The 72,089-nt window shown below is 47.1% G+C and overlaps 1 long non-coding RNA gene across 1 annotated transcript; it reads right to left on the bottom strand.

Moving 5' to 3' along the window:
- Positions 1-14,753: 14,753 nt before the first annotated feature.
- On the bottom strand, positions 14,754-70,010 carry LOC144166098 (uncharacterized). Its single transcript, XR_013321569.1, has 3 exons — positions 69,918-70,010; positions 42,418-42,466; positions 14,754-14,837 (listed from the first exon to the last, which is right to left on the bottom strand). It is a non-coding gene; the product is annotated as an uncharacterized LOC144166098 (long non-coding RNA).
- Positions 70,011-72,089: the final 2,079 nt, after the last annotated feature.

Genomic DNA, 72,089 nt, shown 5'->3' with positions numbered 1-72,089 from the left:
CTCTAGTTTAGTTCTTGGATTGTTTACTAGATGGCAGTACTTGTATATGATGAAAAGATGCGCTTGGATTGTTTACTAGAGGGCGTGGCTACCTCTAGTTTAGTTCTTGGATTGTTGACTAGATGGCGGGGAGCGTTGTAATAAAATCCGTTCACTGTTGGCGCGCGCTCGGAGTCGCCCGATGGATAAGGCTGCAGATGTGCGAGCCCGCGAGGCAGAAGCGCTCCGTGAAGCTGCGCGACGCCACCGCCAAGATCCTGCCGTACGAGAGCGGGAGGCTGAAGCGTGTCGTCTGGTTGCGCGACGACGCCGCCAAGATCCCAGCGTTCGAGAACGAGAGGCCCAAGCGTCACGGCAACGTCGCGAAGACCCTGCCGTACGCGAAGCGGCACGGCTGCGGCGCGAAGAGGATCTCCAAAGCGTCAGAGAACCGCAAGCGGCGAGAAAGCGCGCGTATCGGCAGGCAGACCCCGATGCAGTGAGAGCTCGTGAGGCGTCTGCAAAACGCATCAGGCGAGCTCAGCCCCAAGGTGCCGACGCGCGGTTTAAGCGAGATTTTCTAGACGTTACGTTCGGACACAGATGTAGTGGGCGAACTTTCACTGAAGAGTCACGGTTTTACCGATGATTTCCCCTCAGGAGCTTCGCCCACTCATGATCATTAACCCCGTGGATATGCTGTGAATTTTTTATGATACTTCACGCTCGCTGTAGCACAAAACTTTTAAGCGGATAGCGCCTGCCGCCGACAATGGTCCCGCAGCCCCCGTGTCAGGCTACAGTATCAGGTAGCCTTTTCTGGCTCACGTGACCCGCGACATGGCTCCCAGAGCCTGGACTACCCGAGTCGACAAACGATAGACGCTAACTCGGACCCAAATTGCAGCTACCGAACGCACTCACTTCGGGCTTACAAAACGCAGCGGGCTTCATTGCCACGCGGGGATGCAAACTTGGAAACCCTCGTTTTCATAAACGACAATGTAGCGACAAAAATTTCACCACCACGTGTTCACTAGGAGCGATATGCCATATACACGTAGGCTGAAAGCTCAGGGGTTGATAAAATAAACCACCTGAGGAAAAAATAATACGCCACAATGTCACGAAACGTACCCTTCGCTATGAATTATAACCTCTCGACAATTAGTTATGCCTGAAGTCTCTTTGATTCTGGGATCATTCGGCGACGGAACAAAGGATGCCGCCATCCGTCCTCCTTCTCACCGCAAAGAAAGCCTCAAGCAGGCGTGCCTAAACGTGTGGTTAAACATATTCACACAAAACGTTTTCTCTACCCCGCAGCCATCTTCACTCAGCAAACATGCTCTGGAGCCCCAGCTGCCTTGTGTCTGTTGTTCACGAGACCGACAAAAGCAGGATGTAACAGAGCAAAACATCACGGACAGCATTTATTCCCACGTGACAAACTAAAACACTGCATGGGGAATAAGCGTACGCCATAACCATAAAATGGGAGCGAAGCATTAAACAACATTCGATATTCAGATGGTTGTAAACCCTGGTGGAATACCGGAGCAGTGGAGCACCACGGGTGTATACGGGACTGCAGTTTCTGGGCTCGCTCAGACGCATCCGGTTGTGCCACATTCCCCAGGTCAAGAGCAGCTCGCCGAAACGCTTGCTTGCAATTCCATCCTCGTGCGACACGCTCATTGGTGGCCCTAGTGCGGAGGAAGAGGTTGTCCTGCGGTGTGGCAGGGAGGAAAAGGGCAACGGCGCCACCGTCATGACAGCGTTCCTACATCTTGCTGTCGCACTCCCGCATGTGGCTCCCGTCGCGCTTGGGAGGCATATTGCGCATCACTGTCCACAAGCGCAAGCTCTAGAAAAATGTGCTCGTGGAAGTAGCGATCCCCAAATATTTTATGGTGAAGCAAAAGCACACCCTGACTACCTCGCTGTTATTGAGGAGTGAGTTGGTGAAAACACTGACGACTCTTATCGGCAAGGTACGTCCCAGCAGTTGTTCGGACCCGCACGCCGACCCAAATGATTTTGTCCAAGAAAAGATGACACTGTTCGGGCCGGCGTGCTGGACGGTAAAAGAACGGAGAGAAGATCCTGCGTATCATAATGCGAGGGGTAAAACAAAGGCTGTTTGTTTCCATCGTTCGCACGCCACCACAGACGGCGGCCAATATAGCATCTGAAGTGTCCACAATGAAGAATATGCTGAAATTGGCATGAGGCAATACGGCCACTCAAGAAATGTGCTACAAACTGTGATGATCACCTTGGCGGTAGTTGCTCTAACGCGTTACACGAGACGATCCGCGCCATTGTAAGTGGTGAGCTGAGGAAACTACTTTCTACAGCGCCTGAAACTCAGATCGCTTGATCCAGGATAAAGTTGTAGTGACGTGATCAAGGATAAAGTTCTGAACACTTTGGGGAATTCAACTTCGCAAGAAGAGCCCCTTGCAGTACGGATTCTCCCACAGCTGTTTGTTGAACCCCCCAACCTCTAACGCACCGTGACGTGGCCCCACCGTTATGCGGTCCTCTCTCGCCTGGGCGACCAACAGTGTCCTAAAATCTGGCACCAAGGAAGACTGACCTATGGCAATCCCACGACCATGCCCCGCTGTGCTACCAATGCGGCGAAGCCTGGCACATTGCCTTTCCCTGCCAATATAAAGAAATCGACCATGAAACTTTGTCCTACGGCAGCACACCCCTTGCACGTACAGCGACCGTGTGAGACCGAACAGTACCTCTCGCAGAAAAGCCTAAACCAACCGCCCTTTAACCGGTGGCCATGGCCCAATCCATACGAATCAAGGATCCGCCGCCGCAAATCCGACTCCGCACCTATAAGGCCCCAAAAGGCCAGGAAGGGGAAATTTAAAAATCAGCTTTTGGAGGTGAGGTTATACCAAAGCAAACATACAAAAGCCATTCTAATGGCTGCACGATGCGCTGAAGACCACGATTTACGACGCGCCCACAGCCGAACCCTCCAATCTGCACCTGACCTCACCCTCACCTGTGGCAACACTCACATGATGCGACCATTAGCTGCCGTGACCAAGCGGACTACAAACTGATGCCAGTGATATAGGCTTGGTAATCGCTTACGTAAGCCGGGGCCTCTCAAAAATGACCGAAGCTTTTCGGCGTCTGAAAAATTGCGCGAATCCACCCTGTAAATTTGGTTGGAAAGAAAAGCTGTAAACTGGACCCACAACGATTGCCCATGCGACGTCCCTTAAATTAGTCACGTCACTCTAAAAATAGTGAAACCGGAGTTAAGCGAAATGCACTTACAAACACCCGCAATTCCTTCAAAGAGATATTCCTGGGAAGGTTAAACCAATGATGATGCATGAGCGGTGGTTGGTTGAATTGTATTGGTTAGCAGATGAGTGGAAACGGTTTTTTAAAAAGGGAAGCTCAAACCCGCTGTTAGACGATCTCAATTCTCCATCTCTGCCGGCGCGGACGGAGGCGACGAGATCGGTGGGCGAGACGGTGGAGCAGGACGAGAAGAAGAAGGAGGAGAAGGAGACGGTGGAGGAAAAAGTACGTCTAGTCAGACTTCTGAACGGCCCAGAGTACGGCCTGAACGGCCGTACCCCTCTCAGTGGAGGGGTTCTTTCTTCACTGGAGCCTATATGCAGTCCCCGCCGCCTGTGCTCTGTCCACCAAGTGAAGCTGGGTAGGCAGACAAGGTGTGGACAGCAGCATATCCCATTTTTCTGGTTGGGTAGTTAACGGAAAGACAGGAGGGTGCTCAGGGGTAAAGTCGCACACCCCGTTTATGTGGCGGAGTGTTCCTACTTCTGAGCAATATTTACATTCCTCGTCGTAGCGATTCGGTTGCATTAAGTGTTGACGGATCGCGTGTGGGAAGGATCCGGATTGTATGTGCCGTAGCGTAGTTTGTTTTTCTCTGGAAAGGTCGAGTAAGGCAAAGGTAGGGTCTGTCCCTGAAGGCGATAATGCTTGGCTATGTCCCTGAACGAGACAAGCGGGTGACTGTCCTCAGGCAGCTCCATAGCACGGGAGGTAAAAGCGCAGGCTTGTTGGGTGGGCGTATTTGTTGCCCTCCATTAAAGCGTGAGGGGGTGTCCAGATGAGCTGAATTCAACCGTTTGGGGAGTGCGTTTTTAGCACTTGCAGTGCAGATCAGGACACCCAACACGACTGAATATTCCAGTAGGCTTGTGAGAAATCGGTTACTACCTTCCTAACATCTGGTTGAGTGAGAGCCAAGGCGATGGCTGCCTCTTCTGCTGCCAGGATGTCTTGGGTCTTGATTGAGGCACACGCAAGGAGGTTGGTTCTGGAGGTAGCTACAATTATGGTGATATTGGGAGTCAGTGTAGATAACTGCGGGACACCCACAGAGGGTGGTGGTGAGCGCTTGAGCCCGTGCTTGTCGGCGACCCTCATCTTGTTCATATTTCTAAGCAAAGGGAGCATCTTTAGTTCTTGTAGCCAAGATTGCTGAGTAGATCAAGCGGAGTGAAGGATGCCAATCCGGTGAAGGATGCGACAACCCACCGCAGTTCTGCTCATTCGGAGCTTCTGGTTAGAAGGGTAGCCCCCTATCAGATCTTCCACCGTGTTGTGGGGCCCCGTGCTAAGCAGCCTCTCTGTGGACACACTCAGGGGAAAACCAATGGCCTGCTCAACCGCCTTTCTAATCATTATATAAATCATCTTTATGTACTCCTTGCAGGGAAGAAGACAGTGGGTAATGTATGTGATTGTTGAGAGGCAAAAGCTTCAATTATTCGAAAGGTATCAGATTTGTTGAGCCCCGGGTCTTGGTGGCAACTCGCCTGATCATGTGTATGATTTTATTGCTGCCGTGTTTGAGGCGCTGCAAGTGCCGGTCAATCTTGGTGTTTTCGTAGAGATGTAGACCCAGGATCGTGATGCTGGGGCTTGGAGTGATGGCCTGGCCAGTCGTTTGGCGTGAGTGCAGATGACAATGAGCAATGGTGTATTTCGTGAACACTAGAGGCCACAGGCTTTAGCACATTTGCGCACTAGAAGTGAGATGCCATGCGTTGGTGTGAGCTTCCTTTATTTTTTGTAGCTCCTTGCACACGCGTAAAACGCGCACAGGGCCGCTAGACGTGCTGTGGACGGAGCGCACAACGGCGCGTGACGTCGCCTGATGCTATCTTGTGGCATTCAGCAAGAATGCAGGGGGTAAGCCTCTATATGTGCTCGGTTAGCCCGCCACCTGCCTTCGCCGTTTCCGCGTGGGCTCGTAGTTAATTCGGTAAGACAATGAGCTTTCGCTTTTTTACGCTATTAGTCCCAGCTTCGATTCCTGGCGGTGCCAGTAAATTCTTTTATTTGTTCGCGGGGGTTTTCTGTTGACACCAACGGTCGCAAAAAAAAACACTTGGGGGGTAGAGATATAAAGCTTTGCTGTAAAAAAAGAGAACTGCCATGATATTGGCCATTTTTACGTGTCGCCCGTATCTCTCCGGCAGGCGTTTTAAGGTGGTAAGGGAACGCCTTGGGCTGTGTTTGCTGTCAAATGTGAAGGGCTGTCTTTAGCCCCTGAGCCTGTGCCTGCATCAATTCGATGTCCCAATCGTTTAAAAATCGGGAAGGAAACATCCGGAAACCGCGTGGTCATGACGCTCCCGTGTCTATAATCCGCCACAAAGCTCCAATGAAGATGCCGCGCTTTTTGGCATCGCGACGGGAAGTGACCTAGCCATTCAGCATCGTGCTTAGTACGATCTGCGGGCCATGGGCGATCACCTCGAAGATCGCCGCCTAACCATGGCGAGTGCTTTAAGGCTCAACTCCGCTATATTCGGATTGAAGTATACGGTGCCATTAGAAAAAAGCGACCCCTCCCCCAACCAAGAAAAAACTAAGTATTTCGTGGTTATCCCCGCTGGTCTCAAAAAGGGCTTTGGAGCCTGCCACGAGGAATCATCTTCAGGGCACCTCAGGACAGCACGCACGATCGGGAGGATCAGTACCAATGTTACTGGCCCCTCCTTATGTGGGACGTCACCCACTACCTCCAGAACTTCAATGATTGCCAGCTACGCAAACCGCGTCCGCCGAGACGCGCCAGACTACGGCAACCCATCTCTGCCACTTTGAGGTCATAACGACACGTCGAAATTGACCTTATGTGCCCGTTCCCTATTACAAGCCAATAACAACGGGATTGTTGTCACGGCAGACTACATGACGCGTTACGCAGGAACCGCCTCTGTTACGAGGGTGACTGCACAAGAAGTCACGAAGTTCTTTATCCACCAAGTTTTGCTGCTACGTGAAGCCCCTGAAGTCCTAATCACGGACCGCGGAGTAGCGTTCACTGTGGAGCTCATCAAGGAGTCTTAAGATGCAGCGACCCGGATCACCGAAGAACCACCAGGTACCGTCTTCAAACGAACGGACTAACCGAACGCTTGAACAAGGAGATGGCGGATATGTTGTCGATATACGCGGACGTTTAGCATAAGAAGGGGACTGAGGTCCTTTTTTTATGTTTGGGTTCAACACAGCAATCCCGGAGACACACTAGACGATTCCGGTCGCGCTTGTATACGGAAGTTATGTGACTATGCTGCTCGACGCCATGCCGCCGCACGTAGAAGACGAAGACCTCAACGTTACCGCTAAGCGTACCTTTACCATGCGGAGGAGGCCGGCCAGCTTCCTCATGTTTGTGCAAGAAACAATTGGTCGTGACTTCCGAACGCTAGAAGCTTTGACGCAAGGCTCCCACAATCAGCCAGGTGATCTTATGTGGGTTTGAAACCCCAATTTCACGAGTGAATTCTGCAATGGCATTTCGAACCACGTGAAATTGAACCTCGTGTTGGCCCACAAGCCTATGACGTTGCCCCTGCAGTGACTACGGCACATCCTTGTTACGCACGCTGCCTAAAGTCATCCTTGTGGTTAGCCTGAAGCCTTACGCGCCAGGTAAATGACTTTTATTCTATGAACTGCTTTGTTCTTTTAGCATCGCGTCGATGCAGGCTTAATCGGAGCTGATGCCACGAAGCATGCCTGCGTTTGGTTGAATCATGTGTTCTGATTTTATCGCATCGTCGCGTGCGGCTGTTTTATTTTTATTTTAAGTGGAGCGCGGGTTACGTTTCCTGTCTTTTGTATGCTGCAGGCTTTGTGGTCTTATTCGGAGGCAGTTTCGTCTCGTTGTCACTAAACTAGACTACTCGCGAGTGTTCTAGATTTACTTCGGTTGTTCCATAATGCCGCGAACCATGTATGGGCTTGCTTATTTATTGTTTGTTTTTGCTGCCGGGCCCCGCCGGGCTGTGTTATCTGCGTTCCAAGCAAAGCGCGTCTTGCATTCTTTATTTTTATGCCGCACGGGCTATCACATTCAGATAAGCAAACTGTTTCACCCTGACGTCGCTAGCCCAGAATAATCGTCTGTGATCTACAATGTTCTGAATGTGAATCGACGGTTCTAGAAACACTCGCGCCGAAATATAAAAAGCCTGCAGAGCAGACGCATCGGCATTCGATTCTGCGACGCTCGCTGACGCAAGTCACTTTGTTGACCGCTGCTTCGCCGCCTCTGTATTCTTTTGTGTTGTTAGGGGAACACAAGTTCGCTCCAATATACTTGTTTCTCCTTCAAGACAACTGCGTCGTCCTTGGCTTCGTGACATCTGGTGGAGGCGCGGGGTAGTCACCCTTTGTGCTCTCTACGACATCTGGAAGCCGCTAAGCCAGCCCAACCAGAGAAAGCAGCTGACTGCAAGGATTGCTACCCGAGTTCGGTTTGACGCCAGAATTGCCCAAGAAAAGGAACGCTGCAACCAACACCATGGTGCAAGAAACAACGTCGCCAATCGTCCTGCAGCAGCCCCGGGAACCGCCATCGTTCCGGGGAGCCCCCGCTGAAGACCCCGAAGAATGGTTGGAGATTCTCGAGCGCGTCCTTATCTTCAACAGGTGGGACGACGAAGAAACTTTCCGGCATGTCTTGTTTTACTTAGAAGATGCTGCTCGAACTTGGTTCGAGAACCATGAAGCTCTTTGACCGACTGGACTCAATTCAAAAGGGAGTTCCTTAAGACCTTCATTACCGTTGTGAGAAAAGAGCGAGCTGCGCTTTTGCTTGAAACTCGAACGCAGCACCCCAACGAAGGTGTCGTGATTTTCGTTGGGGAGATGAAGCGACGTTTTCGCCGTGCGGACCCCGAAATGACCGAAGAAAAGAAGCTCAGGCTACTAATGCGAGGAGTGAAGCAAGATCATTTTGCTTGTCTAGTCCGTAATCCGCCGAAGACGGTGGCTGAATTCGCGTCTGAGGCGGCCGCGATGGAGAAGACGCTAGAAATTGGAATGAGGCAGTACGACCGCCCTGTCAGCGTGCTGTTCTCGGAGACCATCGGTGCCGCAACTAGAAGCTCCGATACATTGCGCGAGACCATTCGAGCAGTGGTCAAGGAGGAGCTTCAGAAGCTTTTTCCAACAACGCCGCAACCTCAACTGGCTTCTCTGACTGACGTCATCCGTGAAGAGGTTCAACAGGCGCTGGGAACTTCTATGCCTTCAGAAGCACCCCGTCAGCCCCAAGCGATGACCTACTCCGCAGCTCTTCGTCAACCCCGCCCCGCTCCAACCCGTCGTCAAGAGGCCGAGCCATACCGCCGTCCAATGCCGCCCACCCAACGCTCTGTAGACCAATACCAGACGCCAAGGAAGACCGACGTGTGGCGAAGGCCCGATAATCACCCGCTGTGCTACCACTGCGGAGCGGCCGACCACATCTCCGTCGCTGCCCTTACAAGAGGCTTGGTCTGCGAGGATTCTCTGTCGACGCACCACGCCCCCGACCCAGCCAGCGCCCAACTGAGATCGACGAATACCTGTCCAACACGAACCGAGGAGCTGCCTGCTTCAACCGTTCGCCGTCGCCCTACCGGTACCAGTCGCCAAACCGCCATAACACCGCTGACTTCTCACGTGGAAGGTCCCCCAGCCCACGCGGGGGAAACTAAAAGCAGCAACTTCTGGACGTCAAGTTGCCGAACGGAGGAAAAACGAAAGCCCTCCAACGACACATGGCCGCACCGACCACCGTACCTGCAGCCCAACGACTCGATCTGACCCGGACGTTACTCCCGAACCCGACGACGACACGACGCGACGCGTACCCGAAACGACAGAGCCTGTCGCTGAGAAGAAGACGAGAATGACGACGCAAGGTTCCCGACCGTCAACACGTACAAGCTGAGCTACAACGCCCCGACACACCACAAACTCCAGGAAAGCGGCGTCCGACGTGCAGTTGTCCATCGACGGCTTTGAGGTAGTCGCCCTCATCGACACGGGAGCCGACTACTCGGTAATGAGCGGCTCATTCGCGTCGAAGCTGAAGAAAGTTACGACAACATGGGACGGTCCGCATATACGCACAGCAGGAGGCCATCTCGTAACGCCAAGTGTAACGTGCACATCACGCGTCACCATAGGCGGCACCACGTACCCTGCTGAGTTCGTTATTTTGCCTAACTGCTCCCGCGACGTAATTCTCGAAATAGACTTTTTGACGGACAACGGCGCAATAATTGATCTGCAGACCAAGTCGATAACTTTTTCCTCCGATCACTCCACGACGCCGCAGCCGAACCCCGATCACCGTGCTGCTGTCACGATCACCGACGATCACATCACCCTGCCACCCCGCGCAAGCTTGATGATCGCCGTCTACTGTGAGGATGCTGCTTCTGACATCGACGCTATCGTAGAGAGTGATCGAAGGTTGCTTCTCCACCGCGGTGTCTCCGTCGCAAGAGGCATTGCGCACTTTAGGCAACGCCAATCACAAGTTTTGGTCACTAATTTCACCGAAGAGTACCAGCATTTAAACAAGGAAGGTGCAATTGCGTTCCTCGAAGAAACGCAAGAAGCAAGTGACGTGATCGCGGTCGCCGACTTTGAACTCACACCCGATGACACCTTCAAGCTTCCACACCCGTTCGACGTGAATCCGGCGCTACCGCAAGAACAACGGAACAAATTATTGGCTTTGCTGCGTCGCTACAGCGAGTGTTTTTCGTCGAGTTCAAAATTACGTCAGACACCCCTAGCGAAGTACCGTATTATAACTGAAGATGGAGCCCGACCTACCAGACCGTCACCATACCGCGTCTGTTTCCACGAACGGGAAGCCATTCGGACTCAGGTCGACGACATGCTAGCGACGACATTATACAGCCACCGTAAAGCCCCTGGGCTGCGCCGGTCGTACTCGTAAAGAAAAAAGACGGCACATTAAGGTTTTGCGTCGACTACCGGCGACTAAACAAAATCACCAAAGAGGACGTGTATCCCCTGCCACGAATCGACGACGCCCTTGGCCACCTCCGCCATGCCAAGTACTTCTCATCGATTGATTTGAAGACCGGCTACTGCCAAATTGAGGTGGACGAGAGAGACCGAGAGAAGACTCCGTTTATAACCCCGGACGGCCTATACGAGTTCAAGGTGATGCCTTTTGGGCTATGCACGGCGCCAGCAACGTTTCAGAGAGTCATGGACACTGTGCTAGCTGGCCTGAAGTGGCACACTTGCCTGGTATACCTCGACGACGTTGTGGTATTTGCCCGGAATTTCGACGAACACCTTGCAAAGTTGGGGTCTGTACTCGAGGCCATTCGTACGTCGGGGTTAAAGCTGAAGCCTGAAAAGTGTCGTTTCGCGTATGAGGAGCTGAAGTTCTTGGTCCACGTCGTCAACGCCGCGGGAGTCCTACCTGACCCGGCAAAAACTTCGGCCATTGCGAACTTCCCCAAGGCCGAAAGACAAGAAGGGCGTGTGAAGATTTCTCGGACTGTGCGCATACTACCGATGCTTTGTCGCAAACTTCGACCGCATTGCAGAGCCACTCACACGGTTGACGAAAGATAGCACGCCTTTTAGCTGGGAAAACGGCCAAGAAAAGGCATTCTGCGATCTGCTAAAACACCTACAAAGCTCTCCCGTGCTCGCTCATTTCGACGAAAACGCCGAAACAGAAATGCACACCGACGCCAGCGATATAGGACTGGGAGCCGTTCTCGTCCAAAAGCATATAGCTGGCAAAAAGTAATCGTCGCCTTTGCAAGCCGTGGTCTGTCGAAGGAGGAGAAAAACTACTCAGCCTGTGAACAAGAGTGCCTCGAAATTATATTGGCCATTTCAAAATTTCGCCCATACGTATATGGTAGACCATTCAAGGTTGTCACAGACCACCATGCGCTGTGGTGGCTCGCCAATTTGAAGGACCCCTCTTGCCGTCTTGGGCGGTGGAGCTTGCGCCTGCAAGAGTAAGACGTTACTATCGTCTACAAATCCGGCAGGAAACACTCCGACGCTGACTGCCTGTCCCGCGCCCCCGTCGAACCGCCACCACTAGACTGCGATGAAGACAGCGCGTTTTTCGGAGTCGTTACGGAGAGCGACCTAGCCACCCAGCAGCGTGCCGACCCCGACTTGCGCGTCATGATCGACTACCTCGAAGGACGAAACGTCGCCGTGCCTAGAGCGTTCAAGCGGACCTTACCAGCATTCAGCCTCAAAAACTCCGTCCTCGTGAAGAAGAATTTCAGCCCCGGAACGAGAACGGATTACCTACTTGTAATATCTGCAGAGCTCCGTGACGAAATTTTGGAGGTGTGCCTTGACGACCCATCTTCCGGACATCTCGGCACAGCTCGCACTATAGCAAAATTAGAGGCGAAGTACTTCTGGCCACGCCTTACATCCGACGTCACCCACTACGTTTGGAGTTACCGTGTCTGCCAGCGACGAAAAATGCTGCCGACACGACCCGCCGGCTTTCTGCAACCGATCGCCGTCCCGTCGAGGCCCTTTCAACAGATTGGAATGGACCTTCTAGGCCCGTTCCCTACGTCACAATCACAGAACAAGTGGATTGTCGTGGCGACAGACTACATGACGCACCACGCAGAGACCGCCGCTCTTCCGAGGGGCACTACACAGGAAGTCGCAAAGTTCTTCATAAGCCAAGTTGTGCTGCGACATGGAGCCCCGGAAGTCCTAATCACGGAGTGCGGAACGGCCTTTACTGCGGAGCTGATGCAGAAATATTACGCTACAGCAACACGAATCACAGAAGAACGACGGCGTACCACCCCCAAACGAACGGACTAAGAGAACGTCTGAACAAGACAATCGCAGATATGCTGTCAATGTACGTTGATGTTGAACATAAGACTTGGGACGAAGTGCTGCCGTATGTCACGTTTGCGTACAACACGGCTATGCAGGAGACGACGCAGCTGACGCCATTCAAGCTTGTCTACGGAAGACGGCCAACTACGATGCTCGACGCAATGCTTCAGCACGTAGAAGACGACGACCTCAAGACCGACGTCCAAGGATACCTTCAGCGTGCGGAGGGAGGCCCGCCAGCTGGCTCGAGTTCGTACAACGCGCCAGCAGCTCGTGGATGCCGGGCACATACAACCTCCGACGCCGAGACTCCGAGTACCACCCAGGAGACCGTGTTTGGGTTTGGACTCCCATCCGACGATGCGGACTCAGTGAGAAGCTTCTGCGACGATATTTCCGACCCTACCGAATTCTACGACGTGTCGGCCAACTTACCTACGAGGTGATCCCCGATGGTGATTCCGGAACATCACGACGACGCACGCGGCCCGAAGTCGTGGCCCGAAGATGACGGACTTTTTTTTGTTGTTGTTGTTGTTTGTTCGGACTGTTTTATTTTAGAATCGGGTTGATGGACTCTTAGAGGGGGGGGTAATGCCGCGAACCATGTATGGGTTTGCTTATTTATTTTTTGTTTTTGCTGCGGGGCCGCGCCCGGGTGTTATCTCCGTTCCAAGCTAAGCGCGTCTTCCATTCTTTATTTTTATGCCGCACGTGCGCCTTGGATATCCACCGCCTCCGGTCTCCAGATGCAGAGTACGTGTTCCACTGTCTATACGGAAGCACATCCGCGTTACCCCAATTCCTAGAAATATGCATCCTACTTATCACATTGGAAGACGAAGGGCCCGCGCCAACTATCTTCAGGCACAATTTCAAAATCAAAAGGAGGTGCTGTACACAGATGCCTCTCCCTACATCACCAAAAACGCCTATGCGATTTCAGTTGTAAATAATACACTTCAGACCGTAGCCACAGCCACTGTCCTCACCACGAACACCGCCATTGCAGAGGAAGCAGCAATAGCCGTGGCAGCCACCACAACACAGAGCGACTACGTTACGATACTGACCGATTCTCAAGAGGCTTGCCGCAACTTTCTGCGAGGCACTCTCTCCCCAGCAACCCTCAGTATACTCAAAACCAAAACTCACCTACCTGACCTCTGCATTATCTGGGCACCAAGTCCTTCAGGCGTAGTCGGCAATGAAGCGGCGCATACCGCGGCTCGAGAAGCAGTACACCGGGCCATTGCGGACAGCCACAACCCTATTCCAACCACCCCCACAACTATACGCCCCAACCCCTGCTAACATACAACGACATCCTCTCTCACTACCGACTATCCCGCCAACAGTTTCCTCCCCCACATAAGCAACTGACCAAAGAGGAAGGAGTTATACTTCGTCAGCTTCAAACTAACACCTTTCCCCACAACACGCTCTGGCACAAAATATTCCCCACCCAATTCTCCCCTCAGTGCATCTTCTGCCCACATCAGGAACACTATACCACATAGTGTGGGAATGCCCGAACATCCCAGACCTCCCTCCCAATCCCAACCCTACCCCTTCACAGTGGGCGGCAGCGCTGACCAGCTCCGACCCCTGCTCCCAGCTTCGGCTGGTGAATAGGGCCCGGAAGGCCGGCTACAGCCAGGGAGTCCTGGACTGAGGACACCCCTCACTGCTCCGGAATGACTGCACTCAACGGATGAGACAAATAAAGTTTTTTCCTCCTCCTTCTCCTCCGCACGGTCTATCACATTCAGATAAGCAAACTGTTTCGCCCTGACTTCGCTAGCCCAGAATAATCGTCTGTGATTTACAGTGTTCTGAATGTGAATCGACGGTTCTAGAAACACTCGCGCCGAAATATAAAAAGCCTGCAGAGCAGACGCATCGGCATTTGATTCTGCGACGCTCGCCGACGCAAGTCAATTTGTTGACCACTGCTTCGCCGCCTCTGCATTCTTTTGATTTGTTAGGGGAGCACAAGTTCGCTCCAATAAACTTGTTTCTCCTTCAAGACAACTGCGTCGTCCTTGGCTTCATGACAATATTGTACGGGCAAAAATAAATGCTCACAAGGTGAACGCCACTGCATTTTATTTGCCGACACACGCTGTGCACGTAGTTGTGACGAAGGCTACTGCCTGCTTGTGTATTTTTCCAATTAACAGGCGAGCACAAGTTTGCTCTAACAATTTTTTCTCTCTGGAAGAGACCCGCGTAATCTCTGTCGAATTGTTGACACAGTTACTTGTTGCGGAGCCCTCTGGTAACACACGTAGCAAAGGCTGAGTGAAAAGGATTGTTGAAAGAAAAAATATACATTGACACAGGAGGTTTCACTTATTGGTACTGAAGCTACAGGAAAACTAATATCTTGTATCTAATGAGGTACTAAACATCAGCATTTTGCACTTTGATATATTACTTTATTTGTATTGTTTCTCAGTGATTGTTTATTTCTGATTTATTTTTATTTTTTCAATCCAGCAATTACAAAGTAACGTTCTGGGAAATTTTTTCTGTGGTCTTCAAGGTTGCACCGGCATTAGCGGTGCTAGAAGCCGTGGGTCGGCTGTGCAAATGGTTCCATTGCAAATGCAAGTTGGGTTCGGTGCACAGGACGACGGTTGTGATCCGTCCTGTGGGCACTGTAAGCAAATGGTATATATAGAAACCAGCAATAGACACGAGAGAAGCTATGCTGAGGCGTTAGAATAAAACAAAATGCCGCAAACAAAATGAAATCTTCCTAAACACAGTGTCTAATATTTGGAAGTAATATCTTACAAAGTGTCACAAAAGACGTGTTACTTTGCAAGCGGAATGAAATTTGCAGAATATATAATTTCACCTACGCGCGATCGAAATGACGTGTGAGATGGCGCGTGGGCGAAAAGAAGGTAATGCCTTCTGCTTGTCAAGCATTCACTTAGGTGTCTATTATAAGATAGATATCTAAGAACAACCTAGAAAAGTAACCGCAAAGAAACAGCCCTCTTCTATCCAAACAAGGATGCCGCTGCGGCATACACAAAAAGCTAACGCAATAGTACCAATGATAATCAAGCAGTACTCATAGTAATGAAAGTATAGTAATTATTACTTATTCACTGCACATATAGAATTGCATATTCCAGCCCGCATAAGAGTACAGGGCGTCGCTTGTGTGCATGGATGTGTAGCACAGAAAAGCCCAGTTCGTCACTCAACATAACAAATATATGCATAGCACTTAACAACCAAATTATAAATTTCCAACTTAATAAACTACAGAACTTGTTGGTGGGAGAGTCGGTTCATCTTCAACGTAAAGTAAATAGTGCGGAATTTGAGAGAGCCACCAACAGGAAGGTAACAGAGGGCAGGCGCAGTCCTGTTTTTTCTCCCTTAATGTGGCAGTCTTAAGTTGCGTAGTGTTTATTTTACGTTGGTAATAAACTATTCGCGAAGGTATGAACACCAGTGCAAAAACGTATGAGACATTGCCGAAACCATTGCCTTGTATGAAGCTTCCGGAAGAAAATACACAATCCTGATGTACGAAATGCCATACTTTGGTTACAAACACAATAAGAATTACTAAATAATAACACGCAGTGTGGAACAAAGGGGAAACATTATGGGTCTGTGCGCAACCATATTCGAAGCAGGCATATTATTGGGATGAATATGTGAATATTGGGGTCGAGGGGACGTTTATTCAATTGAAAAAGAAAGTATAATCGACGAATGTTTACCAACGGAGCTACTTCAGCTTTTAGTGACGCCGTGCTGCGTCACTATAAACCTATCATCATCGGCAAAGTGCAGGGGTGAAAATACTAGTTCAAGAAGTTTTAGGGAAAGTCGAGGGAAGGCAAGGAGTCCACGATCGCCTTGGGAGGGCGCAAACCATGAAGCATAGGATTTTAGGAAGGTACCGGGTATCGAACTTGGGACTTTACGCATTGAAACCGGACAGCCATCAACTGGCCCACGCCAAATGCTCGGGGGATACGGGTTTATAAGTGGCGGATAACAACATGTGCAGCCAACATGAAAGATAAAAACGTTCTAGTTGGCACTGACTGTGGAATACTTTCAAGAAAACAAGGTCAGATAGAACTTTTCACAAGCTATAAGGTGATACCGGTGAATTTGGAAGCGGAAAAACATAAATGTAACAACAAACTTAGCGCGCAAAAACCATTCTCTCTCCCCTTCCCAGGCCGCCTAACTACGATACGGGAAAAGAAATGTACCCGTGTGATTGGGAGGCTCAAATAAATGATATGTAGCCAGAGAAATAAAAGAAAAAAACCGAAATTATGCGCATGAAAACACAATAAAAACCGCCGCGACACAAAAAAAAGGAGACGAACCGGGGGAAGAAACGCTTCGAGTGGTTGGGAATCTCTCCTGTGTCCCCCGCATTATGAAACCGGCGTGTTTGCGATTGCGTTCGTGGCATGATCGCTCGCGTACTCTTCTCGTCTGTGAATGTGCATACGCGGCTGAAGTACGGAGCCCAGGCACCAAGTTTGTGCTAGAGACGCCGGGTTCACGAACCTTTTTACCGCCGGTTCTAACGCGTGCTCATCTGGTTCACTTCGGGACAGATGTGAAACGATCCGGATCTGCAATTAATGCAGCAATTTTATAGGCATGTTCGGAAGCAACTGTGAGGTGCAACAGCCGGGTCTCCGTCGAAGGGAGAGGATACGCCAGCTCTGCTGTTTCTGCAAGCTTGAAGCAATGGTGCAAACTCCACCATTTTGTATCAAAATTGGGGTATTTTCGAGGTACGAAAAATCAGTCAATGTGATGTAGTCACTTTATTTTATTGTTAACAACGTTGAATAGATCCATGAAAAAGTTTTACCTACTACATCGGAAACATACTGCTGACACACAAACAACGTCACAACATGGTATAATTGATGGAAGGTCGTAATCGGGATCGTGTCGTAATCGTGTTCGATATTGAACGTTAGCAGCATTTTCATTCGGCGTTTGATTTATGCGTTTAATTTGTAAGATGAAGCAAAACTATGAACAGTCACACCATCACTGATAATAAACTAAACAATTTATTTACATGCCTTCTTTTGTACAATATATATATGCATAGATACATTTAAACATACATGACTACATGCGGACCTGCATGCTTACATACAAAGAAACCTAAACGAACCGGCAAACCACAAATATACGCAATGAGGGAATCTTCCGCTCGTTGTTTGGACGGTACGATTTATTCTCCTCAAGCTACCGCTTGTTTTTTTTTTTTCAGAATTCCTCACTCTGCAGCAGTTACGTTGCTTGTTGGGCGACTGCCTGCCGAACGCGCATTCAGCTTTGCCGTGAGGTGTGCATCTTCTCCCTCGACCACGATTGAAAGCCTGAAGGGAGCATCCAGGAACGGGAGACTGTACAACAAAAAACCTGACTTTTGACAAGCGATACGTTGGCGGCAAGATCGTGTCTTCTTCTCTTTGTGAGGTTCAAAGTGGTGGAAAGAGCGGGCGCACCAACACTTTAAAAGTGAAGCAGTTATGTCACAGGGAGGGCATATATCGCGTCAGAAGGAGCGTCAAGAATTCCAATTTACTCTGAAGATGATAATTGCCGTAGGTTTAAGTAAAAAATGGCCGGGTATCAGCTCGTTTCGATGCAAATATCGACAAAAGACTATAGCCTTCAGTCGATATTTGCCTAGTAAATGCCTCCCTTCGCTTTCCCACTACCCTCTTATTTTGTTCCTCTCCCGTTGCACGCCTCCCATAAACACGCTATATGTTTTCTCAAGTCAATTTAAATTAGCCGCGTTTTACTGCTCCGGGCCGGGTGCCTCTATGACAGCGCAGCCGTACGGCGGAGACGCGCGTAAAATGAGGACCCGTACTTCATTGTTTAAAGAGCAATATTTCCTTTGTTCACGTGCGTTCCAAGCGGGACGTTGCACCTATATATTGGGACCTTTCGTAACAGTTGCCGTTTGACTTTTAACTTGCTCCAGTAGTGCATTTGATTTCGCAAAAACGAAGCATCCATAAATTTTTAATAAAGGACCACTCCAACTATCACTGATGTACTGATTTTCTGCCTTCTATTTGCGTAAAACCTTGTTCTTGTTCGACAATCTTTACAGGTATGAACATTCACACCAGACTTAGATGTTTAGGTTCGGCTGTGGGTGTATATAGCTATTTGCAATCTCTGTTTTTCGTTGGGTGGCTGGCTGAATCGATTGCAGACATGCAGACAGACAGACCAAAGTTTCCCATTCAAGTAGACCAAGAAAGATAATCGCCTTTAAAAACACATTCGTGTGCGGAACCATGCGTGCGTCGGTCACGTTATGAAACCAACGTCGATCCGATTGCGCCATTCTTGTGCGGTCGAAAAAAAGTTTCCATTTGGAGGGGTGGATGGACGTACAACATTATACAGTAAAATTATGCACCACTGCGTATTATGAAGGCGATGGTTAAACGCGATGTTTTCTTCATGCGATATAAAATGCCGAAGGGTAGAAGTCAGTGAACTGGATGCAAAAGTCCTAACTTTGTGGGAGTCACTGTCAAAACACAGAGAATGAATCCCTCACAAGGAAGCCTCTCGTTGAACCATTGTCGCGTTGAACCATGCATAATTACTGTTAGCTCCTACAGCAATTGTGATCACAAATGGACACCAAAGTTTTTTTAGGAGTTTCTGCCATATTGCCTGCACCCTTCACCCACCCACACTTCAACACCAAAAGCGTACCGCGGTGTGCAAGGGCGTGGGCGATCAGGCTTTTTGTGGCTTGTTTCCCATTTGTGGTGTTTTGCGCTTCTCTTCGTTTCCGTATGCCACCGGCCGATGAACGGCTAGTCTATGTTTAACGTAGCTGCGCAAGCTCCCTGCGGGTCCCTGCGGCGTCCAACTTCAGACGCTCTCCGTTAGCGGCTTCATACGGTGTTGTTGGCACTGAAGTTTGGAAGAACCAGTTCAGCGAGTGAGCGGTAGACTGCAGGTATTGTTACTTTCAGCTCCTTCTGCCCTATTTGTCCTCCCATATGGTTACAGCACGCTTGGACTATCTGGGGAAACGCTTCTGAAGACTGTTGGCCTGATAATGGTGGGATAAAAAAATCGTAATTCACCTTCGCTTAGCAAAAAAGAGAGCGTTGCTGTCATCACCGTAAAGGTATGTGTGGTCTGATATCAGGTACTGTAGCACTCCATGTCTATTAAAACTTGGTGTTCAGTCGCCGAGGACGTGATTAAGCACTTGTGGTTACCACGAAGTATTTATACAGGGAGTCGTCCGCAAGAATGAAATAGATGTGGCCGTCTGCTGTGGGTGGTGGAGGCCCCACGTGATCTACGCCAGTGGTTGGAAATACTGGTACTGGATGCGTCATAGGGCTGAGTAAGCCAGTCTGTTTCACCGTTATTCTCTTTTACCACTTGCAGCCTTTACAACCGGTTACATCTCAGCGAATGTTTTACTGTGCAACTTCGGCCATCAGAAGTGTTTTTCTATGTTTTGGAGAGTTTCGCTCGGGAAATGTGTGCTACTTCGGGAAAAGAAATAACCGTCTCTTAAGCGCCAATTCTTGATGCCTCTAGGATTAGGATGAGGCAGTATTCTTCGTTTAGGTTTCTGAACTAGACGTCGCAGCAAAGCGTTCCTGCGCCAAAAATGTAGTACGGATCGCAATATTAGGTGGGAAGTACCTTAGAACCACGCAATGTTTGTCCGCGTCCGTGCGCGTAGCATTTAAAATCGCAAGAAATCACACAGGCACCGCCAGGATTCGAGCCTGTGTATGGTAGATCAGAGGGAGTTAGTGTCAGTCGTCTTACCCATTTGGCTACGACTGTGAGTTAGTACACGAACGTCAAACCGCTTACTCCCTCGCCCTTAACGGCGAGGAGAACCTTAGGACCTCGCAATGTCCGTCCGCGTCCATCCATGCGCACACCACCATCAAGTGAGAATCAGCTAAAATACGATTTGAGCCCTGTGTTTCAGTTTTATTTAAGGAATAATCAAGGTGCATTTCACGACTCAAATTGAATGACGGTCAGGGCAGGAATCGGATGTAACTCGGGGTGCAACTTCGATGTCATTTGGAGTCCCCGTACTCCGCTACCTCGCCCTCATCCACGGTTTAGAGATCCTGCCATTTTCGTGTTTTAATGGGGTAATGTTCGTAACCATGCGCACATCGTCACTCTGTGCTTTAGCTATGTCACGAGCAAACCGCATTCAACTGTTCCCAAGCCGGAGCTGCTAACACTAACTGATGAGTTGACTACAGAATGCGCGAGAAATCACGGTCAATGCACTTTGGGCATGGCGTAAGTGATGCGTGTGGTCTTTTAGACGAAAAAGTAAGTTGACAATTTTGAGCATGAGATGGTGCTTGGAGAACATCCGTGATATAGCAACGTTCTTTGTAACCAGCATGACAACGTGGCGGAAGAAATAATGCTGAACTTTTCGTCTAACCCGCTTCTTATCGGAGAGTTTACAGCTCGCGTAAGCCAAGACATGCTCTGAGCTCCATTGATCGCGCTGCTGAAGCGTAGCCCCGAAATCAACCCGGCTGACATGAGAGTGCACTTCTGTTGCGGTCTTCGTGATAATTGCTTGGTCGCAGGCATGTGGTGAGATGTTTCAGCGCTTCAAATTTTGGACAACTCGCCACGCACATATTCAAGGTGGAGCGCTCCACCACACCGCGTCTCACAGGCCAGGTGTAGCGTCCAAGAGTTAATTATATAGGCGTTGGAAACATTAACGTGCCGATATCAGAAAACTGAATGCAGCGGTAAGAAAGCTTAGATGTCGGGACCGTATCGTGAGAATCGTCGATGCGAGTAAACGGGGTTGAGTTTGAATGGTGGGTCTGTTACCCACCTTTATTCATCCCGAAATGTAGTACTTCCTTTTTTTTCGCGAGCGACGAAAAAAAAAGATCTTTCAACGCCTGGACGGGGGTATAAAAATGTTTGTTTTGAGGTGCGGCCTTTCATGAGCGTCCGGGTCTTCTAAACGTAGCGACGCCGCACTGCAGAAAGTAGCGGATGATCGCCCGTCCGTATTCGCGCTGCTGAAGTTTAAAACCCGCCAAATTATCCTGTGCCACTGTGACTTAGCTAACCTAGTATTTTTCAGAAGCTATATAAACACGTATGATTGGCGTTATGATATTAAAACTTCAAGATGGGTATTTTCGATCCCTGTTCTGGAATCAAAAATCACATATCGCGAAACAGCCCCGCGAAGACGACAGCTGCATAAAACAAAACCTCTGCCCTTTCGGCGCATCCCCTGCAGTTGTGTATTTGGTATTATCTGTTTGCGCTGTTTCAATTGTGGTTACCTACACCGTGCCCGTGTTGCGCTGTGCCCTTGGGGCCCAGCCTAGCCACCATACAAACTGACTAATCATGCGGTCAGAACATAAACATCTCCTCATCGGTGTTTGAAAACGGCTCTGACCAAAGTTACTGATAATATTATGCTACGAAGACCCATGACGGTTCCCATGGTTGTTCTTCACCGAAAGTGACAAATAAACAATGCAGACCAAGGTTTGCGAAATTGAGAACGCTGACAATGAGCAAATTGTACAGAGCGAGCCATAACTCAGGAAAATAGCCCCCTGGTGATATGCTAGTTAATGTGCAAAGGAATAAATACGAATATTAAGAAGATATGAAAATGTGAAATGGGATGCGAGCTTGAGAATGCACTGCGAAGGAGTAGGCCCATGTAGTCCTAATTTCAGAGCCTCAAAGAAAGAAGGTAGGGAATGCGGACATGTAGGCGAGTGTATTTAAACCAAAACGAAGTCATTGGTGTAATACAGAAGCTAAAGACGCAAGGCTCTCGGGAACGAGGACCGTACACGAACAACTAGGAATAAACGAGGGAAACGGAGCGTCTCACATGGGTGGCGGCCCGCTTTCTGTACAGCGGCGCCTCAGTGTTGGTCAGATGGAGCCTTAAAACGGAGAAGCGTCACAGGTTTCTCCGCCGAGGTGGTGTGGAAGTGGGATACGGGTTACGATGGCCCAGAAGTCGCTTTAGCAGCGGGGCGCAGGGGAACACGATCCGGCACTCTCGCATCGGCCGAAGCTCCGGGTGACATGTTGGGCGGCGATTTCTTGAGCCGACCCTGATAGTTTCAGCTCTCGTTCTCAGCTTGAACTAATCGCAACCTTGGCGGGTCGCCTTGCCCTGCTGCGTTCCAACTCTGGAGCTGCATCCAGACAGTGTCTTTCCCACAACGGCTCAGTGGGAAGTGTATATGCTGGTCCTCTTTGATTCGTGGGCCCTTTCTCAAAGGCATGCAAATTGGGGATCTTTCCTTTGTTCCCTGGCAATTGTGAAATTCGTGCAGCTAGTCAACGTTGGCCTCGTCGGCCACATCATTAACATCGCCCTTGCATTGGAAAGTTGTATTATAGTAGAACTGTACGCTCACAGTTGCCATCATTGCACCTGTTCGGTGGGTTTGAAATTTGGGCGGATAAATTTAATCACACACAGAACATGTCCGTCTCACACGTCTCTAGACAGAGAAAGTCAGAGGCAACACACCTATGCCAAGATTCCACGTTAAAAATACAAAAGCAAGCAAAACTCACGAACTCGTTTATCGAAAACGTTTGCACACAAGCAATATGGGGCAGTAATGATACTCTAAACTCAATTTGTCTAGTCGGCTCTCGTGTTGTCACTTTCCATTACTCCAATACAGGTGTTGTAGCATAGATAAGCTGCCCGTCAAACCCATTTTGCTTAGCAGGATAAATATCATGCAATCAACGTGCGCCTGTACTACTAGGAAGTCTCAGCTATATACTGGGAAGCAGCTAATAATAACGGCGTAAGCTTTCACTCACTAGTACAGTGACCTCAGTTTTCCGCGAATGTCAAAGGATGTAGTCGTCTTCTATTTTCCGAAAAGCTCCTTGACTTTTGCTTCTCCGGGGTGATAGATAAAAGTCCTGAGATGTGTTAAAGCATTTTGCGCCACCTAACTGACAGGGCTAATGAAATTTCTCCAGAAAGCCTTACGATGTCCCACGAACTCCTTTGTGATAGGCCCTGAGGGCCTCATGAGTGACTTCAAGTGGGCCGATTGTGGAGTTTCAGAAGCAGAAGCTGTGTAAATGTCACAAGTTCGTTTTGGCAGTACAAAATGTTCGTGCATTGTGAGTGTTGAAATAATGTAAAGGGGCTGCTTTCGGATGGGAAAACGTTGGTGCTTCTTTCGAAAGAAATTTTCACGAAGAGATCTTCATGTTTTTACTCTAGATCATCTCTGGTGCCATCTGTGGTGGTGTCAATTGGCGGTTCATTTAGGTGTAGGAGATTGCGCTTTGTTCTAGTGACCGCGAAAAGAAAAACTACAGTGTCTCTGTGCAAGGTTTTTTTTATTGTTTATGAGTGCTGGCATTCCTAATGGGAAGTTTGTGCGCTACAAGTTCGTTATGAATTTCGTAGGTCCAGCAAGTGTGGGAGACTACCTAGAACAAGATCATAAACTGCACCTCCATGCAAGCAGTGGATATATCTCCAGTGAAGTATGGCCTGCTAAGTTAATTAACTACCTGCTCTACGATTTTGTGTAAACAGTCCAGAAGAAACACTTGCGGTTTTTCCGCTCAGGCAGTCTTCTGAAACCAATGCTTTTTGTGCGATTGTTGTACTGCTTGCCGCATCCTTTCATACCGTTGTTCTTTTCGCGATAATGCGTCCTTCAATGACGGGTATGCCTTCCACCAGAGAGTTGTGGTTCTGACGGCTCAGATGAGAATTATTGTTCTATAGATGATTGCCGACTTTCTGGGAACGGTGAAGTTCAGGGCAACCATGACTACTAGTGAAATACTTTACCATCTCACAACAAGCAATCTTCTCGTTCATTGAAACATTACTGCACTGTTCTGTGCTTTGTCCAATCTTTCTACATGTCTTAAAGTTTGGCGGTTGTGTTCTGTGTGTAGGTACACCCCGCAGCACTAACCATGACTTGGTCGTACAAAACCCTACATATAAGTGGCCTCTTTTATCTCTCAGTTCGTCTTATTCATCCCCTAATGGGCCTATACTGGGCAAACACTGGGATTCTAGGAAGTTGTCCGTGTACTCCACTTGCGAGCCAGGCAGATTTATTGTACCCCCGCTTTTTAAGTAAAATGTCAGCTTTGAGATGCAGCCGCCGAACAACTATTTCCGGATCTTGTGATCACACTTGCTCTCATACGTGTATGGGACTTGAACGAACTCAACCAAACAGTCGAAATACCAAGAAAACCAAGTGGCCGGCTGCTTTCCCGCAAACATGATAAAAGCTCGAAACCCTAGGTGCACTCACTGATGAAAAATACCTTGTATCGAGGCCAAAATGTACACAAACTCGTACAAACCTGATGTTAACCTTTTTTTTTGCACGAATATCTTACAGTCTGTGATAATTTGTTTCCGTCTTTCATAAAAACATTTTACGGACACCACACTTGGCTTCCCTTAGAAACAACCTTTTTGAGCTGTGGGGCACTAAACCGGCTTACATACTACCTGCTTATCAGTGTAAAACATTGTGTTTATTACTCGCTTTTTCTTTCTTGGTAAAGAGTTGCTTTCTAGTATGGCCTACGAGAATGCAAACAACCCTTATTAACCTTGACATCCCTGAAAAACGAGCCACACGAGCTATTGCAAGCCTAAAGAATTATGTAAGCTGCGAAGGATACTTTACATCATTTATATCCAGAAATTATCTCGACAAGTACTGCACCGGTATAATTCTAATCATATAATGCGTAACCCTGTGTTGCCCAACCAATGAAACCAATAGACAAAAATTTTAATGCTTTGTTACATTGTAGATTGTTATTTGAAACGACAAAAGAACGCGAAGAAAATTTTTTTTTCTTCCAGTGTATCATAAATTACTTAGTGTATCATAAACGTGTAAAGAGTAAGCATATATATAACTACATATATATTGTAGGCATACGATGTATCATACACTAATTTACATGTCGGTGTATGTATACCTACATATAAACTGGGCATATATAGTGTCGTACCCTAACTGAATGTAGGTGCAGACCTACCGGAGTGCTTACGACTGAGGAATCCAGCTTCCAAACTGCACTTGGGACCCAATGCGGCGAGTTATCGAGATATACATTTTTTGAAAAACAGTAGGAAGTAGAGAAATGATACTACTGGGCATTTCTGTGCGGTCGAAAGGCCCAGGGACGAGCAGAAGAGTCCGAAAGGTGGCGTATCTTATATGATACATTGGGCAACAGGGTTAAAATGAATTATATGTTCATAGAAATCCGTATGAACTGACAACACGCTTTGGTAAAAAGTGATGTTCTCGAACCGGCTATGGTGATCAAATGTTAATATAACATATCCCTATCTTCAATCAGTACCCTGATATTCTGGATCTCATTCAATGTCGTAGCTCAAACAAAGTATCAAAAGTAATGAAAGAAATATTTAGCCACATAAAAACTACCCGGGACTACAGTTGTCAGTGACCTAATTTTTTAAGTGCGAATGCACTTCTTAAGCGAGCCTGAATCGTCCGCCGCCGTTCGCATAGCAACAGCTGCGGGTGCGCGCGCTCCTCGTCTTCCTCGTCTCCCCTAGCAACGGGGGGAGATGGGCGCGCGCTGCCAGGCCGCTGACATGGCACATACCCACGTGGGGGATCGTCCGCCGCCGTAGTCCGCATAGCAACAGCTGCGGGTGCGCGCGCTCCTCGTCTTCCCTAGCAACGGGGGGAGATGGGCGCGCGCTGCCTGGCCGCTGACATGGCACATACCCACGTGGGGGATTGGCCAGGAATCGGGCGTGTGAAGGGCTAATGCACCCGCTTAAAGGAGTACTGACACGAAATTTCAAAGCTGAGATCCGCTCTAGCAACAAGTACAACGACAACACAAATATGTGTATGTGAATAAATGCATCTTTCTTTCTTTGTAGTTGTGTGTGTGTGTGTGATCTCTCTTTCGCGAACATTACCGAACCGCGCGAATTCAACTCGTGCATTCGCACTTTCACATTCTTCTCCTCGGGGAAATGCGGGGAATTTTTTTCACCCTCCAGTGCCTGAAGGACGTGTGCACTGACAGTTTTTGTTTCTCATTTTTTTGGTTACAATGTGTTATATCTGTTCAAATTTTTGGGTTGGTATGATTATTCCAGTGTGCACTTTTTTATTTTAACATAAGTATGTAACTTGCTTCTTGCGTTTTTTGATTCTCATTTATTTTTCTTTTCTTTTGCCTCCAGCTGTTGTTCGTTGTGGTCCCTTGTGAGCGTTGCGACTTCGAAATGCTCACAAAGTAAAGGTCCATTACAGACTGGCGAACCGCTTCTGTGGTTTTATTTTGGGCTCAAAAAGCATTATAAACTACTGTCGACGTAATGAAACCATATCGTCAGTGAAATCGGGCTTCTGTGGTTAATGCCCCCAAGAAACTCTCTGACCTGAGCAATTGTCCACCTAAGGAGCACCCCCCGGCTCTTCACCACCACCCCTTTGTCCACCACCCTTTCCACCGATTCCACTGCAGAGATCAGTGCCGTGCCATCCTCAGTTTCCAAAAAGCTCAGGGACAAAGAAGACTAAACTGATACGGTGAGCAATGCCTTATCAGAAGTGATGGTTGTCAGAGGAGATATTTCCGACTAGACTCGGTATCTGAAGGACTGCGTTCTAAAGTCAGCGAGCAGCAAGCCTAACGATGGAATCGTACTAGTTCCATTAAATAAAACACATTTTCCCCTAAATCTTTACCAAAAGGGTTGGCTTAAGATCTTATGTAACTGCACCACTGAGCGCCTGAGATAAAAAGGAACGAACTCACCCAAATTATGACAAAAATGAGGTCAGTTGAGGGTTTTGGCTTTTCTTTAGCGTAATAATTGGTTTGAGGTGATGGCACGATGTGAGATTAGCGACACTAATTCTCTGGAACTAATAATAGAGCATTTTATGACATCTTGAATGGTCTGTAGAAAGCCTATGCCCAAAATACCAAACAATGTTTCAAAGGAAAGCCTTGGGGCAGCGTTGACATTGCTCGCGAGCTCTCGTAGTGGCCTTCCTTAGGGCGTTGGTACCAGCGCGAACAAGACCCGACTTAACTCCAAATCAAAAGGGACACTTTATATTTGGCCCTCAGGAAAAACAGGCGCCTTAACAGCAAAACCCAAGGACTATAGTATTCGGAATTTTTGTGAAGAAAATACAAAGAATTCCTATTTTCAGAACCATTTAAATCGACATTTGACAAGCACCGCTATCAGGTTGCTATGCCCCCCCCCCCCCCCCTTAAGACCCCCGTCGGCATGTTCACCGAGTCTCCTGAGCAATCGCCTATGTTGATGTTTCGGAAGCAGATCAAACAGGACTCGGTGGCTCTAGAGTTGGTTGAACAAATTCGCGAACGTGACTCGTCTCTGATGGCATATCTGAATTCCCCAGAATATGTTCAGTTACTCGAACTGGAACTTCGCTCAATGGTGGAGGTAATGAAGATGCGATCGGCAGTGGGGTCAGAAATACGGACGCCTACCCTGGTGCGCTCTTTCTTTCGGGAGCATACCATCATTTTTCGTTTTGTTTTTAATGCTGCATTGGCACTTAGATAAGTTTCCGACAAGGTGTATGATCGGCCGTGTGGTATTCCTTCCTAAGCCTGGTCGGCAGCCAGACAATTCTTTATCCTACCGCCGAATCTGTATGAATTCCGTTCTTGGAAAGGTTTTAGAGCACCTTAGGTACTCCCGCCTCTACTTCTTTTTTTCTGGTAATCACGTATTTCACTCAAATGACAAGTACAAATTGACACATTATAATTTAGGATTGACCCTCTTGGAGCATCAAAACATTTGCTAGGTATGGCATATTCTCGTTCGAGTTTCGAGGTGCATTTGATTCCGTGTGACATCCGACAATTTTAATTTTTTTTCCGTCGCCATTCCCGCTGTAGGACAAAATGTTACGTAAGAACTATGAAAGCAAGACCGTTCACATGGCTGCCCGAAACGGGATGACATATTTAATCTCACGGTAAATCTACATCATGATGATGATGACGGGTGCTCACCTAGCAAGAGATTTAGCGCACTTCCACTCGCGCAACGTTTGTGGCTGCCGCTGTACCGCACACTTTACTTCCTGGCTAGTCGGCAGCATCTGACGCTGGCACCACGACCACGTATCGGCCAAGTCCCAACATGGTCCTCTAGTAGGCGCATTTTCTGGTGATACACGAGCACGAAGTCCTGTAGTAATCCCAAACCTGGAGTGGCAGGTGGGCTCTTATAAATACGCACTGATGGCTCGCTTTGAGGCGTATAGAAAACATGGGCGCTGTTGCACAGCTTGAAGATGCGGATTTAGTTCTTTAGAGGTTTGCAAAGCTGCAACCATTGCACTGCGGCAAAGCGCATATCAGGCTGGGAATTTCAGAATATTTCGGGCCTGCAAAGTAGTTGCTAGTAGATGAGAATAGGTCAATAATCCTAACAAGTTGCTTTCGGTCAATGTCAATAATAGAAAAGCTGTAGTATAATTCTGTCCTCGCTTCCATTTTCAATGGTGGTTGCGCCTTCGTGCCGCTTTCAGGACAGCCAAGCGCCGACAAGGTAGCGCGGACAATTGAACACGGCGGCTTGCTTCCTATTAGATTTCATGTCCTTCAGTCTTGCTGCGATTGTGTTCAAGATGATGGCGAGCAACCTGGAATATCTTGGCGTAGAGGTGTCTTGTTAGATCGATTTTGCGCTTCCCATGGGTTTCCTCTTCTTTATTTGCCGTTGAGTCGAGTGCATTTTCTTAAAGCTGTCCGCCCACAATGCAGCTGTGCTGCTTCTTGAGCACATATCACGGTATCTGGTACTCAGCGGAAGTGTACATCAAGGTCTCTTTCGCTTTTCAAATTTCCGTTCATATTTTCATATTTCAGAATGACTGGGATTCACGCAGGACTGCCACCTCACCAACTACTTCGGCGGTTGTAGCTGAAACGAAGTTACCAAAGGCTTGGTTTGGGGCTAGTTGGTACATTCTTGAATTAAATAATAACGTGCGCTGCATATTTGGACGCGGGACGGGCACAGTGAAAAGGCAAGCAAAAGAAGTTGCGGTAAGGACTGGCCCTTCCCGAAGTGTGCAACTAAGATGTACTCAAAACCGTAGTGCACCAGCTCTATGTCTTCTTTCCCGTCCTTCCTTTCACGGGATCCGCCCTCTACTTGTACAGGAACCGCTGAGTAGTCCTCGTGTACGACAGACGTGGTCGCGTGGCCTGCACGCTTGTCTTTTGCGGTGACCTTTTTTTGATATGTCGAACATATGGGTAGCTGGGGTCCATTGTGTTGGCACGGTACCGAAACCCCTCGGGCCCAAGTCGCTCACCGAAAGTGTAAACCTGCGGCTTCGGCAGGACAGGCCCCGAGGTTGCTGGGCGGGATCCCCACTGATGTGGATCGTGTCGATGGGTTGGTGGAAGAATACGAATATACACAGTGCTCAAAAAAAGAGGGTAATTTAGCTCACCTGCTATGTCGTGGGTAGCTACACTCGCACCGGGCGCCTTCCTAGAGCTCAAGGCCGTACGCAGGTGGTTTAGGGCATGACATAAGCTTACTCGACACACCAAGCCGTGAGAATACTCACACGCAACCTCATGAGAGTCCAGAAGTTCGATAATATTCTGTGCTGTCTCGTACAGTGCCTCGTCAATGCCCTCGAGCAGATAAACAGCCTCTTCAAGATCGTTCAGATGGGGTGAGGCCGATTCCAGGATATCCGCCGCTATCTTGAGCAGTCTGTTAACAGCTTGCCGTAGGATGCGTTTTTTATAGTTTATACTGATTATACATCGCCTGCATTCAGTTTATTGTTTATTTGTTTATAGTTGTTGTTTATTATTCCAAACGGGTCGTTACTTTGTGATCAGGGCCAGCCATGTTGAATTCTGGCTAAGGGCGGCCTTAACAGAGACAATATCGGTCACAATATCGGGCTTCTTCGTTCCTCATGCCGCAGGGGGCGTCAGGGGCTCTTTCCTCACGCGATTATAATCGCAGGTTTCTGCACCAAAATGTAACGTAAGAACAATGAAAGGGAGAGCGCAGCCACGGCTGCCGAATGGGGGATGATATTTAATCTCGCAGTAAATGTACATGACGATGATCATCACTGGTGCGCACCTATCAAGAGATTTAATGCACTCCGTGTGGCATCCGACAGATTTAAATTTTTTCCGTGACCATTCCTGCACTAGAATTTGTATTTACTGCTTAAATGTTTTCTGTCAGGTAGGCAAGTGGTTTATCGTAACCGGCCGTAGGATATTAGCACGTCGGCTTCTATTGGCAGTCCCCAGAGATCGCCTCTGTATCCATTACTGTGGAATGTAGTAGTTATACATGTGCCCCGAGAAACCCAGTTTCGTCTCGGCGTTACATACAAGCTTATGCCGATGGCACTGTGCCTGTGGTTTCGGGTAATCAGCGTAGAGATATAGAAGAGTTAGCTAATTCCGCTCTGGAAATTGTTAGTTTGTGGGCGGCAAGTGTTAATGTCGGGCTCAATGTGGGGAAGTGTTCATATATGCTTCTCCCTAACGCATGGATAAGCATGGTTCGAAAGCTTCCACCATTTGTTGGATGGGGTCCGTCTACTGCGGGTTACCGAGGTGAATGTTGTAGGGGTGATATTCGATCCCTGGCTCATCTGGATTCCACATGCAAATTACCTTGAATTGGAATTGAATCGAGGCCTATTTTCTGAATGGAGACTTACGGAGGGAAGGCAAAATGTGGCCAGCCTGACAGAGGCCTTCCCTCCGAGCAGAGTTTACACGCAGATACACTTTATTAGAAATAAAGCAAAACCTGGCAGTTATTTTTGAAAGGTTGACATATCAAGAAAATGTTTTACAAGGAAATGGGTTTATACTCAGGCACACTCGTCTCAAAACAAAAAAAGACACCGCGGTGTATTGAAAAGAACCGCCCATGTCACAACGTCATTTTAAATAATTATTCATTGCGATATTCATAGAATAACAATGCCCGCAGAAATACCAGTTGTACTTGCGAAGAAAGAAACTAGTCGTCCAATATTAAGTAAAACAAAAATTAAAATAAAGCACAAAAGTAAAACAAGAGTAAAACTAAAAGAAAAATTGAAATTTTACAACTAAAAAATTTCTACGCTTTTTGCATACGCATTCCAGGATTCCAAGTTTAGTTTAAATAACTGTTTATTTAATTGGTGGTTCCTAATATAACATACGCCAGGACTCCGTGTTGGCCAGATTCGCCTTCTCCATACTTAAATGTCGAATTGAAATCTGTGCAGGGAGTACCATTGTTGGCCATGTCCGGGGCCGTTGGTACGGTGCGGACTGAGGCCTTGGATGTTGTCACTGGCACACTGACCATCTCCGAATGGCTTGACGGCCTCATATTCCAGTTGTACTTGCGCGAACTTTGGCGGGATATTGTGTATGGAAGCTTTCAGATTGAAGACACTGAATTGCAGCGTTGTCACGACCCGTGGTCGGTAACCCTTCAGATAAACGGCCATGCCAATTTGAACATGTGTCGATGTAACCAGCAGCACCCATGGCCAGGATTGCCGGCGAGCACATTTATGCGGATGGGTCTTTTTCGGGTTTGTCAGCGGAGCGGCGTTTGTCGCCTTTTCTCCCGCGGGTAGATTAACTTTGGCCAAGTGTTTCAAAGTCGTTCCTGGAACCAGTGCCTATACCGCTTAGGCGTTAGAGATTCGAGGGGCCTTTCGTGCATTTCCAAGGCGTTAGTGGCCGTTCGGCTTTCTTTAAAGGAGCCATGAAGAGAAAACAAAAGTTTGTTTTATTCGAAAGATTAGGTGTTTCATAGTAGCCCAAGCGCTTTCCCGGAAGCAAATGATGCTTTATTCACTGAGAAATAAGGCAATTTAAGCCAAAATTTTAAATCTCCCGCTAAAATTGCACATTCCGTGACGTGAACAATGGCGTCATAGGAGCCGGTCCATGAAACAGATACTTAGTATGTCGACTCCATATAGGACCCACACGCGGGAGTCGACCGAGACGGCGGCCATTTTAAAAATACTAGTAAAACCTAGTGCACCCTCCGCCCTAGTCATGGAATGGCCTGATCCGGAGAACAAAACTCTCGCCGAGGAGCTCGCGCTTGCATTTAACAACCTCACACCACTTGAACGCTCAATGCTTCTAAGTGCACGAGCGGCAAGAGTTGTGGGATACGCGGTGGACAGGAAAGCGACCATTCCGGAATAGCCACAACAGACGAACGACCTGCCCTCGGCACCGCTGCCTCGTCAGCCCCGTCGCGACGGACGAATAGAGACTGGTACGTATGTGCCGTATTTTTATTACGGTTAATAACAGTTCAATTTCAGTAGCAGTATCGCTTATGCCAGTTGGCCGGTGTCGTGTATGGAAAGCCGTTCGCGCAAGCTCTCTGCTTCGACCAGAAAGATACGAGCGTCAATGCGCGGTGTTTACGGCATTTCTTTCCCCCAAGGTCAGTGTGCTTTGACGGCGATTTGACGAAGTCGGCGACGAGCGCCAGCATGTCGCAGGAGTGAGCTAACGTAAGGGTCCCTGCCGTAATCACTTCCTCGGAAATGAAGCGAGCACACTCGTACTTCCTTTAGCTCTCTTTCTCCTCCGTTTGTAAAGTTCACAAAACGTAGCCACTTGCTTCGCCGAGGTTCGTCGTTGTTCAGCACATGAAAGGAGATCTCCTCACCGGGGATGTCGCACACCCTCGACGATTTGCCCGTACTACATGGGCATTTCAAAACGTAGCAACGAAATTTCAGTGTAAAGTACTCGAACAAACTGAAGTTTTCAGTGGTTGTAAATTGGAAACGAGCTCCTAACAATAGCAGCAAGCCAACACCATTCCGAAACTGCGACGACTGTCACTATCTCGTCGCTGCTTGCTGTTCCTTACTCCCCTCGTTTCTATTTTTACCTTTGCTGGTTGGCGATATGACGGCGAACGTCCTGTGAAGGGATTACGATACCAAGCAAGGTCGCGGCTGTGCGTGCTCGGACGGTTCGTTGGCCCCTAAGAGCCTCGAACCCGAAAATTCGTCTGCGCGACGGCGAGATGTCGAGCTCAGCCGGCGGTAGTTTCGTACGCATTGGCGCACACGCTTGCGTGTTCGTTCGGAACTTAACATTTTAGTCCACCGTTCGTTGTCATAAAAAGAATGTGCAGTATGTTTCACGGTCATTTAGCTCGCTATGCAAACTGTAAGCCCTGCCTAACATGCGTTTGCTTTTGCCGGCCTCCGCCAATCGCAGAGCATTCTCGAGTGACATCATAGGTTCTGTTGCGGAAAATGAGCTGGTGGGTCACATGGTCCTTTCCTTTTTTCCTAATTATGTAGCTTATTTGAGCGAAATTTGAGTTATAAGTGGTGTCGTTATGGTTCTAATGGGGCAATCTTTCGAATGAACCAAACTTGTGTTTTCTCTTCATGGCTCCTTTAATACAGGCTGTTTATCCTTGTTTTCCGCTATGAGTTCTCTCAATAACAAAAGTACGGGTGCGCATGATTTAAATCAACTATACCGCCGGCTTTATATTAGGCTGTGTTCGTCTGTACCATGTTAGGGGCCATAGAGGCCTATTTGGGAAACAGTTCACCGTCCATGTGGTTGTGCGAGTAATCAGAGTTCAGACTCTGATAACTGACCACCACTCGAAATTGGTTTTTGATCTATGCTAAACAACCGAAAGTTAGAAGCATTGGTAAATAGAGTGGACATCTATGCGTCGTGACACAGCGTAATAAAATGTGCACCCGACATCCTTCGGTTCCCACCACATTTTCCCCTGCCACGACAAGTCATTTTTCTAATAACAGGACCCAGTAAGTTCCCGTTCTGCCTTCATCGCATCTCCCTTCATTCTTTATCGCGGTGTTTTTGTGGAGCAGAGTGCTTGATAATGGATCACTACATGCTGAGTTGTGTTGGTATAAGAGATTTTCGCAACTCATTGGTGTCTGAATGCAATTCTGAATCCCATCCTTGTGGTTACTCGGCATTGTTGAGTAGGCGGCAGGAGGTAGACGTGCTGCGCACTAGGGTGCGTTACATTATACCCAAATGCCCTTGAAGGATCCTGTCCCGACTTGAGTTGAGCACTTACCGGACGGTGTTTAGATTTGCCACTGCCATCCCCAAGTGACGAGAAGTGGTTCACCCTTCGAAGGAAGCTCTCGGCCTGAAAGTTAGCCTCTTGGGCGCTGGAGCGTACATGCGGGAATTACTGAGTACCAGTTTCGAGCTGGGGCTATCCTGAAGGCAATTCGTACAGGCATGGGCACTGGGATCTCCAGGTGCCATGACCCACTCTATTTGTAATGATCTCTATGGTGCTGCGCCCGCTCCCCTTTTCCACGTGACGCGTTGGGGTAATGCCAATCGGAGTGCTAGGCATTAGTTCAGCGTGTAGTGCTCTTCCCGTCCTAGTGCTCATTGAGCAGCTGTTTGTGCGTGGACGGATTGCGGGTCTGCGGTATGTGTTTGCAGCGCCGACTCTTTCCGTGTTAACACCAGCCTTGCCACCTTCCACACCATTTCAAACACGCCATCGTTGCCTCCGGATGACTCTCGAAGGTGGGAATCACGTGGGTTCAGCTTTAATTCTTAGTATAAATCAACACGATTTGTGTGGTTTGTATGCAAATTTGTGTTTGGTCCCCAGGTTGCATCATTTTTCATGTCAACGGCTACATGGTTGGTGTGCGCTGCTATAAGGACGGATATATTTAATTTGAAAAAATAATATCTTGGGTTTGGTTGTGGGGGTGCGGATTGTGTCTGGCGGGGTGTAGTTGGACGGGAAATCACCTGACAGTGAAGCCTTGTTTTGATTGGCCGTTCTCTCTTTAATGGCATCGTTGAGTTGCAGATGACACATACGTCTTCAAATGATTGATTCGGGACAGGAGGGCGTTTTGAGACTGTTTGAGATCATTTAGAACAATTTCTACCCTCATTTATCTGAGTTATATTTGTGCATCACGTCCATCATTCTGAGGGATAGACATTTATATTTCAAGTTTATCCTACCTTCGTTATGATTGTATGTTCCATAAATGTTCAGGAATTGACCAAATTATTGTAGTTCGTCATTGAAACAAGGGAGATGGATCATTTGTTTGGATGTTCTGCCAGGTGCTTGCGTTGGGATGCCCTTAGTTACAGCTGCAACACTGACTATACAACTTCGGAAATCGAGATCGTCGGGTGCCTTGATAGCGCTGTAAGTAGGTTGTCGGGGCTGAATTTTTTCAAAATAATTTGCACATATCCTTAGAGCTGGAGATGCTGGGACGATGAACTGTGCGCTGGGTAGTGAGGTGCCTTCAGCGCCGTTCCTGTGGTGTATCTCCAGCAGCCTTGCTGCAGCTCTCCTGGCCTGTGCACGCTTCCGCCCTGGCGACACCCCTTTGTTATGGCTGCTCCCAGAAGCGGCAGCACCTGGGTAACTCCTCGTGCGATGGCTGTTTCTCTCCTGTGAATTCTGTTTTCTAGTGCTTCTGATACTCGTAGGAAACTTTCAACTTTTGAATAGTTGCACTATGCTGGTGATTGGTAAATTAGTTGCGTGGACTTGTGATGACTGGCTTTGCGGACCGTTGGTGATAAAGTTGCGGCTGCGAATGTGAACGCAGATGTGGATTGTACTTGCTGCTGGACCCTGAACTGCGGACTCTGTACTGTGGGCCTTGTGGACTATTAGAACAGACGTGTTTGGTTTTCGCAGGGGTTACTTCGTGTTGTTGGGTGTGCTTGTGGGCGAACAGAATTATGGTGTTTTACTCTTGTTGCTGGACCTTGTGGGTATGGGACTGTGACGGCTGTGAGGTGGTTTTGAGGGGTCGGTTGGGACTTTTCGGACTTTATTGTTATTATTGCTATTTTGTTAGGAGGAGGCTCTCGCACTGCGCACTGTGCGCCTTTCTTCTCAGTGATGGACAGTGTATCATGGGATCGCACTCCGTGGGGAGGAATGTATGGAGGGTTTCGGGGTGGTCTGGGAGAGTTGTGGGGTTGTGGGGGCGTATTTGGCGTGTGTGATATCTCAGGCTGTTCCTCTACTTGCCTTCCGGAATCAACTCTATGCGGGTGCTGATGTGCGCTGTTCGTCCCACGACCGAAGCAAGAGCTTGTTTCTTTTTGTAACCCATTTTTTTACTTCGAAAAGATTTTGGAGCGTCGGCTTTCTTTTTTAGTTTTGTAATCGGCATTACCCTCTTATAACCTGGCTAGTACAGGGTTGTTCCCTTTTTATTTAGGTGGGTTTCATTCTTTAGGGAATAATTATTTCCGCCCTTTTTTTCTCGCTGCTCCCCTGATTGTTACGGGTGGTAGGTTCCCAACAGGCATTTGTTTGCCTTTAGCCATGCCATCTAAGGAACTTTGCGTTGAAGTTTCTGCTTGGCATACTACTTGTTTGGAATTCTACTTATGCTTTCGGGTGATGTGAAATCAAGTCCAGGGCCGATGAGCAAAACTGAGGCTGACGCTTTTTCTGCCACTCTGGAGACATTCCGCAAGCTGGTGGAGACAAATGAGACCCTGATTGTCGAACTAAAATGCAATAAAGACAGGCACGCAACTTAATTTAAATCAACCTCGGCGCTGAAAGCAAACTTTCTTTCTTCAAAATATATCTTCGCTTCCCAGAGTACAGGTGACCCTAAGACAGCCAAAAAAGCAATCACTGACGTTCCCGATCAAGTGACGACTATCGTGTCCAGTTGCAATGACGCTGAAAATAGACATCGACGGTCAAACATGCCATTTTTTGTACTTACGGATGATCCTGAGGAGGAGTGATCGAAATGGGAACAAAATATAATCAATCTCTGCTCCAATAATTTGAACTTATCCAAAAACAACACCCATTTTGAACGAGTGCATAGCTTAGGCAAATACACAGAAGCAAAAAACAGACCCATATAGCAAAGTTTGCCTTATTCAAAGACAAACAGAAGGTACTGTTGTCAGCGGAAAAATTAAAAGGTAAAGGAATTTCTATCATTGAAGATTTCTGTTTTGCTACAAGACAAATGCCAAAAAAAAAGTTGTGCGATTTTGCCAAGGCCCATAACACAAAATGTTATCTTTCCGTCGATACTTTACACATAGAAAAAGACTTAATTCGTCGATAGTGTAACAAACGAAGTGTATCTGTCAACGAAATAGCTCTTGCATGCCCCGTCTCTTAAGAAGCGTGATATCACCCGCCTCAGCAACACGCATGCTCAAAGGCGCCCTATGATATGCCCATTTCTAACATAACTTCCTTATTCGTTAAATTTAGAAACATACGAAGCCTACTGCCAAAGAAAGAAGAATTAGGTTTTCTGCTAGACGACAATAAATCGGACGTCCCCGCAATTACCGAGACGTCCTGCACCCTGTTATTATGATAACGAACTTTCGCCAAATTCTTATGTCTTTATTATATACCTTGAAGACCGCGCTGACAGAAGAGGTGGTGGTGTTCTTTCGGGTATTAGAAAAACAGTATATTCTTGCGTTATCGACACAAAATCACCCCTTGAGGTAGTTCGGGTAGCACTCAAAACAAGCCCTACTAACGTTGTACTTGTAACTGCTACCGCTCTCCTGATGCCAAAAATTGCTTCCCATCTGAATTGCGGAAAAGTTTAATGACGCCATGAAGTTCTGCGACACTGAACATGTCTTTTTTTTGGAGACTTTAACATTCCGCAGATTGATTTGAACCTTTTATTCTGTCATTCTAGTACATCAACCGATTTTATCAGCCTAACTCTTGACTTTAATTTTATACAGGTAGTCAATAACAATCCCCTGGTAACAATATCTTAGTTTAAGTACTGGCGTCTGCTCCTAATACTGTCGTGGAAGTTCTTTACCATAGAGGTCCAAGGGACCACAGACTGCTTAATGTAACCCTTGATCTTCCATTATCTTGTTCCAGGAAAATTACCAAGAAAAGTCCTGACTATAACAAAGCCAACTGTGCTGAAGTCAACAAAAAAAAACACGAAATATACTCAGCCAGGTACTCTTGCCCTCCTTTAATTTCCGTTCGGGAGAGGACTACTGGGTGACAAAATGGCAGTCCTTATAAACCAATACATTCCACTAGTTTTAATATCAAACGACAAATATATTACCTTGTCCTCTGAGCCATTTAGCCAGTTGAGCAATAAAAAGAAACGCTTGTACAGAATAGCTAAACGCCCACGCACAGCCAGTGCTTGGGAGAAGTTTGACTATTTTTAGATGCGTAATGCCCACCTTTACGTTCTGCTAAGCTTAAATATTTCTAAACTGACCGGGATTACCCTTTAAAACCAATTCAAAAAATTCTTCCCTGAAATATCTCGAAATCGTGATGCGCAACCACATTAGTTTACATGATGTAATAGCCAGTGTTGTTCTGAGTTTAATACGTTTTCTCTCTCAATGTTTAGTGTGGAGTAGCAATCCACAGTATCTAACGTCCCAGATTATGATTACCAGTAGATGCAACCTATCGAAATTACGGCCAAAGGTATATCATGCCTGATAACCAAGCTGAACGTATTCAGCTCAGCTGTCGCCGAAAATATCTACTCCAAAGTAATTAAAAATACCATTGAAATAACAAGTAAAATTCTCTGCTATATTTTTCAACAATATGTACAGAATGGTAACATACCCAATGAATGAAAAATTGCCAGTCACGCCATTCTTCAAATCATAAAACAAGCTTGTACCCTAAAATTACCGTCCGATTTCGCTTACATAGATTTGCTCCAAACGTTTAGAGCACATCAAAGCTCCCCACATTTGCAACCACCTTGAGTCTAAACAGTTCTTTTTCCGCGACCAACACGAGTTCAGAGGAGCTTGGACATTTGAGACGCAACTGCTTGAATTCACGTCTGACCTTCACTCGTACAATCTTCAAACAGACTGCATTTTTCTGGACTTTTCGAAGGCGTTAGACCGTGTGCGCCATTCTGATTGATTGATTGTGGGGGTTTAACGCGCCGACGCAACGCAGGCGATGAGGCGCGCCGTAGTGGAGGGCTCCGGATTAATTTTGACCACCTGGGGATCTTTATCGTGCGCCGAAATCTCGTACACACGGGCGTTTTTGCTTTTCGCCTCCATCAGAAAAGCGGCCGCCGCGGCCGGGAATCGAACCCGCGACCTCGTGCTCAGCAGCGCAACGCCTTAGCCACTGAGCCACCGCGGCGGGTGTGCGCCATTCTCGCGTAATCTCAAATCTATCTGCTTTTCAATTAAACCCACTAACCTTATCTTGGCTTCGAAATTTTCTTTCCCTCCAGCAACAATTTACGATCACCGCTAATGATTCCTCGCCAATGTGTTATGTAACTTCCGGAGTGCCGCAAAGCAGCGTGCTCGCGCCACTGCGCTTTCTCATCGATATCGATGAGTTGTCAAATGGGGTTGCATCAATCATATGAATATTTGTCGACGACTGCATACTCTAACATCATATCAAATATGTTACGATCATTACGCACTGCAGAAACATCAACACCTACTTATCAAATGTTGTGAAACTTGGCAAATGGTACTGAACACTTCGAAATGTAAAACCTTCTGTTTGAGTCGTAAACGTGACACCGCCATTTTTTGTACCGTATAAATAACGAAGTACTCTCTCATGTTTGCACATACCAATATTATGGCATACACTTGAAACATATTCTTTTAAGGTACTCTCACATCACTAATATCTGTGCGAATGCCTCAAGATGACTGGGCTACCTACGTCGTAACCGACATTCTTCCCACGGTGACGTCCGTGAATGACCTTACAAAACTTTTGCTCGACCTAAACTCAAATTTTTCTCGCCAATCTGATCTCCCCACCAAAACTACTTAATTGACATGACCGACGCAGTCCAAATTAGGGCATCCCAATATATTTCTCGTAACTATGACTTCTGCTGCAGCATAACTCAACTTCAAAAGGATTATTGCCTTCAATTATTACCCACTCGCCCCAATATTTCTCTTTTATGCCGTTTTCGCAGATACGTAAACACCACTAAAATGACCACACTTCATATCGAACGAACCTACTACTTATCAACAAGACTACACAACCTGCTTAGGTTTTCGCGTATGTACGGTAAAACAAACTTTTGTAACGCATCCGCATTGCCTCAAGCCATCACGTTGTGGAATGATCTTCCCGATAACGTAGCTTCTGAAAAAAGGCTAACAACATACAACAAAACAAAATACAAAATCTGATACCAACCACAACAAAATACTCTTGCTCTTCAGTTGGTAACTTAAGGTTTCAGCACTTTGTTCTTAATTGCATACGACATTTTTGGTTCTCCGCGAAAGTTCTTTTGTGAATCATTCTGCCCAGTGATTTTTTTTTTCATTTTATCGGCAAAAGCATATCTGAATAAGCTGTTCAGATTTCCTGTAAGAGCTATGTTGACATTTCCCGTTTGTTGTGGCAGCTTCTTTTGTCAATGCCAGTTACAGATATTGTATATCTTTTGTAATGCTATGTGCCGTGAGTTGACATTTATGTGGTTCGGTTACTATATGCACTGCTTACTTATAGATGTTTAGTTCTGGTTTCCATGCTATTTTTCGCTTTTACTTTGTGGCTCGTTTTACGTATGTACTTGTGGTATTTTGCTGAACCGTTGTTAGCTTATTTACTCAATGCCCTATCCAAGGGCCTGTAGGGTAATTGTAAATAAATAAGTTCCTGAGAAAGCTTTTGATTTTCCTATACAACCTTCTTTGTGTCAAACATGACAGAGAGCGGATGGCTTCCGCAAACTGCTTTGCAGGAAAGTGACAACTTCGCACGTGATTTCATGCTGTGGCGAAGAAGCCTGGGAATTCTCTAGCCACAGCCTGCGTATCCGCGATGCCGCATTATTTGCATTCACAGCATCAGGAGCATTATTTTCCTTCACAGCAGCAATATTTCACTTCACAGCAGCAATATTTCACTTCACAGCCTTGCTACCCTCCCTCAGTTGGCTTTTTCAACCATGCAGATTTTCAAAACACTGCCTCGTTACAAGCTAGAGGCTCAAATGCTCCCCTGGCCCTAAACTTCCTTCCTGTGGAGCAAGAAATTTAGTGTTGAGAAATTAGGTGCAAAGACCAAAACTCTAAACCTCCTGCCTTTGAGAAACAACTACGGATGCCAGACTCAGTTGAGCGCCGATCGTTCAGTGACACTTACTTAACCAGTGATACGGATCTCTATACCTTCGCAGACACCCATCGTCGCTCAGTGCCATCTGCAGACTCCTTAGCCATAAGTCTGTTTTTATTTCGAGACACATTTTTATAAGCAGACACTGTTTTTATTTACAGACAGACACAGTTTACAGCCTTATTCACAAACGTCCGTCTCAGTTTCCGAGACACAGCAGAAGTGAGTGCAAATGTTCAGCACAAGACATAGTGCAAGTTAACAAAACACATGATTACGCAACGATTTACAAGTTGATCAGCCGATTTTACGAGAGTTACTGAGCTTGCTGGACTGCGTGCACATTCTTAGGGTATTCTGAACAGCTAGGGAATGAATCCGCAGTATATCAGTATATACACAATCCAAGGCAAGGCGGAGAACTTTAGAGCTTCACCAAAAGAACAGCCGATCTCAGAAATCAGTATTCTCTATAACCTCAGAAATCAACGTAGAGTCAGCCGAACATGGGCGCCACCTAGAACTGAAGTGGCTTCCTGCACATTTGGAATTTGGCGTAAACGTTGCACTGCTTATCCTCCATCACTCATCTTTTACCGTACGAAATAGACTGGACGTGGCTGCCGTCATATTTTGCACAGACAGCTCTTATTGTGGGGGTTCATTGTTTCTTTTAAACAGCAATTAGTCGCGAATTTTTAAGGCTTTGTGAAGCTTCTGGTGCGACTGATACTACGCTGTTTTTTGCCGAAATGATATACGAGGAAGTGTATCAAGGAAGCTAAACGCCCGTCTACTCAGAAAGGGAACCAGTGAGAATAACTTCTGATATACCTGTCACAGGCGCTGGACATTGAAACAAACATTCGAAAAGGTGCAGCAGTGAACGACAAGCTTTATGTTCGGAGTAGACTTACGCTTCCTATGCAAGAAAACATTGTACCATCGACAGAGCCACTTGTTGACCTGGAAAACAAAAATAGAAGGTTACAGTACCAACAATGTTGTGTGTTCCTTGATGAATGGGTGGAGCAGTGATTAGGGTTTTCTATGAAAACAAACATCTTTTCTATGTTTCCAATATTAGGTAGCTCCAAGAAACAAAAAGTGCTCCACCTTTGGCGTCTCTTAACTCCCTTTTCTAAGCAAAGAAATATCCTGATCATACAGTGATGCTATGAAAGCATTGGAGAATAGAAAGTGGAACTGATATTCCGCAACCACTATTGCCTGTCCCTACTGCAGCACGACTAAGTCTAGTAACCAGGCAAAGCGAAATCCCTGTTAGAACAATAAGAAGCATGGCTCCATTGTGTGGTGTCACTGCATATTTTATGTTGCGGATGAATGAAAGCTTGTGGACCGCTAAGAGGCGCTCAGTGCTTGTGTCGCTACAAGTGAACTCCACCTGCGGTTTTATATGCATTTCTATCAGGCCGAAAAGTAGGGAGGCGGTTTTTATGCACTAAACATTAAAAATGTCAAAAGATTGGTTTATTGTGTTTGTGCAATCAACTGCCAGCTGGGCACGTAGTTCACACATCATGCCAGTGAAACGCAAAGCCGCGTCTTTTTTTCTCTCTCATTATTACATGTATTACGCAACTGTCTCGTGTTCTTCTTGAGACCAGGTACCATTCCCTTTACACGTATGGTTTCTGGCGCCTGTGTCAATTCTAAGGACGCGAAAACTGAGGTGGGTAGTCACGACCGCTTTTTTTACCGATGGAAGCACAGCTATGTGTACAAATTCACAAGTTTGCTGGTCATCAGGCATTGGTTGAATCTATTTGCTTGGTTTTCATTCATGCGGATTCTGTAAAGAAACATGTTGATATCCACCACCAAGTATATAGGGCAGTTTTGTCCAGATTTGTCCTATTTTTCATTTTATTAAAACTATCGTCTCAGCACTGCATCCAAGTGGTGTTACTAGAAATCTCTTTTTAAAATCAAGCGCATTGCTTGGAAAATGGGTTTAAAGGAATTCATAATGAAGAGCCAGTAACGGACCAATCGCCGCTGATCAACGTCTTGTATTTGAATTCAGCACTATGACAAAAATTCCTTTTTGTTCTATCTACGATTAAGTAGAATAACGTTTCGATTTTAAAACACATTCTACCAGACAAGGTCATCGTGCTCAAGAACTATTATTTCGCACAAGAAGTTGGCTATATTTGCTCATTGCGCTAGAAACGTCGCAGGAAGTCGATAGTTGTATGCCACTGTTACCCCATAAATGCGTCTCTCTCCTCCCCCACCAAACGTTCACAGTTTTCGTACGCCGTCTCACTCATTCCAAGACAAATACTGTAGGGTTGCTTACAGTCAAATACATTTTAGCGCGTATGAATCCTCGCGCACCATCTACTTCATCCATACGCCACTGTGCGGCTTCTTGGAATGCCGCCACGAACACGACGCAACTGCACACGCGCTTTTTCTATTTTGCTTCAAACCTGTGTTGTACGAACGTAGTTCTCGAAAGTGTATCTCAAAAACCATGCAGGCAAGTATTTTTATTTTATGATATAATATGATTTTTAACCTGAGTTATGCAATGTATTCTTTTCACGAACAATGTTGACAAGTAGGAAGTGTTTTTTTCACATTGAGGTGCGCGTGAAGTGGAAATTTTTCCCAGAAGGAAGCTCTCGTTCAAGTATTATTTTACATTCGCTAGGGAAGGTAATTCGAGGGTAGAGCGACCGGCAAAAAAAAAACAGGCAGACCAAAATTATTTTCGTAAAATAAAGTCTTAGAAAATCAGTCTATATTATCACCTATATATCAGTCTAAGACTAACCTTAGACTAATACACTCAAACAGGGCTTCAGTTCATATGCGAATGCATTGCTCAGCATAGATTCTTATCGAGCAATATCTGGCGTCCTATATCAAAATATTAAGGCCTTTCTTTTATTTTTGTAATTTTTTTTTACTGCAGAATGCTGCTCGTGTCATGGTGTCTAGCTGTCACTAGAGCAGGTTTCCACAGAGAAAGCGCGACACGGCAGGACCAAAGTCTGTCATTAAGGCCACTGCTAGAAAAGCTTAGCTGTTAGCACAACAGATCTTAGTTCATTTACAGCGCCATGCTTTCATGCCCTGCGGCCGCCAGCTACTGCCTGACAGCACCATGTACTTGATGAATGGCGATTCATGCTTCCCTTCCTCGCCGACTTCATCAACTGAACGGTCAAACGCTGAACCAAGAGTGTATCAAGCATGACAAGCACCCGGGCAAGAGTGAAGGGGAAGCTCGGCACCAATTGAGGCAGTTTCGGCATTAGCTCGCGGGGCGCGATCGCAGTACCTTTGTGCGGTCCCGCAGCCGCTTCATCTGCAGGCACCACGGTCCGTAAACGTTTTGGGCCGATTGTACGTTTGCGTGCTTCCTTGGTGACTAAATTGTTGTCTTTCGGCTGTCATGCAATTCAGTCTGCGAGACGTTACTGTATCCCTTTTGTAGATTGGAGAATCTTTCCTGACCTTTTATATACCTTGCATCTTGCCGTCTGCCAGTTGTAAAATATTCTTTTGAGAGTTTGGAATGATGATTACAGTTTATTCGAGTATTCCGCTATGCAGAATCCAATGCAGAACTCTTTATTACGGCACTGGCAAACCCCTCAACTCTAAACTCTTGAAATCTTATTACATCCATTACATCATTCAGAAGGCCGCCATTTTTCCGTGCATCGGAAACGCTGTTTCTTGGATAAAAGCAGTTGGTTTTTAATGAAGAGGCACAAATTGTTAAACAAATCGCGTAGCATTCCAAACAGCATCAATAACAGTGGCAACTGCACAGTGATAACCTACATAATATGTCTGTTTCCGTAATGTGCTCCTGATCCATAGTTTTGCTTCAAAGCGCGAGAAAATATGCAATCTTGTCTCGTCATCGGCCAGAAACATATTCGTTCAAAACCAAACATGGCTGTGAAAGTACCTAAAGGAGAACGAAGTCTTGTCTAACGTGCAGAATTTAGACGTTTTTCGAAACTATAGCAGTGGGTGTCAACTGGGAGATGTTCTCATCGCACCTAACAATGTAATGTCCAACCGAGAATAAATAATAGTTGGTGTAATCACATTTCATCTGTATACGAAATGTTTTTTGCGACTTGTTCGCTCTATGCTACTAGGTCGTCTGCATCGGTGTGACATCGGTGCGACAAAGCAGCGCTGACATTATACTCAAACTTAACATAGCAGAATTCCTCACATTAGACACCCCAGACAAAAGTACCACTTTTTGGTGTTTTCAACTATCGTCATATGGACTTTCAAGACCATTGGCATAGAACAGTGTTGAAGCTAACAAGGTTCTTCAACATCTTCCAAATTTCTTCCTCACAGAGCAAATCCCAGAGCCAATCCACGTGACAAACAATTCAGCGAATACTACAGATTGGACGCTCACAACACCCCATAAACATTGAAAAGCGATTACGTACACAAGGAGTGCTCATTGATTTCACCAAGACCTTCGATTGCATGAATCACGAACGTTTCCCTTGCGGTATTCGGCGCGTAGAACTCTAATAAACCGTACCTTAACCGAAGACTGCACTAAGTAGAAATAAATGCCATCCGCTCGCAGACACAATGAATTCAAGCAGGTGTACCACAAGAAAGCATCCTAGGCCCTCTACATTTCAATGTTTACACAAATGATCTAGTAAATATGTACAGCAGCGCAAAATATTTAATTTACGCAGACGACGCCATGATGCTATTCACGCGAAATGATTTTCGTGGTTCTGCCTCAAACGCGAATGGGGTCTTAGAGGAACTCCGCCTGTAGTGTATCAACAAATCAAAGTTTATTTCAACATCAACATCAGGCGATACAGATGCTAACTCTAACAATGGTGTTAGAGGGCTAACTCTAACAATGGTGTTAGAGTTAGCCCCAAGAAAACGAAAGCAAAGCTGTTCCAACCAAAAAGAAAGGTATACTGTGCGTAGTGACATCTTGTTTTCTGTTTCTAAAATTTAGCTTGTGCAATGTGCTAAAGCACTGTGAGTTCTCTTGGACCATTGCATGTTATTGAATGACCATATCAATGTTCCAATAAGCAAACTCTACAAAACAGTCTGGCTTTTGTATACAGCCAAACATCTACGACGTAGTGTAAAAGATCTTATATATAAGACTCTTTTTTTGAAGTCTCAAAAATAATTGCTCTTGTGTTTGGCAAACCACTTCCGCAACAAACTTGCACCATTTCTTCTGTCTGCAAAAAAGAATGCGCGCGATAATTTTTTATATGAGTAACCACTCACCGTCCGAGCCATTGTTCAAAAAGCGGTCATTGCTGAAGCTACAGAATCTGCTCAACTACCTATTACAGTCTCGGTACCGTAAAAAGAAACAAAATTTGGCTCCAATCCACGCTGTGAAGGTGATTTGAACGCAAAGCTTTAAATGATAACCACAACAATTTCCCAAGCGACGTCACTTGAATTCACAAACGTGGCTCTACGACGAGTAAAACCAGAGTTTCTGCTAGCCATTACCTGGAATTCGCGGTGGCGGCCTCCCAAATGCAGCAGCGTCGGGCAAGGCCGGGCAAGAGCGGCGGACGCTGCCGGTGTAACCCGACCGCGCGTCGGCGGAAAGAACACGGGGAGGAGCGTCTTTCGAGACAGCGGAGGCTAGCCATCTTGATGTGCTAGGTCGGAGCTGTTCCACCGCTCGAGACAAGCACAGACACCGAAACAATTTTGCATGTGAGCTTTGTGATTCCCATTTGTATCAATTTAAACTTGTTACTTTATTAGGTTGAGAATTCCGAGAAATCTGAGTGAACTTTTACATTCGATAATTATCTGATCCAGTTGCTCCTTTCACATTTTGTAATACCTCTTAAAACAACCGAATTAGTATTCACGATTTTACAAAACGGAGTCCCATTTGTGCAAGCAGCGCTCAATGTGCTAGCTCGAGGCTGTTCCACCGCTCGACAGAAGCACAGACACCGAAACAATTTTGCATGTGAGCTTTGTGATTCCCATTTGTATCAATTTAAAATAGTTATTTTATTCGGTTGAGAATTCCGATAAATCTGTGTGAACTTTTATATTGGCTATTTCTCAGATCCAGACGCTCCTTTCAGGTTTTGTAATACCAATTAAAACATAACCGAATTAGTATTCACGAATTTACAAAACGGAGTCCCATTTGTGCAAGCAGCGCGCAAAAGATCACCTGCTTGTCGTGAACGCTGGGTAATAGCGCCGTAAAACCGCGCCATCTAAAATGTGTTCCCTGAGTAAAAAGCGCCCTACGCATCTCCAGCCGCTTTTGGAGTTTCTTGCCCCACACGCCACGAAAGACGCGTTGGCCGGTTGAGGTAGCAAGCTTTGATTTAAAAAGTCGCACCAGTTTTATCGCCATCTCGCAAACCTGAAAGCAAGCGTCCCAGCCTACAACACACAGTCACCGCAATTATGCCATGTACCCTGCCTAAGATCTATGGTACTCGAATGTAAAGCTTTGCTCTTCCCACCCCATAGAATAAATTTCACTTCAGTAGTAATGACGTGATATCCTTATAAACTCTACGCACGTAATTTCTGTCGTCACTCGACTTTACAGACGCCAACACTTTTCTTCTTAAAACGAAGCATTTTACTTATAGCCCAAAAGGGTTCTGTCGCGACCGTAGGTGTCATCAGAAGACTCCCGCAAGCAAATAAAAGAAGTTACCGGCAGCACCAGGAATCGAACCTGGAACGCATAGAGAAAGGGCGCGAGGGCCCATTTTCCTACCGATTGAGCCTGCCAAGCGGCAGGTCACATTTCGCTGTATTCCACCTGTCCAACCACAGCCTGGAAAGCCGAAAATTCCTCAGCACCCAAAAAAACCCTCCCGCTAAGGCTGAATCCAGAGAGCTGGCGTGAGCGCTAGAAAAAATGCCGGAACCCCGCTCAAGTCGTATTCCTAGGTAACGGCCTTGAGCATGGCTGTAAACAGCAGCAAGACTGATGCTAGGATCACGTGCAAAGGCTAGAACTTCAGCTGGACTACCTCCCCCGAAGAAACCTCTTTTAACTTCCCTAGTGCGCCCCTCAAAATCTGACACTACGGCGCAACCAAGTCTGCGATCTCAGGTAGCACACTTTGAAGACTTCCACGCCACCCGCAAATGACACTTCAACCAGTGAGCATATCTCTCATAGCCACAATCAGCACAACTCTAATGCAGTATTTACTCACGCCACTCTCGGTGGATTTCATCTGACCTTGGCCTGTTACAAACCCTCGACCAGAGAAGCCAGACGTTACGTCTGCACACTGGACCACGCAAAACCTGCACAAGCAGAACTTTTTGCTATCTGGGCAGGTTCGAGGGACAATACCGGGCCTTCCATCATATATACAGACTCATGTGATGCCCTACATAGTATTGAGGACCCAAAAACAGACGACGCCACTGCTCAAAGCATCCGCCAGATACTCCAGCACAAGCAGAGGAACGACGTTGACGGTAGGGTCACGTCGACGCCGAGACACGTCGGGGATCGCGGGGGTGGTAACGAGGTGGCACAAGGTCTTGCCTCCTCACAATCTGGAGTTTTACCTGTAAATCTCCACCCTGTACTTCATGGATCTCCCGACCTCCGTGACCACCCCTACACGGACTCACTGCCAGGCGGTCACTTCGAAATGGCGCGATTGCGATGCTACCTCCAGTTTCTTCACCGCGAGAGATTAAAAAGCATCACCCCTCCACAAATCATTAAGGATTTACCCCTGAGCCGACAGCAAGAAATATTTATCAACAAAGTACTTGCCAACATGGTTACTACACCCCATATCATCCATAAATGGCAGAAACTTTCTGACCGAAAGAAGGGCATTGGCACCGCTGCCCCCTGCACGTGTACCTTTGGTCACACTATGTGTGAAGCAAACATAGACCTTTTTGTTCTGCACTGCTCCGCTTTTGTTATTCATCCACTGAACCATAATGGTTTTTTGAAAATTCATATATAGAAGCGTTACACACGAACATTCTCGAAAATCCTCAACACCTTACCTTAGCCCAGTTTGGCGTTGCCAGTGGTTTATAGCGAGCGTGATTTATAGGGCGTCTACCTCCCTCCCTATTTTCCCTTTTCCCCCTCCAGCGACCTTTGGTCCTCACCTTCCCAATAAAAAAATTATCATCATCATTGATCCACCCGGCCAAAGTAAAACACAAGATGCGCAATAGTGTTATATGCTCACAGCCTAATCAGAAAAGTGCGGTGTCAATGTTCAAACTGGTCAACATTGTTGTACAAGACATTAGGCAAATATAAGGCAGCAAATCAATATAAAGTGATATTTTCGGTGTGCCTTTATTACAAATTTGTGGATGGCTGATTTTTGCGATAGCAAATGAAATACTACATAAGCGTCACAAAACCGTCGCCTGCGCCACCCCCTGGCGGCATTTAAAAAATCAAGCGAGAATAGGAACAAAAGGTCCCACTAAATGGCATCCGCGTTCCGCTTGGAACCGTCGTTAAGTAGGGCAACGTGGTTCTATAAACGTCGTGGTAGGGGCCTCAATTCACGCGCGTCTCCTCCGTGCGGCCGCGCTGGCGTCGAGACACCCAACTTAGAGCAGTTGAACGCGGTAAATTTAAATTGAGTTAAGCAAACCTCTAGCGTGTCATCTTGGGAGGAACGATACGGGAGAGGAACAGCACCAGAGTTGAGCAGAAAAGAGAATGGAGGCTTTACTTTGCGGGGCACCAGTCAAGTATCCTCTTTCTTCGACATTTTCAACGAAAAGAGCATATACGCGGTCATTGTTTTATAAGCCGTTCCTTATGCACAAGGAGTGGCGCATAGTTTTACCCTCCCGGGGATTTGAGTGGGCGTCGAAACGTGGAGCTACGATGGCGTGCGATTCTTGTCAACATCGCTGTGTCACCGGAGACGATTTGCTGTATCCTGGCTATAGATCGCTTTGCTGTAAAAAATGGCCGCGTCTCTGCTCCTTACGTTGCAAATGTCCACGAAAGTCGATAGGTGACTGGTGCCCCTGAGATGTGAATGCCTGCCTTCCCCCTCCCGCTCACCTCTCATGCTGTTCCTCTCCCGCCTCGTTCCTTGCAAGATAACAAGCTAGAGGATTGCTTAACTCAATTTAAATTTTCTGCGCTCCACGGCTCCAAGTCGGGTGTCTCGGCGCCAGCACTGCCGTACGGCGGAGACGCACGTGAATACACGCACGTTGTGGACGCCCCTACTACAACGTTTGTAGAACCACGTTGCCCTACTCCACGAGCGTTGCTAGCGGAACAGGCATCCCATCTAGTGGGGCTTTCCTTGCTATTCCCGTTTGATTTCTTTGTCATGTGTCAAGGGCACCCCCTGAGAGGGGGACGCATCACACCCCCGAAAAACAGGAAAGAAACGAGCAAAGGAACGGCCATTTGAAGTTCGCGCCAAGAGTGCGCCAATCAGCAAGCGCCAGCGCCGACGCACCGAGGAATCATAGGCAAAGGTGGCAGCACGCTGGTCGGCCAATCAGGGAAGGCCACACACGGGACAAGTGGCGAGATGGCCATATAAGGACAGGGAGGAAGCAAGAAGCCAATGGGAGTGCGCCACGGGAGAGCCCAGAGGTTTTAAAAGCGGGGCGCACAAATAGAAGAGGGAGGCGAAAAACCGAAGAAACCAGGAGGCGGCCGGAGCACGCGCGCTTCAACGAACGAGCCAGGGGGACGCGGCCAGGCCATCGACCACGCCATCCGAACCTGGGCGGGAGCGGGCCGACTTCGCATCGGCACCGTCATCCTAGGTGCACCACGAACCTGTGTCTTCGTGGCCCCAGCGGCATCGGTCGGGCACCAGCAGCTAGCGTCCACGCTCCGTCGACGTTCGTCTCTACGGCCCCGAAAGGTTACGTTCGGGCGGAGCCTACCTGGAACCTCCAGCGGCAGCGGCTACCAGGGGGTAGCCACTGAGGAAGCAGGCCGCCGAAGGGATGACCGCGCGCGTCGAACGCCGGCATCAATGACCTCCAGCGAGAGAGGCTACCAGGGGGTAGTTACAGAGGAAAGACGTGAGAACGCGCGGAGCCCACGCCGTCCAAGGAGTGACCGCGCGCATCGAACGCCGGCACCGAAGCTAGAAGACGACGGCTACCAGCGAGTCGTTGCCACGCAACGGGTACGACACGTCAGCGCCCACGACAGCGGGGTAGGCCAGTCCATTATAGGGACATAGTTGTAGAACACAACTGAGGAGGTGTGGTACAAGAGGAATTAATGAGAACTTGGTTAAGGAGTGGATTTATAGTGTACTTAGTTTAGGACGTGATTGTAGAGACTTTTGAGTTTTGATTTGGATTGTATATTGAGCTGTTGAGGTAGGGGTTTGTATGTGAGTTGTATTTTGGGATTGGTTATCGTTTGTGTGTAGTTTAAATATTGAGTGCTTTTCCTGAGGGTTTTTTTGTGTGCATTAAATGTATGTTGTTAAACACGTCAACGGCTTCCCTGTGTCGATTGCTCCGAGCTGGTAAAGACCACCCCACCATCCGTTCACGTGACAAATCATTGGCGAGCCTGCCAGGATTTATCCTCACCAAAGATATTTCCATCGGGCCCAGTCACGTGTCTTACCAGCTGCGAGAATGGATCTGGGAAAGCTGGTGTCGTTGTGCAGCTCATTAGGCTTAAGCAAGGAAGAGGCGATGGCTCTGTTGGACAAATTCTCGCGTGACGAAAACGAGAGGCTTGATAAGGAGAAGGAGGTGCTGGAAATGAAGTTGCGCTTGGCAGAGACAAGTGAACAGAGTTCTCGAATAGAGCTGGATACTACCTTGTCAGGAGAGGCGAAGCCGCGTTCAGGGAGCATATGCCCCAGGAAACGGAGCATATGTCCCGTTCTATGAAGATCGTGACGATTTGGACGCCTATTTGGAACGCTTTGAAAGAATAGCCTTCGGGCAGGGTTGGGAACGGAGTGAGTGGGCCACAGCCCTGAGCATGTGCTTGGTTGGCGAAGCATTGAGTGTGTTTGGTAGGATGCCCGCAGAGGAGTCAATGGACTATGATAAGGTGAAAGTAGCGTTGCTGCAGAGGTTCCGCCTTACCACGGAGGGCTTCCGCGAAAAGTTTCGAGCTTCCAAACCGGAAGACGCTGAGGCAGCCAAGAGTTTGTCGCGCGCCTCTCGAATTATTTTGACCGATGGATAGAGCTGGCTGGAACGGCCAAATCGTTCGAGAGACTTAGAGAGCTCATGATTGCTGAGCAATTCTACGAGCGCTGCAGCCCGGAGCTGACGGCGTTCCTGAAAGAAAGGTAACCGAGAGGGCTGGTGGAAACCGTGGAGCTTGCGGACAGGTTCATGAAGGCTCAGGGCCTAAATAACTTAGCGAAACTGAAGCAAGAACCAGTCAAGTTAGATGATCAGAGATAAAAAACTGGAGGGGCAGGGTCCTGGCCACCCCAGAAGTGTTTTCTGTGTAGTCGGGTAGGGCAGAAGGCCGCAGAGTGCAGGGTGGTACCCTGTCGGGGCACCCCGACACCTGTATGTCAAAGTTGTCAAAAGAAAGGACACCGCACAGAGGATTGCTGGTCGCGAACCCCAGACAAGGCGGCTTGCATGATATGCCCCAGGGTGAGTCCCCCAAAGCGCACCAAGCAGAAATGCGAGGGGGGCCAGTTAGTTGCTGGGGGAGACGCTGATAATCTGGCCGGTCATGTTGAACCGAAAATGCCTGTGGTATATGGGGAGATGAGCGGACAACTAGTGTCAGGGTTGAGAGATAGCGGTTCCACTAGGGTGCTCGTTAGGAGGAGTTTGGTTAGAGGCGAGGATTTAACGGGAAATAGGGCGGTTATAATCATGGCGGATAGCACTAAGAGGTGGCCGCCAGAGGCAATAATAGAAGTGCAGACCCCGTACTACTCGGGAAAATTAAAAGCCAGGTGTATAGAAGACCCACTGTATGATATTATCTTAGTCAATATACCTGGTGCCAGGATAGTAGATGAGCCAGATCCCAATTGTAGGAGCAAGTTGGAGGTGAGCGAAAAAAAAATAGACCGGGCTGGTACACAGCCGGTAGATGAAACAGTAGGTACGATAGTGGGAATAATAGTAACAGTGCACGCAAGAGTGAAATCCGAAGAGGACAGAGCATGACAATAGTAGAGGCCACAGTGTCGCGAGGGTCTAGGGTAACGTTAAGCGAATTAGCGGATCAGAAAAAGAAAGATGCCTCATTGAAAGAGGGCTTTCGAAAGGTCAGGCAGGAGGCTAGGCGAAGGTGCAACCCCATGGTGTACAGGGTTCAGATAGTGAAAGGAGTTTTGGTTCGCCATTGCACCTTCGGTGGGGGTACACAAGTAAATCAGGTAGTAGTGCCAAAGGGTCTCCGAGGTTCGGTTTTAAGGCATGGACATGTCTGCACTAGAGATGGACATCTACGAGCCCGGCAGACGGCTGACAAAATTACTGAAGAATTCTTTTGGCCGCGTCTACACAGTGACGTCCGGAGATACGTGAGATCATGCGGAGCATGCCGGAGGGGAGTCGATAATGGGAGAATTGCTGGTGAGATGCAAAAGCAGCCTATCCTAAACATCCACCAGAATGAGACATCGTGCACAGGTAGTTGGCGTGGGCATAAAGTAAACAGAATGCGACTTCAACCACTAAACAATTGTAAAGGCAATATCGCCGAGTGGTGTGTTTGCGGAAGAGTGAAGATGAAGTAAAAAAAAAACTGAGTGAAATCATGGAGTTGACGTGGACTGCAATAGGACCTATAACGGTGACGAATAAGCTGAGTATGGTGAAAAGGCAGGGTTGGAGATATGAATGAGTGAGTGACAAAGTTCCGAATGAGAAATAGGGATGTTGAATATTAGGAAATTGATGTTTTTGATTTGGTGATGCGATCGAACAGATTGTATGAGTAGAGTGGTGTAAGTGCACGAAGTGTGGATATAAAAGCCATTGCAAAGTGCCGATTGAGGAGAAAGAGGAGGAAAAGACATTATGAGGTGTGGATTGGGAAAGTGTATCGTCTAGTAAGAAATAATTGAAGTGATTGATTGCAGTGATGTGATAAAGAAGAGTTTGAGTATTTCGGTGTTTGAGAAAGTGGTGTATTGGTGATAGAACGGCAACGTTGTGTAAACCAATGGTGTGGGTTCGGGGCACGAGTGAACAGCGGGGTAGGCCAGTCCCTTATAGGGACATAGTTGTAGAACACAACTGAGGAGTTGTGGTACAAGAGGAATTAGTGAGAACTTGGTTAAGGAGTGGATTTATAGTGTACTTAGTGTAGAACGTGATTGTAGAGACTTTTTTAGTTTTGATTTGGATTGTATATTTAGCTGTTGAGGTAGGGGTTTGGGTGTGAGTTGTATTTTGGGATTGGTTATTGTTTGTGTGTAGTTTAAATATTGAGTGCTTTGCCTGAGGGTTTTTTTGTGTGTGCATTAAATGTATGTTGTTAAACACGTCAACGGCTTCCCTGTGTCCATTGCTCCGAACTGGTAAAGACCACCCCATCATCTGTTCACGTGACATTCTTTAATACCGCCAGGACGTGCGCTGGCAACAGCTGGTGACGGTTTTTGCCGTCTATGTAGTATTGTATTTGCTATCCGAAAAACCTATCATCCCGGAATTTTTGATAACAGAACACCGCAAATATCATTTCTGTATTCATTTGCTGCCTTATAGTTGCGTAATGCCTTGTTCAACAATGCTGAAATAAATGAACATTGACACCACATTGACACCCCACATTGACTCCAACGCAGACGTAGGCGTCTGAAACAGTTACGGAAAGTGTCGGGCGTCCTGTCAGAATATACGAGGCGCAGTGTGTCAGTCGCGGCCTTTCCTCACTGGTCGTGGCCAATCGAGATCTCAATCGCCGCTCCGCGACCATGCATTCTGGCGGCCGTTCTAGGCACGCCAAGTTCGATATATCAGATGTGAAGTTCGTTATAAGGAATATGTTTCGCGTGTATTTCCGCAACTGATTTATTTTTGTTCGATAGATAGCATAATTCTCTCTATTCGGGTTTGTTATAATTGGGTTTGACTCTACGATGTCTTCGGTGCTGTTGCTCGGTGCGATGGTCGTTGTCGCTGTAGTAGCCCAGAGATGCCGTGTCGTGAGATGCGCCGTGCGATGACGCGACGCTGCTGCCTTTACGCTCGCTGGTTACGGAAGTACGCTGCTGTAAGGACACCGCAGAGATGGTGTTGCCAGTCCACAAGGCCAGGAGGGAAATTTGGCTCGGCATTGAGTTTCCTGGCCGTTCGCGACCAGCAGAGAACTCGCCGAGAGCCGCGTTCCCTCTGGCTTCGCTTGTAACGTGCGTTGTGCCTGCTCTTCCTCCTCTCCTTTGTCTCACGCACCCTTTTTCGGCGTCAGCACGCACCTCGTCTTCTTCGCTTCTTTCAGCCGTAAAATGCGTTTCCTCACAGTAAACTTAACTGGTTTACCGCATGACGGGGGATCAGCCGAAGCAATTAAGAAAGAATACTCTTCCGGGCAACGTTACAGCATGCTCGAAAAGAGCGACAATATCAATTCGGTGCTGCAAAACAAATATGAACTATTCAGTGGGAAAGCGAGTTTATACGCAATAGCAGTAAAGACTCTGCGGCTTTTACAATGCTACTGTGCACACGTCTCTCAAATAGTGCAGACACGCACAACACCCGTTCCAAGTTCGTGAGAGCGCGCAGTTGCAGCGCTACACAGAAACCTTAACGGTCGCGCGGCTTTCCACATGATTTTCTGCACACGGCACGCCAATTGTACTGACACAGACATCACTCTTTGTAAAGTTCGTCAGGGGCTTGCAGCAGCGGCAGTTGCTGAATCTGAACGATGGGAAAGGACACCCCGGCCGCGGCTTACACCACAGCGGAGGAAGTTTCAAATTGAAGATCCGTTTGTTCTCGCGGCAATGGTTTGAGCCACGAACATCGAGGCGCCCAGGCGGAAGGTGCACCTAGTGGCAGGGTTTGCCCCAAAGCACAGGACCAGTGTGCGAATTTTGCAGAAAAAACACTACCGTAGCACGGTGTATCTTTACAGCCAGCAAATCGCGCGAGAAAACCGCAATTTTCTTCCAAGTGCTCAGTAATTAATCCAGGTCCACATACCCAGACTTGGGTTATTCTGTTGGTTGTGTGCTACCGGTTAGTCTATGGGCATTCATTTTGCTTAAAGTAGTTTCTACAATTCTTCCTTCAGCATTGCTTGGATGCTTTTAAGGACGCTCTCTTAGTTCATCGAACTGTGCTTGCGTTGACCGTGGCGCTATTCGTTCCGCTCACTTTCCGATTCGCGCTTCCAGTGTACCTATACGCCTCGTAACCGGAGACCAGAATGCGTTCATCTACTTATTCAATCTTTCTGCTTAATGTGGAAGGAGTTTGACAGATAGGCTCTACGAGTTCAGAGAGCTCGTTGCATAACTTTGGTTCTCGCTGTTCCATTTCTAGTACTCTGGTCATGGTCGATCAGTTGCTCCGGCTCCACTGTCTTTTCTGCGGCTCCAATGTGAGTTGTTTTGGTCTGTATCGTGAAGAAATGGATCAACATCATGACCTTACGTGAAAGGTTTATAAAGAGGACCGTAAACGCACAGCATTTTATTTTAGTTCTAACATAATTCTGAACACGCACGCGCGATGCACTGAACAAATCTTGTTCGTCTCTATCTTTAGAGTAGATGATGGTGATACCTAGAAGATAATTTGAACAAACTGCTGTAAAAGGAAGCTAATCTCTGCATGTTCTTCCAGTATCCGCCACCCAACTCTGTAGGTCGCTAATATGGCTCCACTTATAGAACCATAGAAACATTCGCACATCCTGAACCCAAATAAGTGTCGGTTCGTTGCGGAGCTTCTTACGCGTTTCTCACCTCTCTGCAGTATCCTGGTCTTTGGGCGGAGGAGTGTCGGAATGCAGCACCTGTGTACTTTGTGGCCTGTGCGTCGTGATGACATTTCAGCGAGCGCACAACGAAGAATAGACAGTATTCGAACAAAATATTAGCGCGGGGTTTTTGTAGAGCAAAGCTTTCTACCTCTACCCCCCAAGCGTTCTTCCAACGCTTTGGTGTCACCAGAAAACTCCCGCGAAGAAATAAAATAATTTCCTGCACCGCCAGCAATCGAACCTGGAAATAACAGAGCAACACAGTAAGAGCCCGTTGTCTTACCGGTTAAGCTACGAGCCCACGCGGAGACGGGGAAGACAAGTAGTGCACTCAGAAAGCACATCTAGGGGTATAACCCGTGCATTCTTACTAAATTCCACGCGAAAGTGATTAGAGGAAACTCACTCCAACCAATGGCATCTCACTTCTAGAACGCCAATGGGCCTGTGGCTTCCAGTGTTCACGTAAAAATTTTAGCTCCTTGTCGCCCCCTCTCACTGAAATGGATACCTCAATGAACACATTCAAATACTCCTTGATAGCCAGGCCATCACTCAAAGCCCCAGCATCAAGATCCTGGGCCTCCATCTTCAGGCCAACACCAAGAGTGACGTATCCTTGCAGCGCCTCAAACAAACCATCAATAAATCATGCACATGATCAGGCGAGTTGCCACCAGGAAGCGAGGCCTCAAGCAATCTCATACCGTTCGATTAGTTCAAGCTTTTGTCCTCTCGAGAATCACTTACGTCAACCCCGTGTCTTCTCGGCAAGGAGGACGTAAAAATGCCTTATATAATGATTAGAAAGGTGGTTGAGGAAGCCATTTGTCTTCCAATGAGTGCGTCCACAGAGACCCTGCTTAGCACGGGGCTCTACAACATGGTGGAAGAGTTGATAGAGGGCCATCTTTCTATCCAGAAGCTCCGAATTAGCAGAACTGCGGTGGGTGGCCTTATCTTTCACGAGGTTCGCTGGGCAGCACAGAATGTCACTCCGCTTGATGTACTCCTGGAGTTTTCGCGACAAGAAACAAAGATGCTCCCTTTGCTTAGAAATATAAACCCCTCAGACTACACGGGTCACCGACAAGCACGGGCTCAAGCGCTCAACACCACCCTCGGTGGGGATCATGCAGTTAGCTACACAGACACCTCCCAACATCGAGGGCAGGAGTACGCCATCATCGTGGCTACTTTCAGAACCGACCTCCTTGCTTGTGCCTCACTCAAGACCGAAGACATGACGGCAGCAGAAGAGGCACCCATCGCCTTAGCTCTCACTCAACTATGGGTTCGTAAGGTAGTCACCACTTCCCAACAAGCCTACCAGAATTACCTGTCAAGTTTGGTGTCGCGACCCGCACTGCGTGTGCTAAAAAACCACTCCCCAAATGGTTCCATTCAGCTCATCTGGATGCACGCTCATGCTTCCATGGAATGCAACAAATACGTCCACCAAGCCGTACTTTCAGCCCCCTGCTATGAAGCTGCATTATGACGGTCACCCGCTTGTCTCAATCAGGGACGTAACCCAGCATTATCGCCTTCTGAGACAGACCCTACCTTCGCCTTACCCTGACCTTTCCATAGAACAACCTACCCTACGGCCCATACAACCCGGCTCATTCCCACACCCGACGAGCCTTCACTTATGCACCCGAATCGCTACGACGCTGAATGTAAACTTTGTTCAGAGGTAGGAACACTCTGCCACATAATCGGGGTGTGCGACTTTAGCCATGAGCACCCTCCTCTATTTCCGTCAACTACCGAACAAGAGGCATGGGAGATGCGGCTGTCCAGCCCCTCTCTGCCTACCCAACTTCCGCTGATAGAGCGAGCACACGTGGCGCGGACTGAATATGGGCTACAGTGAAGGAGGAACCACTCCCCTGGACCATACTCTGGGCCATTGAGGAATCTGAATAGAAGTATTTCCTCCTTCTGCCTCTCCTACTCCTCCCTCTGATCCTGCACCGTCTCTGCCGCTGATCTCGTCGCCTCCGTTCGCGACGGCAGACGGAGAAGTGAGATTGTCTAATACCGGGTTTGAGCTTTAATTTCGTGAAAGCCGTTTCCACTCATGTGCTATACCAATACAACTCAACCAACCACCGTTCATGCAATATGGAATAATTTAGCCTTACCAAGAATACCTGTTTAAAAGAGCAGAGGGTAAGGGTATGCAAAGTGTATTCTCTCTGGTTTTAATATTTGTAGAGTGAAGTGAGTGAATTATGTGACGTCGCCTTAGTAAGCATTGTGGGTGCCGTTCACAGCTTTGCTTTCCAAACACATTCACAGAGTGGATTGGCGTTAATTTTTTAAGTGCGAATGCACTTCTTAAGCGAGCCTGAAGCGTCCGCCGCCGTCCGCATAGCAACAGCTGCGGGTGCGCGCGCTCCTCGTCTTCCTTGGCAACGGGGGGAGATGGGCGCGCGCTGCCTGGCCGCTGAAATGGCACATACCCACGTGGGGGATTGGCCAGGAATCTCCTCGTCTTCCTTGGCAACGGGGGGAGATGGGCGCGCGCTGCCTGGCCGCTGACATGGCACATACCCACGTGGGGGATTGGCCAAGAATCGGGTGTGAGAAGGGCTAATGCACCCGCTTAAAGGAGTACTGACACGAAATTTCAAAGCTGAGATCCGCTCTAGCAATCAAGTACAACAACAACACAAATAGGTGTCTGTGAATAAATGCATCTTTCTTTCTTTGTAGTTGTGTGTGTGTTTGTGTGTGTGATCTCTCTTTCGCGAACATTACCGAACCGCGCAAATTCAACTCGTGCATTCGCACTTTCACATTCTTCCCCTCGGGGAAATGCGGGGAATTTTTTTGATCTTGGTGACACTGAACATCACCACGACGATGCCTGCTGTATTTGCGCATGCGCCCTCATCTCGCATTAACCAAAGAAGGCCCGACATCGGTCTGCGTTTTACCATCCGCCTCTCCGCCCTGGCGTGAATAGATATGAGTAATCGCACTGACATTGTGTGGTGATACTCTACTTTCCCGTGCAAACTCCGCATTAGCACCCCAGAATGGATCCGGAGTAGTGAAAGAAAGCGGAAAAGGCATAAAATGCCTGGGCTGCAGAGCAGTTGCCGGCGAAGACGGGTTTTCACACTGGTGAGCCCGCACCTGGTTCACGGAAAAGTCGTTCAGCACGAAGGACAAATAATGCTTTCGAAGACATTGTGAGCTTCGCGACCCCGCCGATCGAGATAGAACGGTAGCGCAGCAGCGTCGGAATTGTTAGCTAGGATATCAGCGAAATCTGTCGTTAAGTGGCCGACTGGCTGAAGAGAAGGCGCTCGCCGAAACCTGTGAAATCTGTGGCTGATTCTAAAACATGGCAGCTGGCCTTCAGTCGCTCTGCGCCGACAGCGTCACTCGTGTCTTGCAACAGGTGGGTGGTAGGAGATGGTGGGAAAGAATACTTCACGTGGAGGTAATGTTTTCAGCTCGGTGGGCCACAATAATATTCCTGCTGGTGCCCACAAAAACGCTACCGTACAATGGCGCTACAACGGCGGTCACTTTCCAGCCGTTGAGCCAGAACAAACTTGTAATCGCTGGTGAATAGGTTGTGGTTAAAATGCAGCACAACGTTGTCATACCGATGAACGGAACAGCCACACTCCTTGCGTAAGAAACGTTAACACGGTGCCACCAATGTTATGAAATCCCACGCCTACTGCTTGTACGAGAAACACTAACTGCGTCGCGGTCCTCGGTCACACATGAAGGATCGCGGCAGCCTGCGCTGTGCGTGGCCCGTGCAACTGCTGTTGCCTTAGCAACGGAGACGTGCAGGCTCCGGCATGGCACCGCGCACAGATTGTTCCCGGTATGCACGGCACGCCAGTAAATACAACCTTCTGGGACGTCAGTTCCGTATGTGAAATGTACCCTGGCGTTCTGTGACGGTGCACAGTGAGCGCGCAATTCACACGTGCGTAGTGCGCCGAAAGTCCGGAACATGCGCACAGCTGCAGCACGAATATATGCGGCTGACAGGATTGCAGCCTTGGCACTGACACGGTACTATTGTGATAAATTAAAATACAAACAACGGAGCGTGTGGCTTCCAGTCCATTGGTCTCCTCGATTTGTCTACACTTTCTGCACCAGTTTAGGCGGTGCAGCACTCTCGTCATCGATTTGCCAGTGCAGCTAGCACCACCGGCACTTCGGTCCTCGATTGCACGCTGTGCTGCACGAGTTCTTCCACACTTCTTCCCTAGCCTCTGTGCAAGTTCTCGTCTCGTGGAAGGTGCAGCGTGCATTGGCGCGTTTCTTCGTGCGCACCGTACCAGACGCCTCCAGCATGATACTTGTGTGAGTAAACGGAATAGGAACGACAGCATTTCCCATTTTAGACGAGAATGGTAGTAATGTGAAACAAGGTAGTGCATTTTTGTACGAAACAGAAGGTCAGTGCAGGGTGACACCATTTCGGAAAAAAACGCGAGGGCACAAACAAGGCCCGCAGCAGACGACGCTTGTACATGTTTGCCCTCGATTCGGCCGCTGCACGGAAAGCGCTAGTGTACGGCTAAACTCGCACTAAAAGAACTGGCGCTGCACTTTCATGACACCTTTGTGAACTGGGGCACAATTCTCGACTGCAGGAATTCCCACGCCATTCGCAATGTTTTTCGCGTAAGCACAACGCAAGCAACCATTCACGTGATTCCCGTATAGCTCCCACGACATGCAGTGTGATTTTTACGCTTCACTCATGAAGACTGCAACCAAAGAATCAAATATTGCGCATGAGAGATATGAAAACACTTGGTGTGTACTATAAAAATTAAGATGGTAGCTGAGGGTGGCAACAGAAACACATTTCTGCAGGTCAAAATTGACCTGAACACCACAAGGCGATCGAGTACCCTTAATCCGAAAACAGCGAAAGGCGGATGTCGAGCTAAACAACATCACAGAATTTTTTACCGTATCGATTTATTTCTTTCAATCGCTTTCAGTAACAAAGTTTGGCTCTCTGCTTCAATGCAAGCTTTGTTGCATTATCGCCTTTCCGGCCGCCACTTTCACCACGCCGTCGTCTTCTTATATGTTAAATGGTTCTGGCGTGATCGAAGAGAAAGAGGACGGCGACCATCGCTTGTATGACCAATAAGAGCATCGAAGAGCTACGGCTGATAACCACGGAGCGCACCGATGTCACCGATTCACTCATTCGTCACGCTCGACTTTAATCAGCGCTGAAATGAAAAAAGATTCCCTTTTCTTTCTTATATTTCTCTTGAGTTCAATCGTATGACCCAGCAGCTTACTAGGAAGAGCGTGAACAAATACCATGCATTGAATTCTCTTTGTCATGGAGAAGCTTGTACTGCCTTCTTATGTTGCAGTTACGCCAAACAAATACTTTTTAGTTTATTGCCAAACATAAAACCTAAATACTGCATGTTATTTGCATGCGCTGTGACCGCTGAGTTCGAAACAGTCGAAACCATTACTTGTTTCGGTGGAAAATATGATTCAAACAACGCGTCATACGAAACTGCGCCTGCTGAAAATTCGCGGCCATTTCGTGGCGCCGAAGGTCGGCGAAATTTTTGCCCTATTTTACGGCAAAAGTACCAGGCATTTTTAAGCTGTTTCGTAATAATACGTCACTTTTGCGCAGGCTAAATGTGCCAATGCGTGACGTGTTCGTTCCCGCAGACTGTTTAACCTACGTCACACCTCCTGAGCCAATCTCAGAGGGCGCGTTTATTACAAGCAGTATTATTGTTAAATAGCAAAGACAGGCTTACGTTGTCATGTCCGGTGCATTTAGTGTAGTGTTTCATTGCCGGCCAAGATTTGTGCACTTCACGTAGAGAAATAAGGCAAACTTTATAACTGTTCACAGTACACGTCATGAAACGTCACAATGACGAAAGCACACACAACCGCTTTGTCAACCAGAAGGACGCGACGAAAATTGAAAGCCAATCAGAAAAGACTTCCGGCAAACTCCTCATTTCCCTGGGAATTTGTGCAGTCGAGAATAAGGTCTCTAGTGTGCAAAGTGCAGCCAAATGGAGGAGACCTCATGCCCCGCTTACTGGCGACGGCCGGCGTATGCGCAGTGCGAACAAATTACGAGAGTGCGTCCAACGTTGATACGAAAACACCATCGTTCGGCCATTGAGCGTTTTGGTTTGTCTTCCCGCCGCATTCAGCGCCCGCTCACACAAACTTTAACTAACTTTATTGCGGCAATGAATTAAAAAGGCCGACTAAGCTGCATTCTTTTATTTTTTATTTAGTGTTGAGAAACGATAGAAAGACGACGGTCTTCCTATATCAAGGTTGCTCACGAACTCTCGTAACTTGTTCGTACTGCGCATACGCAGCCCGTCGCCAAAATGAGCGGCATGTACTAGAAGCCACGTGCTCCGTGGTTCATATTTCAATTTATCACTATAGTACATCCCGGCAGCCGCCAATTTGTATTGGCGGTGAGGTGTTTGAGTGCCACCCCCTTAGTCTGACGTCGGCTTAGGGACTCACGCCGCTGTCGTCTGCTACACTCCGCTTGTGAGGGGCAGCAGTGCCTGTTCTAGAAACCCCCGGCTTTGATGCTTCGTTGCATAAAAAGCGTATTTCTAGTAATTCAGTTCTTTTTGCCATCTTCTGACACCTCTGAATAATTTCAAGTTGTATCCCCGACAATTTTGCAACACACGAGGAGAGAGAACCAGAAGAGCATCGACCAGAAGGATGTGTGGAACTCGTGATTTATAGCTTATTCGCGAGGTTCAGTGTCACACCTCCTCGATACGTACTCAAAATGCGTAGGCTTCCCTACAGTATTTTCGAGGGGCTCTTATGAATACTCAGCAGTCTAATACCACGTACCAAGCACCGGGCCCCAACACGCACACCGCTCAGCAGGAATTAAAGCAGCTGTCTTCTATTTCTTCGTTGTTGACTTGTATCATATGAATTTTTTTCTGTTTTTTTTCTGTTTCCAACGCATAAATATTTCTGCACCCTTCCCGAGCCTCTTATTAGTAGGTTTGGGGATGTTTGGGAGGCTCACAACGATCGTATGAGTGTTTTCTCAAGGATTGACACACATTCCTTTTTCACAAATTGGCTTTAGTTATGGCTGAGTGCGAGAACGTGCATATCAGCAGCGTGAGTTGGTTGTTCATATGCAAATGCCACGAGAAGGTATGTGCTGCGCCCCCGCGATCGAGCTACAGACAACGTTGTCCAGAGTACTCGAAGGCTGCTTTTGTGCTCCGAACTTCTGTCATAACCATCGTTAGCATAACGAACGGACTCTCAACACGAACAGTTGTGGCATGATTATGGTGTTGAAGGCTTGATATGCTCGCAAACAAACGCAATACAGAGTATATGCGCTTCTATTACACCAAAGTCGAACCGATGAATATTTCCAAGCAGTTTTTATTGCTTTCCAACATTTCCAGGCGTAAAGAACAAACCATGATCTGCTCGGAATTGCGTTCTATGAACTGAAGAAAATTAGTCTTAGTCTCTTGCCCTGGACTGAGCAGCCAGCTGACTAAGCAGCTCCATTTTACTGTTATTTAAAGTTATGTCTTCCTACTTCTACTGCTCCGCCTCTTGAGTGTAGTTTTTCTATAACGCAAATCTGAATATTGTGAAGATGTGGGTGTGGAAACTGTACCAAAATATCCCTCCAGGTATGAGCAAACACAGTATTACTGTAAGTACCGTATATGTGATTCATTTTAAGTTAATAAATCTTCATGCTGGTTAGAAGCCTGGTATAAAACCATAACGCGCCTATACAAACAGTGGGTTATTTGGAACTCAGTCTGCAGTTTTTGCAGCCCATAGTGCATGTTGTCATAGGTTCATGCCATAACAGCGTGAAGTGATGTGATGTAATACTTACGAACGTTCGGCAGGGCTGCGAAAACTGTTTTACGTTGCATATGATAATCGGGAATCTTGATTGATTGTAAGGTGTAACGCGCTGACGCAACGCCGGCGATGAGGCGGGCCGTACTGGAGGTCTCTGGATTAATTTTTATCACCCGGGGAACTTTCCCTTGCGCCGAAATCTCGTACACACGGCCATTTTTGCTTTTTCCTCCCTCAGAAAAGCGGCCGCCGCGGCCGGGAATCGATCCCACGACCTCCTGCTCAGCAGCGCAACGCCTTAGCCACTATACCACCGCTGCGCGTGATAACCGGGAATTGTAATTCCTTCTGCCAAAGCCAACAGCCCCGAAGCCGTGGAATTTGTTTGGGTCTTGTATTTTCACTGCTGCCGGTTAGTATACTCGGTTATAACTCACGAACGGCATCACCTTATGTAGTGTATCACCGCCAAAGCGCCGGACCCATGACGTGAGTTCGCGTGCGTTTTGAAAGGGGTTTGCTATGAATGCGTGATATCGTCTGCCTTGTCTCACGCAGTTTGTTTGTCGTCGCTAGAGTCGTTTATAAGCATATTAAGTCCAAAAAATCACGGGAACGGCTTACGACATGTTCAAAATATTCCCAGTAACGCCCTACTTGCGCAGCACGGAGAAACATCCGGCTACTGTGATAAGGCACACTGGCAACATCCGGTGCCGTTCTTAAGTTGTCACCGAGTATAGCAGCTGGCTGCTCCCTTTGTTCGAAAGATTGCTTACTACAGAAGCTGACGCCTAGCTCCGACGTTTTGTGCTCCGCACAGGACTGGCTTTGCAAGGAATGGGGTGACGCTGGCAATGTTTCCTTCGTAGCGGTATCAAAAGCTATACTTTAACTGACGCCTTGAGTTAGTGTATGCGATTTTAAGGCTATTAGTACCCTAAAAAGTTACACACAAGCAAACTCTGGTATGGACAAGCATCAGGCATCAACCGAACACAAACAAGCAGCAGGGAGAGCGAGCCAGAGTGAAGCAGACGACAAATGCGAAAATCCCTAAGCCGACGTCACGGAGGCGTGCATTGCAGCGGCCGAAACAAAAATTCTTGCATATGCTGTACAAACAGCACCAGCGGTGAGCCCGAACGATACAGCTTAAGTAACGAAATTGAATAAAGTTGTCAGCGGGATGAGATGCACCGCCTTTTTTCCAACAACGCTTTGAGTGTCAGTAAATTTTGCGCTGATTTAATGATCACTTATTTTTCATGAATTTGCGCTGGTTTAATAATCATTTTTGTTCCAGGTAGTGTGTTCTCATTGGTTATTTTTTGTTATCGCGGGCGCAGCCTTCGATATATTAGTTGTAATTTGGCGTTGGTTTACCGGGCGGGGTCAGGCTGGGCAACTAGTAGCACTTTTAAGGAGGCTTGTTCAGAGGGAATCTGTCCTCGTAAGTTCGAACACATAACGCCTCCCCGCTTTTAGACTGGTTTGGGTAAAGCATTTCTTGTATTACTGTGTGGTCTGATTCCTAATCTGTATCCTACTAGTTTTAACTCCAGCATACCCTCACAAGTAGTGTGAGACCGTTCCAGTTACATTTTGGAGGACTGGGTTGTGAACAAGCAATAGTGTAAGAAGCAACGAAGAAAAATGCTTTTCTTTAAATGCGACGTACACCAATTGCCGTTCACTTTAAGAGAGACGACGTCGCATTGGCCTGCCGTGTAGTGATGTTAGGGAAACAAGCCGGCGAAGTGTACTAATCGGTACATTGAAGCACAAACACAAAAACAAATTAAAGGGAGTGTCGTTTTAATTTTCTCAATCTTGCAGCCGTTCTGGCTAAACGACGCATCCAGAAATACTTCCTACCCAAAACAAATGCAAAATGATGGTCAAATCTTCAATTTTATTTTAACAAAAATAGGACTTGCGGCTGATGACTAAACATTCCACGTTAAGTTTATTTATGCAACACACCACTGCAAAATTCAAGGTGCGACTAAAAATTGAACCTTTTGTTTTATTTCAATATACCGTCGTACAATGCGGCGGCAAAAATAGGGATTGGTGCTAACAACAAAAAACTTCTCTGTCAGGGAAAAAAATTGCTTCTTGAAGACAAGTTGGTTAACAAATCTTTCCCTATTTTATTGCCTTGTAGAAATCAAGTTCAGTTCCTTACGTCTCCGTGTCTTACGCGACGGGCTACGAACGCTAAACTACGGCAAGGCTGGCGCAAGAATCACTCTTAGGTGCATTAAAGTTTTGTATAGATTTTATAAGGGGTGCGAATGTTTTCCTTTCGGTTTTCGCATCACCAGGCTGCTCCAATTGCGTACAGTTTTTATCTTAGTCGCGCATATTGATTGGAGGTCTGTCACAAGTAAGCACATCGTGGAAGCAAAAAAAAATATTTTGTGTACTCTTGACGTGATATTTTTAGGACACTGTGTTGCGGTAACGTGTTTGTAGTTCGTGGTGCGGCGCCTTAGGAACTCAACTATAATATATTCATTATCAGTGCGCATTATCAGATATTTCGCATAATATTGGCTTGAGCATTTATATAGGCAGTCCCTATTTGCTTCCTTCTTGTACTATTCTGTTGCGTAACTAAATACATTTCTCAGGCACTTAGCCACTGTGCACACCCGACGCTCTCCCGTCCTTCTATCGAGACACAATAGGCAGGATGGGCGATTTTTTGGCACAAGGCGTCAGGAGGGGCCATTGCTTTTACACGTGCTTACCAGTTGTACTATCCAAAAGGGCGTGAAAACTGTCATAACCACCTGCACCGGCAATGTCACGCGTGGGAGCCTGGAGTTAACGCCCGCTTGAAACGGCAAATCCTCAGTGGCACCTGAATTTTGTATAGGAGTACGGGTGCCCGGAAAATCGCTGACACTGATACTGCAGCAAATAAGAAACAAAGCTTAAAAGATTTACATGGTGTCACGCTTCCGCAGTGAACATCATTGTTCAGCTGTTGGTTGGCGAGGCGTGATTTATTATCGAATGCACAGACACATTGGAATGCTGCAGCGTGTTAGCCGCCCGAACAGCGGCTTTGTTTTCACAGTACATTGGCTTCGGTGAAGGGTTATGCAGAAAAATTGCCGGGTACTACACATTTTTGAACTTTCCTTACTCGATCTCAGCATTGAAGCTTCGCAATCCAAATCGTCAAGACACGGAGGCCCACAGAAGGCATCTATCTACATCGAGTAAGGGCGAGATATAAGATCGGACAAAAAAAAATAAGTGGTTTTTATGGCGAAGGTCCCAGCGATTTTACGGCGATAATTGTAGGCAGTGAAGAACAACAAAAATAAATAAAAGAACCACTGAAGCACACTTTTTCTTTCAAAACAGTTGATTTGATTTGATTGTGGGGTTTATGCGCCGACGCAACGCAGGCGATAAGGCACACCGTAGTGGGGGGCTCCGAAATAATTTTGACAACCGGGGGATCTTTAAGGTGCGCCGAAATCTCTAGCACACGGGCGTTTTTTTTTTGCTTTCCGCATCCATCAGAAAAGGGGCCGCCGCACCCGGGATTTTAACCCGTGACCCCATGATCAGCAGCGGAACGCCTTAGCCACTGAGCCACCGCGGCGTGTTTTGCAAAACGGTTCCCGAAAGCGGCGACGCTTAGTGGTTCTGGTCAAAAATTTAAACTTCTTTAGAGAAAATCTCCAAGGTACTGAATTAACAGTTATGAAAACCAGTAGTGTGCCTTCAGGGGCACCTCGACAGTGAATTGCGGCAACGAAGCCGCTGCTGCAGGTGTCGCTGTTTAACCGAACGTCAATATATTTGTCATTATTGTAAACACAGAATTCTGTTGCAAAACGTTCCCTGGGAGACCAAGTAAATGTGTCTCCTCAAAATCGCAGGAAATGAACGTTGACGGCTTTTTTGCGAACACAAGAAGCTTGCGCATTTTCTGCCACAAAATAATTGAATGTGCATAAAAAGGTAAGCATAACTTTGAGGACTATGTTTGCTGGTATCGTTGTCGCTTTCACTAAAAATGTTGGTATTTAAAATGTGCATTGCAATCTTGTATGTTTTAAAATGTTGAGACAACTTAAAAACCCTCAACGGTTAGAAGGCAAAGACAAGGCTTGTCCCTAAATACATGACGCACTAGAATGTTTCTTTGAAGTTTTATTGATGCTGGTTATGAGCAAATTCTTCTGACAAGGAAGTAACGTACATTTATCGGTACATATACAGAGATTCGAAACCTGTATGAATATATTTCGCAAAATGTCTGCGTCGAAGCTCTGCTTTTGCAAAGCCACGAATTCAAACCTTTTTGGTGCACCTCGTACCCTTCTTCCTTCTAATAAGTGCGAAATGTTAATAACGGAAGCCAATGCGTGGACTGCCTGTTTTGTATGGGGGATAATTCTATTTCTTCCCTATACGCAGGGGGACACCTTGTCCGTTTTAGTTCAGGAGCCAGGACAAACACATGCATCGAAAGTAATGGCAGTTCCGTGATCTCACCTGAGTCATACAGCAGTTCACTTATGCAAAATGTATAGAAAATTTACTCACATGACTACAACCACCGTTGCAATGATCAGAGAAGCAAATGAGCGCTTCATGGCTTTCTAATGAACTATAGAGCAAATTATAAATGCAAGCTAGCTACTGTGAATTCGCAGGTACAGTCACTGAAGCTTTTATATAGCTCGGTCTCCAAAGAAAACAAACCGCATAAAGCTGGCCCTAAAAGTGAAAGTACTAATAATCACAGGACTAGCAATAACCTGTTTCGGGTTCACGTTTCTTTTCAGCAACAATAATGCGGTGTATCCTGCACAGTTTGAGTCATTTGTATTATCCGTCCTAGTTACGTTGTGCCTACGTTACGCAGGTCCAACATTGCTCTTCTTCGCTTCAGATAAAAACTATTGTTAGCTGTGGCTTCTTTGTTCGTAAAATCTGCCAACAATGAGAAAGGCCCAAAGCTTTCCAGCAAACCATTTATGATTGCCGTTTTTTCAGCGCAAGTCAGCGATGGCAAAGAGCGCCAAACAGAAGGTTTAAAGTTTAAAGCTTTTGTTAGACATAACTATAAAAAACGAATAAAAATAAAATGACTTATCAGATGAACTGACTGGTTTATTGAACCAGAATAATCATGAGTGGTACAAAAGGAGCTGTAAAAGCTTGACCTCTGATAGAAACCTAAAAACTTGCTACAAAGAAACCATTGCTTTGAAGCCTAGAAAGTGTCATGGGTGTTGTGAAATGTGCTGCCTGTTGAGTTCAGGAAAATGTTTGCGTCATGTTGTATCGAGGACATTACATGTAATTAGTATGTGAACGGCGAAAATGCCCTCTCAAAACTTGCTGAAAAAGGTCTGATGGCTCAATAAGCAGGTGTAAGGGCGTCACATACGTGTGGTCCACGGTGTGAGAAATAGGCGTTGACACTGCGCCCGGAGAGGCGACCGCATCTTGTTCGGCGCTCCGGCGCACTTTTTTCTTCCACCGGTAGAAGCGCTAGTGTATAGTGGCCCAGGCCCGCTGCATCAGAAACAGTGCCTGTTTGCTCTAACGTGTAGGTGGAGCAGTGGGCGTCCGTATTAGACCAGACAGATTGATTTTCTTTGTTTTAAAAATCATGTGGTAGGTTTAAAATTTATTCCTCGCTCTTGGCGCAGTAAACACAAACGATATGCCGAATCACAGGTGATGTGCGACGTAAGGAGCAATTCACCTGACACTTAATTCGGCGAGCATTGTTGTATCGGCTTATTAATTTGTTTACAGACAGAAAACTTCTTGAAAATATTCTGGTCGCCCATATTGTGCCTAATGCCAGCGCACGGCTACTTCCGAAGCGGTTAAGCAATATCGGCACTGCGGTATTGATGACATCCGAATCCATGTACGCCCCAAAGATGTTTGCATAAAAGGTCTATTCAATTTTACCTTATGTAGCATGAAATATGCTCCGACATGACGACACTTCGTTGCGTACTCGAACGGTAGGGAGTTGTCAGTATATTGTAGGGTAGGGAAAGAGAAGTAAATTTATTTATTTATTTATTTCTAAATAGCCCCAAAGGCCCTCCTGCAGAGGGTATTACATAGGGTGTGCATCAAAACGCAATGGTGAACGATAACTCGCTAGAAATGTTTTTTTTACTTGTCGTGTTTTGTTTGTCTGTCGTAAAATATTCAGAAATACGAGTGGCTGCTAGTACTATTGTTATTCTTCTTTCTTGCGTGCACTAAGTTTAAAATAGCCTAATTACCTTCACTAATGCTATCACATTTTATGCGCTTGCACATCTTCGTCGGTGTATTTGTTGCTGCCTCTGGCGAACAAACGTCTTTCAGCCTGTGGAACAATAAATAATAAGTAGAAATGATCCACTCTGGCCAGCATCAAAAACTTGCCGGTTAGTACGTATTACTGTGGAATGTTAAAAAGTGTAGGTACGGCATTGTGGCCCGCAGTACTGTGTATGTGTGTGCGTGTGTTCTCTTGGGCGGAGCGTGCGTGTGCTTCGGGGTCTACCTACATCGGTATCCACACATCTATTGTGCATCGTACAAATAAAAAACGTGTATATATATATATATATCTATAAATATATATATATATATATATATATATATATATATATATATATATATATATATATATATATAGCAGAACAGACAGATACGGGACGAGGGACTCGGTAAAGATACATATCAAGGTTGCAGTCG

This window comes from Haemaphysalis longicornis, unplaced genomic scaffold (genome assembly GCF_048455015.1).
Source record: "Haemaphysalis longicornis isolate Haplotype H1 unplaced genomic scaffold, Haemaphysalis longicornis Haplotype H1 scaffold_16, whole genome shotgun sequence".
Classification (NCBI taxonomy): Eukaryota; Metazoa; Arthropoda; class Arachnida; order Ixodida; family Ixodidae; genus Haemaphysalis; species Haemaphysalis longicornis.
This window is presented reverse-complemented; position numbering and strand designations above follow the sequence as displayed.